General features: G+C 42.2%; 3 protein-coding genes across 3 annotated transcripts in view; all 3 read right to left on the reverse strand.

Moving 5' to 3' along the window:
• The window catches only part of LOC308521617 (amine sulfotransferase-like), a gene marked incomplete at both ends in the record, with an annotated part of 11,161 nt that extends 6,400 nt beyond the window's left edge, over nucleotides 1–4,761 (reverse strand). Inside the window, 3 exons of the mRNA XM_081094672.1 lie at nucleotides 98–224; nucleotides 2,621–2,829; nucleotides 4,620–4,761. Coding sequence (XP_080950798.1) covers nucleotides 98–224; nucleotides 2,621–2,829; nucleotides 4,620–4,761 — 478 coding nt within the window. The remainder of the gene's footprint in view (nucleotides 1–97; nucleotides 225–2,620; nucleotides 2,830–4,619) is intronic.
• Nucleotides 4,762–30,603: 25,842 nt separating this feature from the next.
• LOC308521784 (transmembrane protein 230-like) lies at nucleotides 30,604–31,041 on the reverse strand (the record flags this gene model as incomplete). The annotated part of the gene is made up of 1 exon (XM_081094888.1): nucleotides 30,604–31,041. The coding sequence occupies one exon, from the start codon at nucleotides 31,039–31,041 to the stop codon at nucleotides 30,604–30,606; it is 438 nt and encodes a 145-aa protein (XP_080951014.1).
• A 3,734-nt stretch (nucleotides 31,042–34,775) lies between these two features.
• Nucleotides 34,776–46,029, reverse strand: LOC308521841 (amine sulfotransferase-like; the record flags this gene model as incomplete). Its single annotated transcript, XM_081094955.1, has 6 exons — nucleotides 34,776–34,897; nucleotides 38,057–38,243; nucleotides 40,885–40,979; nucleotides 41,790–41,916; nucleotides 43,850–44,058; nucleotides 45,888–46,029. The coding sequence occupies 6 exons, from the start codon at nucleotides 46,027–46,029 to the stop codon at nucleotides 34,776–34,778; spliced, it is 882 nt and encodes a 293-aa protein (XP_080951081.1).
• Between the last annotated feature and the right edge of the window lie 26,060 nt (nucleotides 46,030–72,089).

Raw genomic sequence — 72,089 nt, forward strand, 5'->3', positions numbered from 1 at the left:
TTCTTTCTTTCCTTAAAATATGTTCCCCAAGTTTGAAAATTTGGCTAAATGGCAACATGGCCTCATAAACAAGTTGAATGCATAAATTCATAGTTACCATTTCCATCTAGAAACCTTTTCATGAAATGTTCCATATCATTCCCAGCTTCAAACCGGACCACCAGATTTGAAAAATGAAAGTATGAAGTCATAACATCCTTGGGGTTTCTGTAGACGTAAATAATCTGCAGGGGGTATAGTAAAACAATTTTAACAATTCTCGGTTGTCCTTAGAGTTTGTTGTTGTTTTTTCACACCAACATATGTCACTATATGAATGCATAATAATTTGTTTCATCCAGCCTACTACTATGGAAATTTAGGTTATAGCCATTTTTGTTTTCTATTAAAAAGACTGTTGAAGTAATCAACTTTATTCACATAACATTTCCAATACACAAGCATATAGAAATAATTTTTAAAGTAAAATTATTTATTTGTAAGGCTGGTTAATATTACAAATTACCCTGCATAGAAACTGTTTCTGCCCTAACCGGTTCTGCTCAGTGGAGACAGTGTCGGCCTGCAGACTGAAGGGTCCTATGTTTGATTCTGGTCAAGGGCATGTACCTTGGTTGCAGGCACTTCCCCAGTACTGGGTGTGCAGGAGGCAGCTGATCAATGTTTCTCTCTCTCATCGATGTTTCTAACTCTCTATCCCTTTCCCTTTCTCTCTGTAAAAAATCAATAAAAATATATTTTTAAAAAAAAGAAAGAAACTTTTCAATGTACCCTCTGTGAGCGTTGACATTTGTTAAAAAGCCCAGATAGCATTAAAGAGCATTTCAAGGATGGAACTGGAGAGCATTATGCTAAGTGAAATAAGCCAGTCAATGAAGGAAAAATACCACATGATCTCACTCATTCATGGATAATAGAGACCATTATAAACTTTTGAACAATAATAGATACAGAGGCAGAGCTGCCTCAAACAGATTGTCAAACTGCAGCGGGAAGGCCAGGGAGGGTTGGGGGGCAGGAGGTAGGGGGGTAAGTGATCAACTAAAGGACTTGTATGCATGCATATAAGCATAACCAGTGGACATAAGACATTGGGGGATAGGGGAGGCTAGGGGACTGTCTAGGGCAGGGGGATAAAATGGACACATATGTAATACCCTTTGTAATACTTTAAGCAATAAATTAAAAAAATAAAAATAAAAATAAAATTAAAAAAAAAGAGCATTTCAAAAAGGAAACACTACTTAACAGATGATGTTGAAACAAATAATTATCCATATAGTATAAAACTGGAATTCTACTTCATACCTCACCACAGACCCTCAGGAAAAAAAAAAATCATTTACAAATGGATTAAGGATTTAAATATGAAAGCAACATTTGACATCTTAAAAATGAAGAACATATTTCTGGTTTCAGAGAAGAAAAAGATTTCCTAAACAGAAAAAATTTATTTCCGTTAAAATAAAAATTGATCAATTAAATTGTGTTAAGTTTTTTTTTTTAAATATATTTTATAGATTTTTTACAGAGAGGAAGGGAGAGGGATAGTTAGAAACATTGATCAGCTGCCTTCTGCACGCCCCCTACTGGGGATGTGCCCGCAGCCAAGGTGCATGCCCTTGACTAGAATGGAACCTAGGACCCTTCAGTCCCCAGGCTGACGCTCTATCCACTGAGCCAAACCGGTTAGGGCATGTATTCAGTTTTAAAGAATGCTATTAATCATAATATATAGCATGAAGTTACAAAAAGCATTGAAGTATGAGAAAAGCAACACATATAACCAATAATTTATTAGTATCCAGAATATATATAAAACAAGTCATTAAGAAAGAGACAATGAAATTTAGACTTTGGACAAAAATCATAATAATTTCACATAATAAGAAATAATTATGGCAAATAAACATATCAAAAAGTGCTTAATCTCATTATTGATTAGTAAACTGCAAACTCAGATTAGTTTGAGATATGATTTTATAATTTATATTAAACAGTAAAAAGTTTGGCCTTAGCCTGTTTGGCTCAGTGGATAGAGCGTGGGACTGTAGACCAAAGTGTCCCAGGTTCGATTCTGGTCAAGGGCAGGTACCTAAGTTACAGGCTCCTCCTGGCCTCGACCCTGGTCGGGGCTCATGCAGGAGGCAACCAATTGATGTGTTTCTCTCACATCAATATTTCTCTCTGTCTTCCCTATCTCTCCCACTCTCCCTAAAAATCAATGGAAAAATATGCTCAGGTAAGGATTTAAAAAAAAGATAAACAATGTATTGCGATGTAATATATACATTTGCTGCAACTTACTTATCCATCAATACACTAAACATTGTAGAGCCATACAATAAATTCTACTAAACCATTAAAAAGAATAGAATTTTATGTGCTGTCATCAAAGAAATGTTGCTGTATACTATATAATCACTCTACAAGCAATGTGTGGGATGACCCAATTTATCTATATCCTTATAATTCCATATATATATTTAATGTGTAAAACAGTATCAAATTTTATAATAATCGCATTTGAAAGACTGTGGATGAGTGGGGCTGGAAAAAAATATTTGAAGAAAGTATTTTTGTTTGTGCCAAAGGTCCATAAGCTATTTCTATGACTTACTTTAGCTTTTTTGTTCTTGAGACCTTTTGGTACTAAATAATACGGGAGGTGGGAACAGAAGAGGCGCGGAGACGGTCTGTTGTGACAGTCTGTTTTGAGTATATTGTATTCTAAGAAGGGGATTCTATCAAGCGTTGCCAAGTCTTCAGTTCTGTTACGATGTCCCTCAAAATAAATCAAGCTTAATATCTGCTGAGTCCAGATGGTACCTGTAAAAAGAAATAATTTCATTTCCGACCCTGAATTAATTTTTTATTAACAATGTCTATAATTATGCCATCTATCTCAAAACTATTTGGAACTTTTTCTTTCTTTTTAACCACTCCAAATATGCCAAGGAAATGTGCCCAACTTTTTTTTTTCTATGACTTTTACATTAAAATTAGCAAAGATAAAATTAGGTGTTCTAAGTTCCGTTTTTACTCAAAAAGAGTTGTGATAGTGATTTAGATTAATCCTTCAGCTCTTTTGTTCCCTGTGATTCATGTACGTTCTGTTCGTGTGATTTTCTGTGGCTGTCTCTGTTTCTCCTTCCTTAGTCTTTCTTAAAGCTTTGCATTTTGGAAATAGAGATAGTTTTGAGCTCAAGACCCCCTTAAACTTTTCTTTTTAACATTGTATAGGTCCCCAAATACAGTGCTTAATGAAAGTACTGATAGGCATTCTTGTCTCATACTTGATTTTAAATGTTCCACTATCACGTTTGATGTCTGTGGTAGTTTTTGTTAGAGTCTATTCATCAGGTTAAAGAAGTTGACTTTCTCCCTAGTTTGCTAATAGTCTCCCTTAGGAATTTATGCTGAATTTTATTAAATGCTTGTTCTGCACCTGTTGAGATCATAATTCAGACTTCTTTCTATGCTCTAGTAATGTGGGTGAACTGCATTCATATATGTTTAAACCAATCTTGAAATAAAGCCACCTGGTCACAGTGGTATTTTTTTTTTTTACATTGCTGGATTTGTTTTTGCTTATATTTATTTGGTATAGGATTTTTGTGCCTATGTTCATGAATATATAATCAATGTACTAAAAGAATGTGAGGTATCAATAATCTTCCAATCATTGCTACTCACTTGAGTAGACTTAATAGATACAGTAGGTTTGATAAAGTGTATGGTGAATTCTGGAAAGTCACTAATATCCCCTTAAGATGAGTAAGAACTCAGCAGATTGGACTGAGGACAAATAATTAGGCTGGATGAAGGGTAAAGGAAAAATTCTTATGGGCTGCTAAGCAATCTGAGGCACCACCAACATCTAAGGAAGGAAAATAAAAAACACCTGATATCAAATGTGCTGACACATTTTGCAGAGCAGAAAAATCCAGGGAAAAGACATTGTATTACTAATTTGGGGAAAGTAAAAAGGGTCCTCAGTTTCAAAGTCAATGGTAAAAGGGAGGGACTGGAGCACTTTCATGAAAATCAGGAATGACTTTTTTGTATTGACTTTGACTCCAATGTATCTCTGAGCAATATTAACCACTTCTTACAACATTGGTTCAAGAACACCAGTCACCCTGTGTTCTAAAAAGCACATATAAAAGATAAGCTTTTAAGGGGAATGTAAGATTGAAGACAGTTTCCATTATTTCAAAATTATTTCATTATTATAGGGAAATAAAAGCAATTAGAGTAATTGAAAAGCATATTAGGAATTAGTTCTGACTGGGAGATGCTGCTAACCAAAAGCCTGCTGGGTTTTTTAATTTGTTTTCTTCCATTCTCAGAGAAAGCCAACAGGTCAGCATTGACCTAGTATCTGCTTTGGCTCAATATTTGGTTTCTTTCGAGGTGCCTTAAAAAACAACAATATATGCATTTTAATGACCTTTTATAGTAAAACTTTGAGATTTGTTTAAGTTTATTAAAAATCCGAATGGTGCTCTAAATGTAGGCTGGGCTACTGTTAATGTCTGGAAAGGGGCTCATTTGTACACATGTATTACCAAACCAGAGTGAAAGCTGATAGCAGGTAGTCCACTCCTCAAACTTACCAGATTTTAGATATGTAATTATGAAGACATCATCATCTCTAATTTCAAAATCATCTAGATTTTCTAGAAAGTCAGCATCAACGAAAGAAGATTCAAAATTATAGCCTTTAAAGTTCAGCAAATATGTGTTTTTGTTGTCCATACTTATTCACCTACAAGTAAAAACAAATAAAATTCTTTTCAATTTCTTAGTATTTTATATTATGTACTAACACTTACTGAGTGTTCAATATATGCCAAGCACCTTTTAAATGTCATGTGTCTCAACCCATGCCATACTAAACAGCATCCTAATAAAACTCTAATATGCAAATCAACTGAACTGCATAACAACTATGATGCACAATGACCACCAGAGGGCAGATGCTCAAAGCAGGAGCTGCCCCCTGGGGGTCAGTGCGCTCTCATAGGGGGAGCACCACTGAGCAAGAAGCTGGACTCACAGCTAGCAATCGCAGCAGCGGTAGCGGGATCCTCTCCTGCCTCCATTGCAGGTGGGCGATAAGGAGCAAGAAGTCCTAGACTGGGAGAGCCCCTGACTGGGAGAGGGATGTCTGACTGCTGGCTTAGGCCCAATCCCCCTGACAGGAAGATATCCCTGGAGGGGTCCCAGACTGTGTGAGGGCACAGGCCGGGCTAAGTGAACCTCCCTCACCCCACTCCAGTGCATGAATTTGTGCACCGGTCCCCTAGTGCATATATAAAAATTTACTCTTAACAGCAACCAAACATTCTTAGAGGTTTTTATCACTATTTTAAAGATGAGAAATCTAAGATACTAAAAGGTTAAACAGCTTTTTCTAAAACCTCATGAGGGAGGTATTATCATGATTCCAAGCATAGAATTAAGGAAAATAAGGTAAAGGAGGTCCAAGGTTGCCCAGCTGGCAGACCTGGCAGGATTTGATGCCAGACTATTCGGCCTCAGAGCCCATGCCTTCAATCACTTTACTGATACAGTTTCTTAGTGTGCTGAGCCAGCTCAGCCAAGGGTTCAAAAGCCTGAGTGAGGGCGGTGAAAGGATGAAGAAATGACAGACAAAGAGAATAAGCTGGGTCTAGGTGGATCTTCCTGTGCCTGGCTGAGGCCACAGAGAGAGATCCAGAGGCCAGCTGAGCCTTTATTTTATAGCCATAGATAAACAAGGTAGTGGTCACTATAGTGACAATGTTCTTGTGAGTTTCACTTGTTTTGGCAGCACTTGCTGCACCTCCCCCAACCCATTAGCTACCCAGGTAAGATCTAGGGAGCGTCATAAGGTCAAGCCTAATTATGCTAAGAGGACTGTGCCCTCTTAAGCTGGACCTTGTTTGTGGCTGTGCCAACAGGTCAGTCTGAGGCTTAACCCTATAGCCGGGTCCAACATCTTGCCCTTTTTTGTTTTTAAGCTACTATAATGAAAGTAAAACTTAAGCATCAAGAACAAAACTCTGGCTATTAAAACAATGCCAATGCAAAACCCAAACTACAGACATGTTAACATTTTAAAACTTAAACATAAAGCTCTGGCTATTAACAAAACAAAACAATGCCAATGTGTTAACATTTTTAAAACTAGTAAGAATAACAAAACAATGCCAATGCAAAACAGCAATAAGTGAGTTTCTGATAAATGAAAGTTTCTTTTGCTGATTTACTCAGAGTCCTCGGACTTGGCTGAGCAAGACTTTGCAGAAGACTGGCAGCTAACCAATGCTAGCATAGCCAGAAACATGATTGAGGGAGTAGCTTCCACATCTTGTTTTTCTACCATCTTCTGGGCCTCAATTGTTAACTTCTTCAGCTGACCCCATGTTGGCATCTCAGTCCCTTGCATAGCAGGCACTTCCTCTGGACCTTCAGCTATATAAAGATCTTTGAGTTGTTTTCCTACCTTCTCCCATGCCTCTGTATTTACCTTTCCTTCCTCAGAAAACCATGGGCAGATTTTACTCACAAAACTGAACAACTCAAAAAGCGATTCATACCTCACAGAACAGCCCCATGCTTAGAGCATAACATTAAGCATGGATACGTATAAATTCTTTTCCTGCGATCCTGAATTGCCCAGGTTTTACACCTAGTTATATCACGAAACTTCGCTCCTTACCTTCCTCCTTGTTTTCTGCACGTGCTTCACTGGAGCGTCCTTTCACCTAACAACTTTAGTTCCCCCAAACTCAGGCCCCGTGCTGGATGCAACATGTGCCGAGTCAGCTCAGCCAAGGGTTCACAAGCCTGAGTGAGGGTGGTGAAGGATGAAGAAATGACAGACAAAGAGAATAAGCTGGGTCTAGGTGGATCTTCCTGTGCCTGGCTGAGGCCACAGAGAGAGAGAGATCCAGAGGCAAGCTGAGCCTTTATTTTATAGCCTGAGGTAAACAAGGTAGTGGTCACCATAGTTACAATGTTCTTGTAAGTTTCACTTGTTTTGGCAGCACTTGTGCACCTCCCACAGCCCATTAGCTACCCAGATAAGATCTAGGGAGCGTCATAAGGTCAACCCTAATTATGCTAAGAGGACTGTGCCCTCTAAGCTGGAACTTGTTTGTGGCTGTGCCAACAAATCAGTCTGAGGCTTAACCCCATAGCTGCGCCCTACACTTAGTATTTCATATTTTTATCATTATAGAAACTAGAGGCCTGGTGCATGAAAATTCATGCACTGGAGGGGGGTCCCTCAGCCGGGCCTGTACCCTCTCACCACCCAGGAGCCCTCAGGGGCAAGAGGTGACCTGGCGATCAGGGGAAGGAGACGCCCCATCACACCTCTGCTGCTGCCATTGCCGGCAGCACAAGCCTCGTCAAGCCCTGGTTACCTGAGCCTTGAGTGGACTTAGTTGGCTGGGCAGCCGTCATCTGAGGCTTGCCTGTTGTAAGAGGCCGTGGTGCTATAGGAAAGGCCTGACCCAACTCCAAGTCATGTAAAGGACATGAACTTGGCTTGCACCCCAGTTCTTGTGATCTAGGCAAGCAGACATTTTGTCATAACAACTGTCAAACATAGATGGACCTAGACAAAGCTTGCCCAGTCTTTCCCAGCCTGTAACGATCTGCTACTTCCCCATCAGAAGCCAAGCCATAACAGTGATCTATGAAGCATGACCAGCCACAGCTTAGCTATAAAACAGTGTGTGTAAAAGTTAAAGTTGCTGGTGCCTTGTGCCAGTTCTCCTAAACCCCGGCCTCTGGTGCTTTCATCCCACACCGCCATTACCCTACAGGACCATTTGGGAGCGGGTCTCCACAATTGGTGCCCAACGTGGGGCAGAAGGTGGGCTGCATGAGGACCCCGAAGTATCACTCAGCCGAGTCCATTAAGTAATAGTAAATTTTGGGGAATTTGTGTTAATTAGGAGTAAAACATGGGGCAATTAGAGACCAAAGAGTGCTCTCTGCATGCACAGATGTTAAAGAACATGCTGCAGGCAAGAGGGGCTCGAGTAACTACCTCCCGACTCCTGTCGGGGGGCCACAACGGTGGCCACACACTGGGTTTGTCCTTCTGGTGTTTATTGTCTGGTATTTGTTGTCCTGGCATTTGTTGTCAAAAAGTCGTCTGCTTCTGTGTGCACCCTGCTGCAATGTTTTTTGAAAATTTTCAGGACTTCAAGGAGTGACCTGCAGGTCCCGGCAACCTTAGGTTGCATTTGTCTGGTTTGTTTTGTCTCTGTCCTTCGTTGTCTTTGTCTTTGTCAAAATGGGTCAGGGTCAGTCATCTTCGTCGACCCCCTATCAGTCAGGCCCACTCCGGGTGAGTGGAAGGGGAGCTTGATCACCTCCTGGGAAGCTATAGGGCTCCCTCAGGAATGGGGAGATTGTTAGGAATTGGGTGGATTGTTTAAACTCTGAGTGAAGGTCTGGTGAAAGTGTGTGAGTGTGGAGGGAGGGGGCCTGCCCTCTCCTCTCCTTTGTGTGGCTCCACGACTTCAGTTACAGAGTCTGAGTGGGCCCCAACCTGCGGTTCCGCGATTCGTCATATGGCATAACGGTGACTCACCCCCACATGGAGGTGACCAGGCCCGGGGTTTATACGGGTGCACCTTAGCTAAGACAAATCTAAGCTTCTAAGGGATGCGGCCACGTGGGCATCTGCATGAAAACAGGTCACCCCCTCCCTTGTCTGTCTCTCATCACTGATCATCATGGGGTGGGGACAAAGTAAACCCACTGTTAACTAGTCTGTGTGAAGTAAAAGCTACTTTGATTTATTCTGCTGTTCTGTTGATACGCTTGGCTGAACGTTTGGGCTGGACCCGTGGTAGTCTGCAGAAGTCTCTTGGCAGCCACGAAAATTATTTTTCTCAGTCTTTTGCTCACTATTAAAGGGGAATCAGCCCACTTAGCTGATTTCTGTCTATCAGTTGCTCTTACCTAGGTTGTAAATTTACTGTATTAAATTAAAGTTCTAGGGTAGATTTAAAGGTTAAGATGTTAATGCTTTTGATTTACAGAAATTCTGAACGGGAGTGGCCCACTTTCCAGGTGGGATAGCCAAATATGGGGACTTATGATTTAACCACCGCTTTTCAGGTTCACCATGTTGTCTATGGCTAGCCGGGTCACCCCGACCAAATTCCCTATATTCAAGTGTAGGTCAATAGTTTAACTAAAGAAACATAGCAAAAAGTTAGAAATAAATATGCCATCTGAATCATTTGCTGAAACTTCCCCCAAAGCAGAATATGAGGGAAGGGAAGAAGGGAGTGTGTGGCGATCCAATATGGGCACCCCCCCCCCCCATGTATTCTAATTTAAGATCTCCTTCTCATAACTGAAAAGTTTTACAAAAATTTAAAAATACGTCTAGGATTTCTATACACATATAAAGAGAAAAACTAGCTTGAAACTAATGCATGCATCGTCTGATTTTGGACATTTAGATAGAGTTTTAAGGTAAAATCTCTTCACAAACATACAAAATAAAACCCAAGACTGATTATTTCCTAAGAAAAATGGCAAATTTAACCCAAAGGAAAAAAGATGCTAGCTAGATTCTAGCAGCAGGATTGGCATTTCCATAATAAAGAACAGTTTTTAAATACTAATAAAGGATATTAAAAAGTTAACTTCAAGGCCAAAAAGGAAATTCAAAAAATTATCTCTATTACAAAAATTTACTAAAGACTATAACTTAAAATAATAAATTAGATTTAAATCTCAAGAATTATTAAAATATATTAATTATAAAAATCTAAATAGCCCAGGTAAAAGACGGCTATGCCCTTTAATTAAGGCTAGCTTCCCAAAGCAATTTCTAATAGAGAAAGGGCTAGCCTCCCTTTCCCCCAACAAAACAAGCAGGTAGGCCAAAAATTTCCTACCAGTAGCAACTTCTAAAAAGAGGCTTGCTTCCCAATTTCCCATCCTTAGTAAAAAGATGTAACTAATTTACATTTTAATAGTTACCTATTTCCAGTCAATAGCAGCCCAAGACTTTAGGAGTTTACTAAATTAAATTAGATATTCTAAAATAACAGAATACTAAAATATTAATCTAAATTTCCCTTACAAAAAATCTAAAGGACAAAATTAAATCTATTAATTATATCTTATATTTTTAAAGTTTATTCTCTCTTCTTAAAGAATTTTTTAATAAAGCCAATTTAAAATTACCAGAGGACAGGCTAGACAAATAGTTAAGGGATATACTGCTTGTAGTGACTTAAACCATCATCCACTGGTAGAAGGAGTAATCCTCATAGTCTCCTTCCAGGTCATCTTTGGCAGATGGATGTCACTCATGTCCCTGCCTTTGGAAGGCAACAATATGTCCATGTGACTATTGAAACTTATTCTGCATTTTTGGTTGCTACAGCCCAAACAGGTAAAGCTACTAAGCATGTAATTAACCACTGTTATACAGCATTTTCCCTTTTAGGTATACCTAAAATTATAAAAACAGATAATGGACCAGGATATACCAGCAGAGCTTTTCAACAATTTTGTCAATATTACCAGATATTTCACAAGACGGGAATCCCCTATAATCCCCAAGGACAAGGCATAGTTAAAAGGGCACATCGTTCCCTAAAAAATCAGATTCAAAAAACAAAGAAGGGGGAGCTATGGGGTCCGTACTCTCCTCACCAAATATTACAACATTCACTATTTACTTTAAATTTTTTGAATCTGGACGCGCAGGGTTTGTCTGCTGCAGATCGACAATGGACCATGGGAGCCCATCGGGCTGCCTTAGTCAAATAGAAAGATCCTAACACTATGGAGTTGCTAACTTGGGGAAGAGGGTATGCTTGTGTTTAAGTTCCAGGTGCAGACCCCAATGACCGAGTTTGCGATCAGATCTCTGAGGAAGAGGCAGGACACGCTCCAGTGGAGGGATCATCGGCAAACGGAGATGACTCCTCCTATCACCTAGGTTCTTTGAAGAGGCTGGATGCAGAAGCTCAAAGCATTCACTCAGAACTCTTCCTGGGGATTAATTTTGGCTTTGATCGCCTTGACTAGACTCTTGCGAGTGACTTCGGCTGAGGTTCACTGGGCTCATGTGATTGATCCACCAACCTTCACTCTGCAGACTTGGAATGACCCTGAGAAGGAAGGATATTCTGTTTCTTGTCAAGGGTGTTCTCACCAATTGTATATCTGTTACTGATAGAAATTTTGACATTGTAGTTTTGCATCAGCCTTCCTTTGTTATGCTTCCTGTTAAAGCCAAGTGTACCTGGTATGAGCATTCAGGACTTCAAGTATTGGTAAGATTATACGAGTTACTTACTAGACCTAAGAGATTTTTAGGAATTGCAGGTTTAGTAGCTGTAATTTCTCTTCTTGCTACTGCTACTACTGCAGCTATAGCTTTAACTCAAGAAATTCATACAGCTCATTATGTAGAAGATCTTGCTAAAAATATGAGTGTTGCTTTAGGTGCTCAAGAAAGGATTGATAGGAAGTTAGAACAGAAGATTGATGTTTTGGAACAGACTGAGCTTTTATTACGGGGTCAGTTACAAAATCATAAGCTTCGTGCTAGTCTCCGCTGTCATACTGAATTTAATAACATTTGTGTAACTCCCAAGTTTTATAATGCTTCCTCTTAGGAATAGAATAAAGTTAAAGCACATCTCTTAGGTATATGGAAGGCCTCTAATACATCATTGGATATTTTGAAATTGCATGACGAAATTCAGGCTATAATGAGTGCAAAGGGGCCTGAGCTTCTGCCTACAGAGGTAGCAGCTAAGATTTTTAATGAGATTGAAAGTCGGTTTTCTTCTACCCGGTGGACCTCGTTATTAGGTTCCGGGATTATGATACTTACTAGAGGCCCGGTGCACAAAAATTTGTGCACTGCCGGGGGGGGGGGGGGGGGTGTGGTCGCAGAAGGCAGGCCCCAGGTGGCAGAGGGCAGGCCCAATCCCTAGTTGCCTGCCCCACAGCTCCTGGTCGGGCTCAGAGCAGGGCCGACAGGGGAGTTTGGGTGCCGCCCCCTGTCACCCACAGAGCAGGGCGGATCAGGAGGTTGAGATGCCACCCTCAGTCAAGCTCAGGGTAAGGCCGATTGGGGGGTTGGGGCGCTGCACCCTGTCACACTCAAGGCAGGGTCGATGGGGAGGTTGTGGTGCCACCCCCTGTCACCCACAGAGCAGGGCCAATCAGGGGGTTGTGGTGCCACCCCTGTCACTCACAGAGCCGGCTGATCAGGGGGTTGTGGTGCCATCCCTGTCACTCACAGAGCAGGGCGGATCAAGGGGTTGTGGTGCCACCCCTGTCACATACAGAGCCGGCCGATCAGGGGGTTGTGGTGCCACCCCTGTCACTCACAGAGCAGGGCCTGTCAGGGGTTGGGGAGCTCCCCCCTGTCACACACAGAGCAGGGCCGATCAGGGGGTTGTGATGCCACTCTCAGTCACGCTCAGGGTAGGGCCAATTGGGGAGTTGGGACGCTGCCCCCTGTCATAATCAAGGCAGGGTCAATGGGGAGGTTGGGGCACTGCCTCCTGTCACCCACAGAGCAGGGCCGATCAGGGGGTTGGGGCACTCCCCCCTGTCACACTCAGGGCAGGGCCTATGGGGAGGTTGCGGCTCCACCCCGTCACACACAGAGCAGGGCCCATGGGGGGGTTGGGGCGCCTTCCCCTGTCACGAACAGAGCAGGGCATATTGGGAGGTTGTGGCCCCGCCCCCTGTAACACACAGAGCCACAGGGCAATCAGGGGGTTTGGGCGCTGCCCCCTGTCACGCTGCTCCAGGGGCCAGGAAGCCTCATGGCTCCACTGATCCCAGTGCTGGGAGGCATATTACCCTTTTACTATATAGGATAGAGGCCTGGTGCATGAGTGGGGGCTGGCTGGTTTGCCCTGAAGGGTGTCCCGGATCAAGGTGGGGGTCCCCACTGAGGTGCCTGGCCAGTCTGGGTGAGGGGCTGAGGGCCGTTTTCAGGCTGGTGGGTGACTGAAGCTCCCAGCCTCTCCTTTTTTCCTTTTTTTTTATTCTTTGATTTATTTACCTTCTATAGCTGTCACTGGAGCTGAGAGCTGGCTTTAGCTGTGAGACCTCGGTTGCTGAAAGCAGGTTTCTGGGCTTTGTTTACTTTCTGTATTTGAAACTTTGTTGCAACTCCAGCTCTGAGATTCTGGCTGACTGAAAGCAGGTTTCTGGGGTTTTGTTTAGCTTCTATATTTGTAACAATGCTTCTCAGAGAGCAGCTCAGAGCCCAGCAGCAGCAGGCGGGGAAGGTTGGCTTCCTCCATCACTGGAGCAAGCAAGCCTCCTGTTGGTGTCAGTAGCCTGGCTGCCGGCCGCCATCTTGGCTGGCAGTTAATTTGCATATTGCCCTGATTAGCCAATGGGAAGGGTAGCGGAGGTATGGCTAATTACCATGTTTCTCTTTTATTAGATAGGACTAGAGGCCCGTTATCTCCCTCAGCCCGGCCTGTGCCCTCTCACAGTCTGGGACCCCTCGGGAGATAACTGCCCGCTGGCTTAGGCCTGCTCCTGTGTGGCAGAGGGCAGGCCCAATCCCTAGGTGCAGCCCCTGGTTGGGCTCAGAGCAGGGCTGATTGGGGAGTTGGGGCGCCGCCCCCTGTCATGCACAGAGCAGGGCGGATCAGGAGGTTGCGATGCCACCCTAAGTCATGCTCAGGGTAGGGCCGATTGGGGGGTTGAGGAGCTCCCCCGTCACTCACAGAGTAGGGCCGATAGGGGAGTTGGGGCACCGCCCCCTGTCACACACAGAGCAGGGCGGATCAGGGGGTTGGGGCGCCGCACCCTGTCACACTCAGGGCAGGGCTGATGGGGAGGTTATAGCTCTACCCCGAAACACACAGAGCAGGGCCCGTGGGGGGGGGGGGCGGTTGGGGTGCCGCACCCTGACACACACAGAGCAGGGCCGATCAGGGGGTTGGGGAGCTCCCCCCATCAGGCACAGAGCAGGGCTGATCAGGGGGTAGGGGTGCCTTCCCCTGTCACTAACAGAGCAGGGCGGATAGGGAGGTTGTGGCCTCGACCCCTGTCACACACAGAGCCGCAGGGCGATCAGGGGGTTTGGGCGCTGACCCCTGTCATGCTGATCCCGGTTCCGGAAGGCCTCGCGGTTCTGCTGATCCCAGTGCTTGGAGGCATACTACCCTTTTACTATATAGGATAGAGGCCTGGTGCACGGGTGGGGGCCGGCTGGTTTGCCCTGAAGGGTGTCCTGGATCAGGGTGGGGGTCCCCACGGGGGTGCCTGGCCAGCCTGGATGAGGGGATGATGGCTGTTTGCAGCTGGTCACACACCCTTCAGGGTGGGGGTCCCCACTGGGGTGCCTGGCCAGTCTGGGTGAGGGGCTGAGGGCTGTTTTCAGGCTGGCGGGTGACTGAAGCTCCCAACCACTCCTTTTTTTCTTTTTCTTTTTTATTCTGGGCCAGCTTTAGCTCTGAGGCTTGGCTCCAGCTCTTAGGCCTCTGCTGCTGAAAGCAGGTATCTGGTTTGTTTGGGTTCTGTAATCAAAACACTGTTTCAACTCCAGCTCTGAGATCCCGGCTGGCTGAAAGCAGGTTTCTGGGGTTTTGTTTAGCTTCTATATTTGTAACAATGTTTCAAACTGCAAGCTCAGAGGCCAGCAGTGGCAGGCGGGAAACGTTCGAGTCTTCCGTCACTGAAGCAAGCAAGCCTCATGTTCGTTTCAAGCTGCCTGGCTGCTGGCTGCCATCTTGGCTGGCAGTTAATTTGCATATCACCCTGATTAGCCAATGGGAAGGGTAGCGGAGGTACGGCTAATTACCATGTATCTCTTTTATTAGATAGGATATGCATACCCATTCTGCTTTGTCTACTTCCAGTCTGCATCCGAGCCATTGGAGGAAGCCTCCGATCCTTGCAAACCGCTGTGCACGAACTGCGCCTAAAACACAAAGAAGGGGGAGATGTAAGAGGCTGTGGGGCTACAGGAAAGGCCTGACCCCACTCCAAGTCATGTAAAGGACATGAACTTGGCTTGCACTCAGTTCTTGTGATCTAGGCAAGCAGACATTTTGTCATAACAACTGTCAAACATAGATGGAACTAGACAAAGCTTACCCAGTCTTGCCCAACCTGTAACGATCTGCTACTTCCCCTCAGAAGCCAAGCCATAACAGTGATCTATGAAGCATGACCAGCCACAGCTTAGCTATAAAACAGTGTGTGTAAAAGTTAAAGTTGCTGGTGCCTTGTGCCAGTTCTCCTAAACCCCGGTCTCTGGTGCTTTCATCCGACGCCGTCATTACCCGACGGGACCATTTGGGAGCGGGTCTCCATAGCCTGTGCCTTGGGCCAGTCCTGAGCAGCTTCGGGGCTGAGGGGACTGGGTGCCAGCATCTTGTGGCTGTGGGCACAGCCATCTTGGAGGACATGGCAATCAATTAGCATATTTCCTCTGTATTGTCTGTGGGCGCCACAATCTTCGTGATGGCATGAGGGTCAATTAGCATATCCCCTCTTTATTAGCTAGGATAGGAAATTCTCCAATAAATGTACTTTTTTTTTTCTGGAACAGAAATAATCTGTTGTCCCTGAAGCTTCTGAGGCTTTGGGATCTGTCTGCCATTTCAAATAAATTGTGGAATATGCTATGTGTGTAACACCACCTGCTTTTACTTTGGAGATGTCACCCTCATATAGTTGCAAACTATTGTATGGTTTTTATTACATTTTCCAATTGAACTTTTATCATAAATCCTAAATAAATCTAAATAAGAAAGTCAAAATATAAATAGGAAGCATACAGTCTAAAGACATATCTGTTCAAATATTAGACCAGCTATGCCCTTACTGGTTTGGCTCAGTGGATATAGCATCAGCCTGTGGACTGAAGAGTCCCAGGTTCAATTCCAGTCAAGGGCATGTACCTTGGTTGGGGGCACATCCCCAGTAGGGGGTGTGTAGGAAGCAGCTGATCAATGTTTCTCTCTCATCAATGTTTCTAACTCTCTATTCCTCTCCCTTCCTCTCTGTAAAAAAATCAATAAAATAGATATAAAAAAATTACACCAGCTAGGCATTTCTCTATTCGCTCCACTTACTAAATCTATTATATATATTTCAAAGAGGGAGAGGGAGAAAGAGAGATGGAAACACCAATGATAAGAGAGAATCATCAATTGTCTGCCTTCTGCATGCCCCCTTCTGGGATTGAGCCCGCTAACTAGGCATGTTCCTGACCAGGAAACAAACTGTGATCCCTGTTTCATAGGTTGACACTCAACCACTGAGCCACACCAACTGGGCCAGAAATCTATTCTTCAATGTCAAATAGATGAGGAAATCGCAGAAGTTCTAATAACACTAGGTTTAAGACCAACACATATGTTAGTTGTGTACTTTTAAAAATTTTCTGTGCACACCTAGAAAATGAATTTGTTAAAGTTGCATATATGGCTTTGTCTAAATTGAATGTCAAAAAACATTAATTCTTTTACAAACAATCTAAATCATCTTCCCAATAGAGGAAAGTCAGAGGTGAGAATTGTGCTGAGTGAGAGTAGAACCATCACTTGCATTAGAATTACTTGGGTTTTGGTAAATGTTCATATTCTAGGCCCTATAACAGACTAATAGGATTAGAATTTCTGGAAAGTGTGCCCTGGAAATTAGCATTTTAACAATCCTGCGAATCACACTTAAAAACAAAAAAAGGGAACCAAAATACTGTTTCAATGAATGTTTACCTCAACCTCCAGAGAAAGCTTTGTGGAATGTTATTTGATCTCCAATTAAAAGATCCAGTTCAGGCCCTACTAAGTTGCTAGAGCTTTCCTGGCTCAAGGTGAAGAAGTCCAGCCAACCTCACCTATTGAGAAGTGAGGATAAAGGAGACTGGCTGGTAAGACACAAAGAATGCTTTCAGGAGATAGATGGAGTGCTGTTATGACTTTGCTATTATGAAGTTTTCCAGGAAAAACCTTGAATAACTCAACTTTTGGAGTGTGGCGAGGAAGAATTTATACTGTATCACATGGACACACACACCAAAAAGCACCAATTCCAGGAATTCTTGATTAGAACGAAAGAGGAAAGAGTGTCAGGCAGCCCACAAAAACATTCTAAAATCACTCCTTTTAACTGCTTATTATATTAAGTATGTCTTGCACAGTCTTAAGAGAGAACAAGCTATTTTGCAACAGAAACAAGGAGCAAAGAGTAGAGTGTGAAATCCATTTTTATATAGGATCTCGGGACTGGCGAGTCATATATTGTTTGTATCTCCTTAGTGAATATAGGAGAAAGTACTTATATAAAGAAAAAAATGTCCTGTGTTTTCCTTATTCTTGCCCTGCGTCCAAAAGAAAAGGAAGAAAAACAGAAAATTGAGGAGAAAGAAATAAATACATTGTATGCTGAAGAGAGGGCAAGACTTGAAAGAGGCTCCATGTCTACGTTTTCACTACTCACTGTTACACGTCAACTGATGAAGCAAAATCCACTTCTGATACAACTGCATGGATGTCAGGGAATGCTGTGCTGCTGAGAAATAAATACTCCCTACAAGTGTATTTTGGCCAATGAGAAGTGCTCTAGGGAGTCAACAGAGAGCTCAGTTTGAATAAATATATTAGGTAATACAGTGGGGCCTTGACTTACGAGTTTAATTCGTCCCGTGAGGGAGCTCGTAACTCAGATTACTCGTATGTCAAATCATCAGTGAATGAATGAGACACGTGATGCTGGGCTGATGTTGTGGCATTCATTGTGACGTTCGCTGGGCTAACTAGCGGTGGGGTATCTGAAGCTGGCTCGTAACCCGAATTTTAGCTCGCAACTCAAAGCAAAAAATCGGCCGAGAGACATCTCATATCTCGAAAAATTCGTTAGTTGGGACACTTGTAAGTCAAGGCCCCACTCTACTTTATTGACATAAGAAATAGACATCTGATTAGTCCAGACAAAACAACCGTCAAAACTGGTGGCGATAATAAAGAGAGCTGCATGTAACCAGTCGTCATATTTACCTAAATTGGAAACTACAACAACAGGTATTTGAAAGCTGTAGCAACATCTTCCTTGGGCGTGAAGGATGGCTCATAAATCTTTTAGACCTATCTCAGGAGGCTGGTGTTCCTTTCCAGGTTTTTACTCCAAACATCCCATGTAAAACTGGCTATGGCTATGGGAGGTTCAAATACCTTTATAAAATCACAGTGTATTTAAATTCATTTTCTAAAACATCCAGGGTTGTCCTTCTTAAGTGATGGCCTTCGACTCCTGTTTTATGCTTTTATTAAAATATATTTTATTGATTTTTTACAGAGAGGAAAGGAGAGGGATAGAGAGTTAGAAACATCAATGAGAGGGAAATATCAATCAGCTGCCTCCTGCACACCTCCTACTGGGGATGTACCTGCAACCAAGGTACATGCCCTTGATCAGAATGGAACCTGGGACCTTTCAGTCCGCAGTCCAACCATCTATCCCCTGAGGCAGACTGGTTAGGGCTCCACTCCCATGGTCCCTCCCCGGCCCTGATCATGAACTGCTGGGGTCCTTCAGCCTGGCCGGTGCCCTCTCTCAATCTGGGACCCTTCGGGAGATGTCAGAGAGCTGGTTTGGGCCTGATCCCTGCAGGCCAGGCCAAGGGACCCCACCAGTGCACAAATCCATGCACTGAGTCTCTAGTTAACATAATAAAGGCATTCTCCCTGCTGAAGATTTATAATAGCTGTTTCCTTAAGAAATCTCCCAAGGCCCCGAGGCAAAAAGGGAGGGAGACGGGGGAAAAAAAGAAAAAAAGTTAGTTTTATTTTATGAAACACTTTTTGGTCTCAAGGTGACAGAATGAGGTTACTAGGTGATATTCAGCAGAGGAACTTGAAGACTTAATTTTAAGATAAGGCTTGCATTCCCAGGACTTCCCCCTCTTGTGCCTGCTCGCCTGAACCCCAATAATCTGGAAAGGCCTGGGCATTGCCAAACCCCCTCAGGCGCTCTGGGAGGGGGCAGGGTGGGGAACATTGCAAAGCCCCGCCCAGCATCGCTCCCATTAAAATTTCCATGCACAGCATTGTTAGTTGGGGTCACGTGGTCCCAAGGTGTGGCTCATATGAAGCAGGGCCTGCCTGTGACATCCCAAACCCAAGGGGAACTGAGGGGGAACTGAGCTGGCTATGGGGCGGGCAATCAAGGCTTGGCCGCTTGGCACTCATGGGGGCGCTGCGCAAAGGAATGGGTGGGAGGTAGGCGTGTCCTCCCAGTATTTTTTCTGCAAAAATGAACAATTCAAAGCATGTGGCAGTCTTTGTATATGTCTGAGCTTCTGTGTCCTACATGTGGTAAAATATTAGCCTCTGATGGCAATCCTAGAAAATAACAATTTATTGGCCGTATTAAAAAGGGTGAATTCTATGGTCCAGACCAAATTTTTAATATTAAAACCAGTTTAAGTTTGATGACCTTCAGATTGAGTATTTTTGGCGATTCTTCTGAGTGTGGATTTACAAGGCTTTTGACTGAGAAATACCTTTGGGACACCCCAAGGGCCCTTGGGTACCTCAAGGATTTATTCTCTCTTTTCAAAAAGAAATTATTTTTTAACTAAATGAGGCCGATTGAATATCCTTGAAATTACATGAGGAAGCTTTGTCAAATAAAAAATTAATAACACTTCTATTTAGATACATATACTTTTAATGTTAGAGAGGTTTCAATCTACTTCACAAAAGAACGTACACAGATTCAGAGCCAAGGTCAAACGGAAAACTTTCAGAAATGACACGTCTTCAGTCAGGGACATAGGGCAAGCAGGATGATCTCTGCATCTGTCACTGACACTCTGGGTGTTTGTGGGTTTCATCTATTGGGGTTTATCAATTGTTTTCAATGTTTACTACACCGTCTGCAATAAGCCACGTGCCACATGTTATTCTTTACATACAAATTGTTTGTTGTTCTCTATGTCATTTTTCAGGGATTATTTACTACTAAAAGGTTGTTGTCTCAGAATTAGTCATCTACGCTAATAAAAGGGTAATATGCTAATTAGGGCAGATGTCTTCTGCATGACCATCAGGACATCCTTCCAGACAAAGCCGCAGCGGCTGCCTGAGGCTCAGGCAAGCCCTGGATCGTGGCTGCCCCAGCAAGGGCCGGCTTGAGGCTCAGGCAGCCAGTGACAGCAGCAGCAGGGTAATGGGAGCAGCACCTTCCCCTGATTGGCCAGGTTGCCTTCAGCAGAGGGAGGCCAGACTTTGGCTTATGCTGGGGGCAGAGGCGGTTAGAGGCGATCTAGCCGGCAGGGAGCCAAAGTAGGGGCAATCAGGCTGGCAGGCAGGCAGAGGCAGTTAGGGGCAATAAGGCAGGCAGGCAGGCAGAAGGGTTAGGGGCAATCAGGCAGGCAGGCAGGCAAGTGGTTAGGAGCCAGCGTTCCCAGATTGGGAGAGGGATGTCCGTCTGCCGGTTTAGACCTGATCCCACAACAGCAGACTGACATCCCCTGAGGGGATCCAAGATTGGAGAGGGTGCAGGCCAGGCTGAAAGACCCCTGCCCTCATGCATGAATTTGTGCACCGGGCCTCTAGTCTATAATCATAAAAGCATAATATACTAATTAGACCAAACGACCTTCCGGACAACCATGCTATGACACCCACTGGTGCCAGGCCAGTTAAGGCGGGTGCGATGCAATTGGTCGGGGGCCTGACCATCACCCCATGATTGCCCTGCAGAAGGAGGCCCTGGCCACCAGCAGGCGGGGCAATCAATCAGGGGGCTCCATGATTGCCCCATAGAGGGAGCCCCCTCTGACCGGCGGGCTATGGCGAGTGGGCGGGGACTCCATCTGTGATGGAAGCCCAGGTCAGGGTGCCAGAGGGAAGCCAGTGCTGGCAGCCGGGGGAAGGAAGGCCTACTCTTGGATGAATTTCGTGCATTAGGCCTCTAGTACAGTGGCCGGCAAACTGCGGCTCCCATGTGGCTCGTGAGCCGCAGTTTGCCGACCACTGCTCTAGTATCTTATAGGAAAGTAAAGGTTTTGATCAACTGCATTTTAAACAAATCTATAACCATGCCACGTTTCGAATTTTGTCATATTGGACAGCCATTGCTTTACTCTGGTGCATTTAAGTCTTTAGAGAAACCCATAAAAAGGACTCTGATATACTCCAAATTGCAGGCTTCTAAGCAGGTCATATCTTTGAATTGGATAAGGGCTTATAGAACTTCAGGGAATTATAAACTGGAGATAAAATAAAAATATATATAGAGAGAAGGTGGTACCTCCTTCCTAGCATACGTAAGTAAAATATACAAGTGAACTCTGGTCTTAAAAAGGGGAAATTTAAAAACCTCTTCCACCAATGTTCACAGAGTAACTGAGATCTTTTCTCACCGTTGGTAAGAACGAAGAAGGTGTGCCTTTTACCTAAACTGTTCCCTGCAAAGTCAACTAGCATGTCCCTCTCCCAGGCATTTTCTAGGAAGCGACCAAGTTAGTTGCCCTGTTTGAAAAGAGGTAAAATCTCTGAGGTGGCATTTTTAAGGTTTGGAAGTAAAACAGCAGAAATTAAGATTCAGTAAAAAAAAAGAATTAAGCCAGTGAGCAGAAGGTTTAAAGTACTAAATTTGGCTTGAAATACATTCCATCCTTGCCCCAGAAATCAGGCAGAGAATAAATCCCTAATGACAAGGGCATACAAGGGGTGGGAACGGAGCTGTTTGTACTGTCCTCAGATCCCTGCATACTGGCCTAACCAGGGTTCCAGGTATGTGTCAACTCTCTTAAGTCCACATCCTAGAGTAAACCCCTTGGGAATTTAGTTCATTAGTTTCTTAACCATCCAGTTCAGCGGGTACTTCAAACACATTAATGGGTACCTCAGGCACTTTTAATCACAGACAAGGGGCCTGAGAGCAGGACAGGGGTTATGCACGCTTCCCCCACAGGTTAGAGAGGCAGGAGACACCTTCTGCATGAGCTCGGGTCCTCACCATGGTAGTAAGTGTGGTTAGTCCACCTGCAGCCTTATTTACGACCAGACGTGGGCAAGGTAACCTCACTCCTAGTGTGACGGTGGGGACTCCCTTCAGCCTGGGCCAGGTGAGGGACGCCCCACTGCCAAGGATAGTGACAATGGACACAGGACGTCCTTTGTGAAGCACAATGGATAAAGGGAACGTCCTTGTGCATTTTTTCCTCTCAGGTGGGAAGTGTGTCATTCACACCACATAAAAGCAGCCCCTCAAAAATTGGAATAATTCTGACCCACAAACTTTAAAAAAAAAAAATAGCGCCTGATTTTGTTCTGCACTCAGGTTAGGCCTCAATACCAACTGGCGAATGGGGAGAGTTGCCCTCAGAGGGAAACCTCAAGTATAGCACATCCTACAATTAGACCTTTTCTATAGGAAGGAAGAAAAATGGTTAGAAGTCTCATATGTCCGGACTTTCTTTACTCTAGAGGACAAGCCAAGACAGGCAGGAACTGTAAACTTAATCCCATGCTCCTGGCAATAACAACTCAAAATCCACCAGAGGAAATGGTGAAGCCACATCCCCACCCAGGGCTCAACTGACCTTAACTTGCCCTAAGACAGATAAAGGATCTGGTCATACTTTACCCCAGATCCCCTTCTCACCCCGGGACATAAGACAAATTAAAGGTAATTTAGAGAAGTTCTCAAAAGACCCTGGCAAACATATTGAGGTCTTCCAAAACCTCATTCAAGTATTTGATCTCTCATATAGAGACATCACACTCATATTAAACCTAACCTGAGGTTTTTAAATTTCCTTTTTTTAAGCTTTCACCTAGGTATGCTGGAAGGGGTACCACCTTCTATATACACATTGTTCTTATTATTTCTAATTAATAATTCCCTGAAGTTCTATGAACCTTCATTTAGTTCAAAGATATGACCTGGTTACAAGCCTGCAATTTAGAGTAAAGCAATGGCTCTCCAATATGACAAAATTCAAAAGTGGTATGGTTATCGATTTGCTTAAAATGCAGTTGATAAAAACTTTTGCTTTCCTATAGGATTTGACATTCTGAGACAGCAACCTTTTAGTACAACAAACAATCCTAGATAATGAAGGGCTAATATGCTAATTAGACCTAACAGCACCGATCAAACAGCCACACACACACAAAAAAAGAAATGGCTACAAACAAGTACCTTTCAATAATAACTTTAAATGTAAATGGGCTAAATGCTCCATCCAAAAGACATCGAGTGGCTGAATGGATAAAAAAACATGACCCATACATCTGCTGTCTATCAGAAACCCACCTCATTAGAAAGGACTCACACAGACTGAAAGTGAAAGGATGGAAAAATATCTTTCAGGCAAATGGAAAGGAAAAGAAAGTTGGGGTAGCAATACTTATATCGGACAAAATAGACCTCAAAGTGAAGGCCATAACAAGAGATAAGGAAGGCCACTTCATAATACTAAAGGGATCAATTCAACAAGAAGATATAACCCTGGTAAACATATATGCACCCAATGCAGGAGCACCCAAATTCATAAAAAAACTCCTGGAAGATATCAAAGGAGAGATCGACAACAATACAAGCATAGTAGGGGACTTAAATACACCACTGACAGCACTGGATAAGTCCTCTAGACAAACAATCAGCAAAGATACAGCAATCCTAAATGACTCACTAGATCAGATGGACTTAATAGACATCTTCAGAACACTTCACCCCAAAGCCAGGGAATATATATTCTATTCAAGTGCACATAAGACATATTCAAAAATAGACCATATGTTGGGTCACAAGCAAAGTATCCCCAAATTCAAGAAGATTGAAATCATAAAAAGCATCTTCGCAGACCACGATGGCATAATATTAGAAATAAACTACAATAAAAACAACCCAAAATACTCAAACACCTGGAAGCTGAATAGCATGCTATTAAATATTGATTGGGTTACCAACGAGATCAAAGAAGAAATTAAAAACATCCTGGAAACTAATGACAATGAAAACACAACAATCCAAAACCTATGGGACACAATGAAAGCAGTCCTGAGAGGGAAGTTTATAGCTCTACAGGCCTATCTCAAAAAAACAAGAAAAAATGGTAGTAAATCATCTAACTCTACAACTCAAAGAATTAGAAAGAGAGCAACAAGAAAACCCCAGAGTGAGCAGAAGGAAGGAGATAATAAAGATTAGAGCAGAAATAAATGACATAGAGACCAAAAAAACAATACAGAAAATCAATGAAACCAAGAGCTGGTTCTTTGAAAGGATAAACAAGATTGACAAACCTCTAGCCAGACTCACCAAGAAGCAAAGAGAGCGGACCCAAATAAACAAAATCAGAAACGATAGAGGCGAAATAACAACAGACCCCACAGAAATACAAGTGATTGTTAAAAAATACTATGGACAGTTCTACTCCAACAAACTAGACAACCTGGAGGAAATGGACAAATTCCTAGAAAGATACAACATTCCAAAACTCAATCAGGAAGAATCTAAAAATCTCAATAGGCCAATAACTATGGAAGAAATTGAAGCAGTCATCAAAAAGCTTCCATCAAACAAAAGCCCAGGACCAGACGGCTTCACAGGGGAGTTTTACCAAACATTCAAGGAAGAACTAAAACCTATCCTCCTCAGACTACTACAACAAATTCAAGAGGAAGGAACACATCCAAGCTCATTCTATGAAGCCAGCATCACCCTAATACCAAAACCAGGTAAAGACAACACAATGAAAGAGAATTACAGGCCAATATCCCTCATGAACATAGATGCCAAAATCCTCAACAAAATCTTAGCAAATCGGATCCAGCAGTACATCAGAAAGATCATACACCATGACCAAGTAGGATTTATCCCAGGGATTCAAGGATGGTACAATATCCGCAAATCAATAAACGTGATACATCACATAAACAAATTGAAAGAAAAAAAACCACATGGTCACATCAATTGATGCAGAAAAAGCATTTGACAAAATTCAACACCCATTTTTGATAAAAACTCTCAGCAAGGTGGGAGTAGAAGAATCATACCTCAACATAATAAAAGCCATATATGACAGGCCCACAGCCAACATCATAATCAATGGACAAAAACTAACACCATTTCCCCTAAGAACAGGAGCAAGACAGGGATGCCCCCTCTCACCACTCCTGTTCAACATAGTACTGGAAGTGTTAGCCATTGCAATTAGGCAAGAAGAAGAAATAAAAGGCATCCAAATTGGAAAAGAGGAAGTAAAACTGTCCTTATTTGCAGACGACATGATATTATACATACAAAACCCTAGAGACTCCATCAAAAACCTACTAGACTTAATACATGAATTTGGCAATGTAGCAGGATACAAAATTAACCCCAAGAAATCTGAGGCATTTCTGTACACCAATAGTGAACTTTCAGAAAGAGAGATTATAAAAAGAATCCCGTTTAACATCGCACCAAAAAAATTAAACTACCTAGGAATAAACTTAACTAAAGAGGTAAAAGACCTCTACTCAGAAAACTACAGGACGTTGAAAAAAGATATAGAGGAAGACATAAACAGATGGAAGAACATACCGTGTTCATGGATTGGTAGAATCAACATCATTAAAATGTCCATACTACCCCAAGAAATCTATAAATTCAACACACTTCCCATTAAAATACCAACGGCATACTTCATAGATCTAGAACGAACTCCCCAAAAATTCATCTGGAATAAAAAAAGACCCCGAATAGCTGCAGCAATCCTGAGAAAGAACAAAGTAGGTGGGATCTCAATACCAGATATCAAGCTGTATTACAAAGCCACTGTTCTCAAAACTGCCTGGTACTGGCACAAGAATAGGCATATAGATCAATGGAATAGAATAGAGAGCCCAGAAATCGGCCTGAACCAACATGCTCAATTAATATTTGACAAAGGAGGCAAGAACATACAATGGAGCCAAGATAGTCTCTTCAGTAAATGGTGTTGGGAAAATTGGACAGATATATGCAAGAAAATGAAACTAGACCACCAACTTACACCATACACAAAAATAAACTCAAAATGGCTAAAGGACTTAAATGTACGACAGGAAACCATAAAAATTCTAGAAGAATCCAAAGGCAACAAAATCTCAGACATATGCCAAAGCAATTTCTTCACTGATACAGCTCCTAGGGCACTTGAAACTAAAGCGAAAATGAACAAATGGGACTACATCAAAATAAAAAGCTTCTGCACAGCAAAAGAAACCATCAACAAAACAACGAGAAAACCCACTGTGAGGGAAAACATATTTGCCAATGTCATATCTGATAAGGGCCTAATCTCCAAAATTTATAGGGAACTCATACAAGTTAACAAAAGGAAGATAAACAATCCAATCAAAAAATGGGCAAAGGACCTAAATAGACACCTTTCAAAAGAGGACATTCAGAAAGCCAAGAGACATATGAAAACATGCTCAAAGTCACTAATCATCCGAGAGATGCAAATCAAAACAACAATGAGGTACCATCTCACACCTTTCAGACTCGCTATCATCAACAAATCAACAAACGACAAGTGCTGGAGAGGATGTGGAGAAAAAGGAACACTTGTGCACTGCTGGTGGGAATGCAGACTGGTGCAGCCACTATGGAAGACAGTATGGAGTTTTCTCAAAAAACTGAAAATGGAACTCCCATTTGACCCTGTGACCCCACTTCTAGGAATATATCCCAAGAAACCAGAAACACCAATCAGAAAGGATATATGCACCCATATGTTCATAGCAGCACAATTCACCATAGCTAAGATCTGGAAACAGCCTAAGTGCCCATCAGTAGATGAATGGATTAGAAAACTGTGGTACATCTACACGATGGAATACTATGCTGCTCTAAAAAGGAAGGAACTCTTACCATTTGCAACGGCATGGATGGAACTGGAGAGCATTATGCTAAGTGAAATAAGCCAGTCAATGAAGGAAAAATACCACATGATCTCACTCATTCATGGATAATAGAGACCATTATAAACTTTTGAACAATAATAGATACAGAGGCAGAGCTGCCTCAAACAGATTGTCAAACTGCAGCGGGAAGGCAGGGGAGGGTTGGGGGGCAGGAGGTAAGGGGGTAGGAGATCAACCAAAGGACTTGTATGCATGCATATAAGCATAACCAATGGACATAAGACACTAGGGGATAGAGGAGGCTAGGGGATTGTCTAGGGCGGGGGAAAAAAATGGACACATATGTAATACCCTTTGTAATACTTTAAGCAATAAAAACATAAATAAAAATAAAAATAAAAAATAACAGCAAAAAAAATAAATAAATAAAAATGAAAAATTTCTGATTTCCTAGAACTAACATACTAGTGGGGAAAGACAGACACTAAACAACGAGTATAGTACATCATCACATTGTTTAGTGCAGTGGTTTTCAACCTTCCTAATGCCGTGACCCTTTAATATAGTTCCTCATGTTGCAGTAACCCCCAATTTCATTGTTACAAATTGAATATAATTAAAGCATAGTGATTAATCACAAAACAATATATAATTATATACGTGTTTTCCCATGATCTTAGGCAACCTCTGTGAAAGGTTCGTTCAACCCTCAAAGGGGTTGCGACCCACATGTTGAGACCCGCTGGTTTAGTGTATTGAAAGGAGGTAAATGTTCTGGAAATAAAAAAGTAATGTAGAAACTAGTAATCACAGGAAGTGTCTGAAGGCGTGCTGGGGCGGCTGCATTATTAAATAGGGTAGTCAGGGTAGGCCTCATGAACACAGTGGTAGGCAGAAATGAATGGACTGTGTAGTGAAAAGAGTTTTGTCTCATGTTTCTACTGGATTCCTGAACATCTTCTCCAACTTGTTTAAACTATAACTAGAAACACTCCTATATCTTTGAGCAGTACCTGCCTGATAGAGTCCTTATTCACACAGTTGTTACATTGTGGGCCTTTACTCTGGTATGTACATTGCCTTCTCTCCATCATGGGATTCATCTGTGATCAACTTAAACCACTTCAGAACGCTAGAAGCACTGAACTAAAAATCACCAAGTTTCTTGAAACGCAGCTGACTAATGAGGGTGTAGAATCCATAGTGAAATGGCTACTTTTAAAAACATGAACGAAGACCTTAGAGCAAAATATGACATGGTTACCTACACTCTAGGAAGGACAGAAAAACAAACGTTTTCTCAATAAGGTTATCAGAACGATCTTTGAAATATTCTTCTCCCTGTAGATGGGTTTTGCTGAAGTCTTCTTTCTCTCCCAGAATTTCTTGTGACTTGCCTTGGTGAGCCAGTCAACTGTCAGGCACTGTTTGGGAACCCAATTGTTTCAAAAGGATGCTCTAGCAAATTGGTCTAAACTTTGAATATAAAAAATAAAGCAAAATATATCTAATTTATAATTCAATAAGAGTTGATAGAGATGTGACCTGGTTAACTAAAAATGTAAAGTTAGCATACACACTATGTATACCATGTCTGGAGTTAAAACAATGCTTGGATTTTTAATATCTTCTCTATATGATGACGCTATGATACTCTTTGTCTTTGGGGTAAGATTCACCTCTGGACTAAAGTTTATACCATTGACCTTATTTGGATCTTTGATTCCTGAATTGACCTTCCTTAACTAACATTGCACAGATTAACTGTTCCATATATTAAAAAGTCACTTTTGTTACATGACCGAGTCACTTTTAATATTAATTATTCATATTAATGATGTGGTGGACTTTTACCAGTTACTTTTCCAATGGACTTTTCAATGTATTCTGAGGTTTCTTATAGGAGGAAGGATATGATGATGATATCAGAGCCCAAACAAGGTACAGCTCATATTATCCCTGGGTATTTACTACAGTTTGATGGATCTCAAACTAATATTGAGACATTTATCACTTTCCCCCATTCATTGTGAGTCTGGGTACATAATATAGCACTGATGGAAGACCACCAAACTCTCTTTTATCTTGGGTGCATTTGGTTTAGCATCCTAAGCATAACATAATGGAGAGTATCTTTTTTCTCCTTTACGAGTTGCCAATATTCTTTTTCAGAAAATACATTCTTCTCTTTATCTCCTACAAAATTGTCTATATTTTTATTTACAACACTTCAGGAAGTATTTCTTTTTAAGGGATGATATCTTTTATTGTAGAAAATACTACTGCTTTATCAATTGTAGCCTTTAATTTGGAGCCACAGCCTTAACTGTGGACATATTCCATGTTCAGTCCTTTTCTCTAGATTCTTTCTTCATCTCTATCACAGCCAGATTGATCAGAAACTAGTGAGACTGATGCTTTAGTGCCCCACCCTCAGGCAGGCCCATTGCCACGCCCTGCGCTTAGGTTTGTATTCTTTTTCTTGTGAGACCCCTTCTAATTATATAAGCTTCTGCCCTATTTCTATATAGGACTCCAAAGGAAAAGGCTCATACAAATAAAAAGCACCCCAGTGTCCTGATTTGAACTGAGACTATACCTTTGCAAATGAGCAGTCTAATTCACTTAGGTTTGGTTAACTCTCAGTGGATAGAGGCAATTCACTGCGGCTTTGGTTAATTTTGAGTGCAGTCTTCTGCAGAAGCCTCTTTCACGGTGAGAAATTAACACTTTGGGGAACATCTATGTGCCATGTTGTTACTATAAAATACTTTGACCCCTACTGAAACCCCAAACAGTAGAAATTATGGTCCCAAACTCTGTGTCAGAGCACTAAGGTACTTGTGTCAGCTTATACTGCTAGAAAGTTTGCATCTGGATTTAAAGCCGGTTCTGTCTTAGAGCTCATGGGGCCTCCACACAGCACAACTGTAGTGCTCTTTTTACTTTTCCTAAGTTGATGCGTGATTTTACCGAGATCATCCAGAATGCAGGTTAGAGATAAGTGTGGGGGATAAGGTGCTCAGTAATTTTCCCAATAAATTACTTAGTAATAGGAAATTAGACTGCATTTTTCCACTTGTTACAAGATAAAAAATATTAATAAGTACTATTTATTAAAAGAAATGCTCATCTCTAAATAGGGTGGTGGAGGCAACCTTTTGTCCTACAGAATAACTTTTTACTTTCCCATAAAACCAATATTGCCAGTCTTCCATTATTCATATTCCTGTGGAAAAATCTGTTAGGGGTTTTAGCCAGGGCCAGGAAAATAAAAATAAGAGCATGCCCTGGCCCTAACAGGTTTAGCTCAGTGGATAGAGTGTCAGCCTGCGGTCTGAAGGGTCCCAGGTTCAATTCAGGTCAAGGGCATGTACCTTGGTTGTGGGCACATCCCCAGTAGGGGGTGTGCAGGAGGCAGCTGATCAATGTTTCTCTCTCATTGATGTTTCTGACTCTCTATCCCTCTCCCTTACTCTCTGTAAAAAAAAAAATCAATAAAATATATTTTTTAAAAAAAGCACGCCCTGGTTTCCTGTTTGTCTAATTATAGATGCAATTAACATTCTGGGTAGGCATTTTTAAAATCTGGCCATAGTTTTGTAAGGAGCTGCAAAACAGCAGAATTCCTTAATCCTTGGACATGGATTTCTACAGCTTCTGCCAAATGCCTTCAAGCTCTGCTCAGCCCCTGCGCACTCTCCAGGCTGCGGTGGGGCTAGTCGCCACAGTCCGGAAGGTCTTGGTAGGAGTAGCCAGGGCAGCCTCGATGGGCTTTGCAAGCGATGAGCAGGTGGTAAAACCCGGGCAGCAACACCAGGATGCCCACGATGAGAATGGCAATGGCCCTGCTGGGTCCTGCTTCGCTGAGGTAGCCCGCCAGCAGGAGGCAGCCGGTGATCAGGAGAACAGCGCCGATCAGAAACTGCAGCGCGAAGCAGGCAATGGCCTTGTAGGGAACCTGAGCGGGGCTTTCCTGACACTTCAGTAAGTGCGATCTCCCCACTCCGGGACATCTTTGGGGTTTACAGCCATCTTCGGCGGGTAAAGTGTCCTTCTGAGGGTTCATGTGTCCATCGTCAGTGCTGGAGAGCATTGAATATTTCACTTTGCTCCTGGGGATCCCAGCAGGCACGTTGGTACAAGCGGGCACCATAGCCCACAGAGGTGTCTGGGTCCCCGCGCCCCTCGCCCGGCAAGGGCCCTCGGACCACGCGGAGGATTGTCTCAGCATCTCATTCACCTACTCCTCCCCGCAACCCCCCAATTAACTCCTGGTGGGCGACAGCTGGTTTCTGATGGAATCCCTCTTTTATCATGCAAAGCTACAATCCTTTGGTTTGATGGTATATTGGTTCTATTTGTTACATTCTTAGGCCACTTCTAGTAAACTCCCAGACTTTTTATCGTTAAATTTAGATGGAATAGATTAGATTAGATTAGATTTATTAGATTTCATTCAATTTCACAGGATTTCCATTTCCTCTAAAAGTTCATAATCACATCTCATTCTTGTGTGATCTCCTCTTCCATTAGTCTAACAGGAAGCACACATAGCTAATCTGATCAGCCTCAAAGGGAACCAAACCTGAGTGAAATCCTGGCTCTGCTTCTGGTAGGGGGTTTGGGGACTGCAACAGGCCCTGTTCCCCTGGGCACGATGGCTTCCTGGGGCTCTTTGTCCATCAGAGTGGAAGAATGAAACCACAGAGGGAAGATGGTATAGCAAAGGTGGAAATTGAAGAACAAGCAGAGACTGTCACATGGGGAGGGGGAAAAAGTCCCACCTAGTTCCTTTTTCCATGGTTTATAAAGGCTGCAGGTTTTTTGTGCCTCTATATCCCCTCTGATTGGTCAGTATTCCCCTTTGATTTGGTTACTATAGTAACTCCTGAGCTCAAAGGTCAAACCTCACCTGGGACTGTGAGGCCCGCCCCCTTCACTGTTCTCGTATTTCCTCTGGGCTTTCTTCCTCCTTTATTTTTAAATTTAGACATTTTGCTACTCCCAGTTCCCTTGTCTTATGGAAATGTAACTGCTGCCTCTTCCAACTCCCCTCTCAGATGGAAATGTAAACTTTTGCAACTCTGTAGCCCTGTGTTTTTTTCATGGGTCCCCTTAATTTTAAAAGTTCCCCAAACCTGCCTATTTCACCCCTAAAAATTCCTATTTTACTACTTCCTTCTGTAAAATGGGCATTGTAACATGCGCTGTGTAAGACTCTGAATACTTACTTACTGCAAGCTGCCTTGCTTATAGCAGTTGCTCTCCCTGATACTTCAAGGCATTTCATCCCTACTAGTATTTGGGGCTCATTGTATAGATAACAGCTCTCCTGCAAGTTGTACTACCTAGACATTGAACTGGATGCCTTTGGGGGTGATGTGCCCTTGGGAAAACTAGGGCTTGTCAGAAGCAAGGTGGTCTTATGTCAGGCTATTGCAGAAGGGGTTTCTACTCAATGAGAGGCTGAATTGGAAATCTCTATATTCTTCTCTCTCAACTCCTATTAGAGTTTGGACCTGAGCTACAGCCTCTGCTTCAAGGTGTTAGGTGGCTCAGGAGGCGCCGTAAGAAATAATGAGAGCCGAGTCAATCAGAAAATAAAGAAAAAGAAAGGTTTTAATCTGCGTCCCCGGGCAACCCAGGAACACCAAAGACAGGGCCAGTGGATTCGCACCAGCAGGGAAGGGGGGTTTCTTTTCAGACAGGTGTTTAATGAGGGGTGAGGGCATGAGCTGAGGAAGCTCCCACCAAGGGGGTTATCAGGGTATTCAGCTGAGGAAGTTCTGGCCACAGGTGTGGGCAGGGTATTCAGGAAGGAGTCAGTATCTGTGTGGGGATCGGCATGGATTTCAGGGAGGAGCCTGTATCTGTGTCTGGCATGCTGACCTGTTAGAAATTCCAGGGAGGGTCCATTATTTCATCACACATCTGTATGTAACTGATCCTGGGCTCTCCGACCTAACACAAGGTTCTTCACCTAACAAATGTATGATTTTCCCTTTTCTGTGATTACTTCCTACTAACCTGTTCCTTCTGTGGACTAAAGGGGCCACATGCTGACCTGACAAGCTCAGGGAAGGCCTGCATGGCGGACTTGCAAACTCAGAGACCTAAAGTAACCACAAAGCATGGCCTGAAATTAAACTTTAACTAAAAGCAGTTGTGGTGGGTAATTACGTCCTAGGCCGGTATCTTCACTAACAAGGTCAACCTTTACCTTAACTGAGCCTATCTGTCTTTTTGCATCTATAATAGCATATCCTTGAAGTGTCTGGGTAACTTGAAACTTCCTTTTTCCTGGACCCCTTGTGGTACAACCTAATGTGCCTGGGCTCCAGGACAGAGACCACAATTCCTTCATTGTTATCATGTTCATTGTTCCTGCACCCACCAAGGTATGTGTCCATCATTTTACTTTTCATCCAATCACAGAGGTTTCCCTGCTTTGCTTTCTCCCGCCTCTCTAATCTATCACCAACAAACTTCATGTAGCACTCCTTGATTGCAATGTATAAAAATAGAGAAAACCCGCCATTCTCTGGAGCATGATCTCACTTCGTTGAGGTTCTGCTTCCTGGCAAATGTCCACAGTTTGACTCAAATAAACTCACAAAAAATTCTTCACAGGTTTGAATGTTTTTTTACATTAACACTTCTTAGTAGAGTGCAATTCATCTTAAAATTTATCACCTACTTTAGTCATTATGCTACTTAATTCAATTTAACCTCATCTGGAATGTATATTTTAAATTCAAACAGCAAGTTCTAATTTTTAAATGTATTCATTTGTATTTGGTATTACCTTGCTATCCAGACTAGAATATAAACTTCTCTGCGGAAGTAACTGTATTTCTTCAAAATTTTCTTACCTACAGAGAGCATAGCAGTGAGCCAGTTGCTTTTAGTAAACCCAGTGTTTGTTGGTTAAATTTATTACAAAATGTAAATATATAACAAGACAAGTCTCCCTACAAGTATTTAAATTTAAATTATAATATTACTATTATTAACACAGTATTTTATAATGCGCAATCTCTTCTCCCTAACATCTCTCAAACATCATCCCAATACACCAAGGTTGTGGGTTAGATCCCCATCATGGCACATACTAGAATCAACAAATGAATGCACAAAAAAGTGGAATAACATATCCATGTTTCTCTCTCTCTGTCTCTATCTCTCTCTCAAAATCAATATACATACATATATATATTAATAAATATTTTATTGATATTTTACAGAAAGGGATAGAGAGTTAGAAACATCTATGAGAGAGAAACATCAATCAGCTGCCTCCTGCATACCTCCTACTGGGGATGTGCCAGCAACCAGGGTCCATGCCCTTGACCAGAATTGAACCTGGGACCTTTCAGTCTGCAGGCCAATGCTCTATCCACTGAGCCAAACCAGTTAGGGCTCAAAATCAATATATTAAAAGAAATTTAGTGAGCGGGTAAAGTATTAAATAGATCCATGTGCTTTCATAAGAGTTCTTTATTTCAACATTCACAATTATTTTAAATCAAAGAATTAATGTTTAATTACAATAATAAAATAAATTTTAATGTTTCACTGATACTCAATTTAATTGTACTTAAAGAAAAAATACACACTACAGAAAACTCAGAACATTTATAATTCCTATTACATGCTTCCTGTTTTTCAGTTTTAATACAGGATATCAGTGCAGACTATCTCCTAAATCATTTTAATTTTTGAAATTTCAAAGTGTTTATCAATCTCCTGACAACTAATCTAAACACAGTTTACTCATTTTTTATTAATAAAGTATTATAATTAACATTTGCATAAGAAGCACAAATTAATGCGTATATTAAAATAGCCTCTCTAGTTAGATTTTTTAAGAATTCTTTTACACTGATTTTACTCCTCATTTAAATCCCAGATGAACTTCAAAGGCAAACCTTTCATATCCCTTTGGAATATTTTGTCAAATCTTTCATTTTGCTCCACTGTCAAGTGATGTTTCCAGTCTCCAATGGTACCTAGAAATAAGCACATGATCGGCACCTGGGTGAGTAAGTGGCACTATCAGGGCAAGAGTTTCTTCCCACCCACTTTCATCTCCTCTTCAAGCCACGCTAAATATCTGGTAGTTCTCCATGGGTTTGATACTTCATGTTTCCTTATACAGAATGAACTAAGAAACAAACTGAAAAACACTTCTAAAGTTCACTATCCTTAGCTATTATGGTCTCACCAACCACTACCATTAAATTATAACCTTTATTGAGATGGTATAACAAAAGTAAAATAGAGGACTAGGTTAGAATTTTTTCATATATTTTACTAAATACCAGGTACTAAAGAAATACAAGTACCATATCATTTCACTCATATGTGGAATTTAATGAACAAACTGAATGAACAAGCAAAATAGATAGATTCATAGATAGAGAGCAGACAGACAACTCTGGTATGGGGTAACTATTGGTAGTGTAGGGTAGAGAGAATGAGGAATAAAAAGAGAAAGAACTCATGGACATGGCCAACAATGTGGTGATTGTGCGAGGGAGAGAGGTGGGTAGAGGTGGAAGATGAGATGAGAGGAATTAATGGGGATGGGGAAAGAATAAAATAAAGAGAAAATATATATACAAAAATTAAAAAAAATGCTGGGCACCATAGTTGGCAAACTATATCTATCATGTAAATTAATTCTTAACACAACTCCACAATATCAACATTTCTTCCTTTTTAAAATTGAAAGAACTGAAGAGATTAAGAAGTACAAACTGGTAATTACAAAATAGTCATGGCATGTAAAATACAGAAAGAGAATATGGTCAATAGTATTATAATAACTATGATTGATGCCAGGTGGGTACTATAATTATTGGAAAGATCACTTCATAAATTATATAAATGTCTAACCACTATGCGGTGTACCTGAAACTAATATAAAATAATCTTGAATCTCAACTATAATTTAATATATAAAAATTAACAAATAAAAAGCTAAAGATAAAATAAATAAAATTGAAAAGAGCCTGGCCAGCAGAGCTCAGTGGTTGAGTGTTGACCTGTGAACCAGGAGGTCACAGTTTTATTCCCAGTCTGGTCACATGCTCGGGTTCCGGGCTCAATTTCCAGTGTGGAGTGTGCAGGAGGCAACCAACCAATGATTCTCTCTCATCATTGATGTTTCTATCTCTCCCTCCATCTCCCTTCCTCTCTGAAATCAATAAAAACATACTTTAAAATTTTAAAAAACATGCAACCCAAAGATTTTCAAGTAATGAAATCAAGGTCAGAGAGGTTGTTCAGAGCTCTCATTGCTTCAGTTTTACTTGATGGAACTTAGAAACTGTCATTAAACCAATTTTTAAATGAAGATTATTTGGCATCTTCAACTATCAAATTTTCTTATTTAAACGCTAGAGGACCAGTGCATGAAATTTTGTGCACTTGGCAGGGGTGGGGGGTCTCTCAGAATGGCCTGTGTCCTCTTGCAGTCCAGGACTCCTGAGGGGATGTTCACCTGCCAGCTTAGGCCTGCTCCCTGGGGGGTCCAGCCTAAGTTGGCAGTCAGACATTCCTCTGGCAGCCAGAGAGCCCTTGGGGGATGTCCAACTGATGGCAGTGGGCCTAAACCATCAGTCAGACATTCTTAGTGCTGCCGAGAAGGTGGGAGAGGCTTGGCTTGTGGCTGAGCAGAGCTCCCCCTGTGGGAGCACACTGACCACCAAGACCCATCTCCTGCATTGCGCGTTTGCCTTCTCATGGTTAGTGCATGTCATAGCCACCTGTTATTCTGCCATTAGGGTCAATTTGCATATTACCCTTTTATTATATAGGACTAGAGGCCCGGTGCACAAAAATTTGCGCACTCGGGGGGTGGGGGGGAGTCCCTCAGCCCAGCCTGAGCCTTCTTGCAGTCTGGGACCCCTTGAAGGATGTCCACGTGCTGGCTTAGGCCCGCTCCCTGGGGTATTGGGCCTAAGCTGGTAGTCATACATCCCTCTGGCAACCCGGGAGCCCTTGGGGGATGTCCACTTGCCAGCAGGGAGCAGGCCTAAGCTGCAGTCAGACATCCTTAGTGCTGCTGAGGAGGCGGGAGAGGCTCCCGCCACTACCCCTGTAATGGCAGCCGTCAGCCTGGCTTGTGGCTGAGCAGAGCTCCCCCTGTGAGAGCACACAAACCGCCAGGGGACAGCTCCTGCATTGAGCATCTGCCCCTGGTGGTCAGTATGTGTCATAGTGACCAGTCATTCCCAGTCGTTCTGCTGTTAGGGTCAATTTGCATATTACCCTTTATTATATAGGATTACCATTGGCATTTGGAACAATTGGCAAGATATTTATGGGCATGAGAATTACTCTGTATTTGGTCTAGTTAAGCAATGATACTTAAAAGCTGATAATAAATGGGACAAAAAAGAAACACTTCGTAAAAAAAATAGCAATATCAAGAGCAATTTCAAAAAGATTTTCATTACCTAAGAATAAATATCTCTCATCAAAATGCTAAGTTATGGATAAATTAGTAAATAAAATATGAATAAAAATACAAATTATGTTCTAGAAAAATGTACACTAAAAGATCAAAAAATTTTTTAATTGAAATTAAGTATCAGGGGGAAAATATATTCATTCTTAATTCCTAGCATGTCATAGAAGCACAATAAAAATTAATTGCATGTTGTTATTGAATACTTGAATTCATAGCATATTGGTTTCATGAAGTATTAATCTACTTTTTACATTGAAGAAATATGACACATGAGGAAATAACTGTAACTCAAACTCCCTCCTCCACAACAAAATACATGTTGGGTTTACTTCTAGAATGTTCTAGGAGAAATAAAGCAAAACAATAATTGGAACTGTCCTGATCACACATATGCATCACCTTTGGGTAAGAATTACTAACCAATTTTAAAGAGTAGGGACACGTAGACTAAAAGGAAGGAATGCAATATTGATTAATTAGGTTCAAGTGTTAGACTATGTACTAAAAAATTGTGTACTTTCCTGGGATACTTTTCAGGGCCATTGGCAGTTAAGATCTTTGATTCTCTCCAGGTTCCAAATGACATTACTGTACTTAGAAAGACACGGTAAAAACACCCCTTAATTAGTGTAGGGACCAAGCAATCATGGAACTCTCAACACTTCTGCTTCTAAAAACCCCTGAGCATCACCTTTGCGAAGAAAATGTCCTTCATCTGTTCTTTTCCCAATTTCATATTTTAGAATTTCATCATAATTTGCTCTTGGATCAGACTTCATGTTCTGAAATGTAGCCTGTTTCACAATAGCTTCCACATCCTCTTCACTCAGTTCTTTCTCAAGAAAACGGCTGATTTTAAGCACAGAACTTCTGAGATCCTGAAAGAATTGTGAGTATGAGAAACTATTCAGCTTACAAAGAATGCACGAGTTACATCACAACACCTTTACCACATTTTGGAAAACTGAGGAGATTTGACTTATTGTAAGTCTAAAGTTTGACAAAGATATATTACTTTCCTATTCCTTCTATGAAGATGAGTGCTCTGGTTGTCAGCTTTGTTAGAACTTTCTACTGTTTGATTTAACAAGGACAGCTTACCTTCATTCACTCATTCATTCATTCAACTAGCACTTTTAGGAATGTGTTAGGTTTCAGAAACTGTGATAGGTGCTGGAGAAGTTTAAGAGAACAATAACGTGCTATCTGTGCTTGTTAAGAGTTTACAATTTCATGAAGGAAAGAGTTAAACAAGTAATTAAATGCAATGGCTACAAAAAAGGAAAGTCCAAGTTTGGTGGCTTTATTGGTTATTTCTACCAAACACAAATTAAAGAAGAATTAACATCAATCCTCAAACTCTTCAAAAAAATCAAAGGGAGGAAATACTTCCAAACTCATTCTATAAGACCAGCATTACCCTGATACCAAAGCCAAATGAGAACACGACAGGAAAAGAAAACGAAAAACCAATATCACTTATGAAAGATAAGATACGAAAATCCTCAAGAAATTACTACCAAAACAAATTCAGTAATGCATTAAAAGGACTATATGCTATGAACAAGTGGGATTTACTCCTTGAATGCAAAGATGAACAGCCCTAGTTGGTTTGGCTCAGTGAATAGAGCCTCTGCCTACAGACTGAAGGGTCCAGGGTTTGATTTCAGTCAAGGGCGTGTACTATGATTATAGACTCCTCCCAAACCCGGGCCCTGGTCAGGGCACGTGCAGTAGGCAAATAATCAATGTGTTTCTCTCACATCAATATTTCTCTCTGTCTTTCCCTTTCTCTGTCTTTACTCTCCCTAAAAATCAATAGGAAAATATCTTCTGGTGAGGATTAACAACTACAACAACAAAAGATCAGGAACAAGGCAAGGAAGCCAATTCCCACCATTTATATTCAGCCTAATACTGGAAGTCCTAGCCATAGTAAATAGACAAGAAAAAGGCATCCAAATTTAAAGAAAGACGTAAAATTATGTGTTCACATACAACATGATTATATACATAGAAAACACTAAAGATCTACAAAAACAAACTAACAACAAAAACCCTGTTAGAACTATTAACAAACTCAGCAAAGTTGTAGTATACCAAACCAACATCCCCAAATCATTTGCATTTATTTACACTAAAAATGAACAGTGGTTTACCAAACTGGTCTCTAACTAGTTTGCCTATATTTACTAGTATCACTTTTAAACCCATTAGAGGGAATTACATTCTTAAGATACTAATTCTATCATATACTATTACTCAAATAACTGTTAAAGGGCTCATTATTGCTTTTAAGATGAAGAAACTACTATCACTAACAAAGTCTACAGACCTTGCATGGTCTGGCTCCTACTGTATACACCGCTCTATCTTAATCTTTTAATCCCTCCACCTTGCTCATTAACTTCTTCTTTCCAAGATATCATGCACCTGACAGCTTCAGATAATTTGCATGTTCTCTCTTTTTGGCTTGGACTTCTCTTTTACTACTCTGCCAACTCATATCTATTCGCTTGAAGTTGTCATGTTACTTTTCCAGAAATACTTGCCTATTACCTATACCAGATCAGTATATTTCATGTACTATCTTATCATACCTGCACTTTTCCTTGATAACAGTTTTCAGAGCTTTGAAGTATATATACCTACTTAGTGAATACTTATCTTCCCTGTTGGATTATAAATTCTATAAATAAAGGGTTCAATTGTCTTTGTCTTATGATTTAGCGTCTGTCACATAATAGGCATTTTAAAATTTTGAATTAGTGAGCAAGTAAGAGTTGTAGCAGTGAGTCAACATATCAACCAGTGATCACAAAACAGTCAACTTCAAATGTGTTTGGTTGGGTTTACACAATGTATAAAGACAGTTTCATTGGATGCCAACTTGTAAATATTATGTGATTTCACATGAAAGCTACATTTCAAGATTCTCTTTAATAAAAACAACAACAAAACACAAAGAACTTGCATAACTGGGCACACAATTACCTCTGACTAATTGTCCAAATCTTAGTGCCTTCACACCCCAGGGTTGTTTTTGCTTATTGTTTGTTTGTGTAATATTTTTTTTTTTTTTTTTTTTTTTAGAGAGAGGAACAGAGAGGGAGAGAAACACCGTGCCTCCTACCAGGGATCAAGCGTGAAACCCAGGCCCTGCCTGGGGATCGAACCAGCAACGCTTCAGTGCATAGGATGACAATCAACTAGTCACACGGGCCAGGACTGGCCCCACTCTTTCGAAATGCCTTTTCTCTTTTTTCAATCACTAGTCATGTGAGTTTGCCCTTAGAGACACAGATGGGTGCATGAAAAGGAACCACATAAGATGACTGTACAGTGGGAAGAGAGCCCTGAGGAAACCAATAATTGAGGGATGGGCAGGAAATGAGAAACCCCTGAAAAAGCATGAGAAGTATTTAGGTTCCAAGAAAACTGGGAAAATGTGGTTCATTAAACCCAAAATAAAAAAGGGTTTCAAAGAATTAATTTTTTAAAATAACCTTTGCCTCTTACCTTTTTCATTTCCTCATACATCATAAACAGAATACTGAAGTCATGTCTGTGCTCATACCAGCCTCTGACGTGATCAAACCAACGGCTTCCTACCACTGGGGGGGGGGGGGGGGGAATTAGTAAGTGACAAGGTAAAGATGCTGCACTCAACAAACAGCAAGCCTGAGTCTTTCTTTTCTGTTCTGGAATCCCCTGGAAGGAAAGTAAAGCCCCCACCACTGGACATCTATATTACCTGGTAAAAATGGTGCTTTGGGAAACAATTTCATGATTTTAATGGAAATCTGCCTCTCCTATGCATGTAGGGAAAGCAGCAAAGGAGAAAATAAGAAGCCCAAACAATTCATTGTGAAGATTTCAGGGAAGCTCCTTACTTTCTTACTTCTTCCACCTGAAAATCTGTCTTTATTTCTCCTTTTATTATCTATTTTAAGATGTCTGGATAGCAACTTCAGATATCTATAAGACAGAACCTGAATCTAATCTTCTAAATAAGTGAGAGCCCCAGTTCCACATTCCACAAGCCTCTCCCATCAACCTATCCTCCTCAGTGTTGAGATGAATATTGCCCCGCTGCCATATAAAGCCTACCATAAGTCCATGACAGAACACAAACACTACATACACTTTGAATGGGTACACCATTGTGGTTCTCTTACGATCTGGCCAGACAGTTTCTTAAACAATATGCCTTTGCAATCATAGCAATCCCCAAAGTGGTCCTGGTGAGAATAGAAAGGCCATTGGGTGGCAAATTAAATTAATAGAGCAGTAACCACTTATGTGCATCCAGCTTCTATCATTACTCTTCTTTCTTTCCTTAAAATGTGTTCCCCAAGGTTGAGAATTTGGCTAAATGGCAACATGGCCTCATAAACAAGTTGAATGCATAAATTCATAGTTACCATTTCCATCTAGAAACCTTTTCATGAAATGTTCCATATCTTTCGCAGCTTCAAGTGGGACCACCATATTTGAAAAGTGAAAGAATGAAGTCATAACATCCTTGGGGTTTCTGTAGACGTAAATAATCTGCAGGAGGTATAGTAAAACAATTTTAACAATTCTTGGTTGTCCATACAGGTTGTTTTTGTTTTTGTCATTGTTTATTCACACCAACGTATGTCACTATATGAATGCATAATAAGTTGTTTCATCCAGCTTATTACTCATGGAAATTTAGTTTATACCTAAATAGGTTTTACCTTTTATTTCTAAAAGTACAATTATTCATTTGTAAGGTTGGTTAATATTACAAATTACCCTGCATAGAAACTCTTTCAGCCCTAACTGGTTCTGCTCATTGGAGATAGTGTCAGCCTGCAGACTGAAGAGTCCCAGATTTGATTCCAGTCAAGGGCATGTTCCTTGGTTGTGGGCACATCCCCAGTAGGGAGTGTGCAGGAGGCAGCTGATCGATGTTTCTCTCTCATCAATGTTCCTAACTCTCTATCCCTTTCCCTTTCTCTCTATAAAAAATCAATAAAATATTTTAAAAAAGAAAATATAGACACTGTTTTAATGTACCCTCTGTTAGCGTTAAGAGACATTTGATAAAAAGCCCAGATAGCATTTGAGAGCATTTCAAAAAGGAAAAACTACTTAACAGGTGATGTTGAAACAAATAATTATCCTTATAGTATAAAACTGGAATTCTACTTCATACCTCACACCAGACCAAAAAAAAAAAATCATTTACAAATGGAATAAGGATTTAAATATGAAAGCAACATTTGACATCTTAAAAATAAAGAATATATTTCTGGTCTAGAAAAGGAAAAGATTTCTTTAAAAAAATTTATTTCTGTTAAAATAAAAATTAATCAATTAAATTATATTAAGTTTTAAAGAATGCTATTAATCAAAATATATAACATGAAGTTACAAAAAGCAACAAAGGATGAGAAAAGCAACACATATAACCAATAATTTATTATTATCCAGACTGTATATAAAAGAAATCAATAAGAAAGAGACATGAAATTTAAAAATTGGACGAAAATTATAATAATTCCACAGAATAAGAAATTATTATGGCCAATAAACATATCAAAAAGTGCTTAATCTCATTATTGATTAGGAAGATGTAAACTCAGATTAGTTTGAGATATCATTTTATAATTTATATAAAAACTAAAAAGTTTGGCCCTAACCTGTTTGGCTCAGTGGATAGAGCATGAGACTGTGGACCGAAGGGTCCCAGGTTTGATTCTGGTCAAGGGCAGGTACCTAGGTTGCAGGCTCCTCCTGGGCTGGATGCTGGTTGGGGCTCATGCAGGAGGCAACCAATCAATGTGTTTCTCTCACATCGATATTTCTCTCTATCTTCCCTCTCTCTTCTACTCTCCCAAAAATTAATGGAAAAATATCCTTGGGTGAGGATTAAAAAAAAGAAAAAAGAATGTGTATTGCGATGTAATATATACATTTCCTGCAACTTACCTATCCATCAATACACTAAACATTGTAGAGCAATAGAATAAATTCTACTAGACCATTAAAAAGAATAGAATTTTATGTGCTGTCATCAAAGAAATGTTGCTGCTTACTATACAATCACACTACAAGCAATGTGTGGGATGACCCAATTTACGTATATACTTATAATTCCATATATATTTATCTTTGCTAATTTTAATGTAAAACACATAGAAAAAAAAGTTGGGCACATTTCCTTGGCATATTTGGAGTGGTTAAAAAGAAAGAAAAAGCTGCAAATAGTTTTGAGATAGATGGCATAATTATTGACATTGTTAATAAAATGTTAATTAAGGGTTGGAAATAAAATTATTTTTACAGGTACCATATGGACTCAGCAGATATTAAGCTTGATAATGTGTAAAACAGTATCAAAGATTACAATAATCACATTTGAAAGACTATGGATGAGTGGGGCTGGGAAAAAATATTTGAAGAAATAATTTTTGTTTGTGCCAAAGGTTCATAAGCTATTTATATGACTTACTTTAGCTTTTTTGCTCTTGAGACCTTTTGGTACTAAATAATACGGGAGGTGGGAACAGAAGAGGCGAGGAGATGGTCTGCTGAGAAAGTCTGTTTTGCGTATATTGTATTCCAAGAAGGGGATTCTATCAAGCGTTGCCAAGTCTTCAGTTCTGTTACGATGACCCTCAAAATAAATCAAGCTGAGTATCTGCTGAGTCCAGATGGTACCTGTAAAAATAAATAATTTCATTTCCAACCCGGAATTAATGTTTTATTAACAATGTAAATTATTATGCCATCTATCTCAAAACTATTTAGAGCTTTTTCTTTCTTTTTAACCACTCCAAATATGCCAAGGAAATGTGCCCAACTTTTTTTTTTCTATGTCTTTTACATTAAAATTAGCAAAGATAAAATTAGGTGTTCTAAGTTCCCTTTTTACTCAAAAAGAGTTGTGACAGTCGTGATTTAAATCAATCCTTCAGCTCTTTTGTTCCCTGTGATTCATGTAAGTTCTGTTCATGTGATTTTCTGTGGCTGTCTCTGTTTCTCCTTCCTTAGTCTTTCTTAAAGCTTTACCTTTTGGAAATAGAGACAGTTTAAGAGCTCAAGACCCCTTTCAACTTTTCTTTTTAGGTCTCCCAATACAGTGCTAAATGAAAGTACTGATGGGCATTCTTGTCTCATACTTGATTTTAAAAGTTACACTAGTGCATTTGATGTTTGTGATAGTTTTTGGCAGAGTCTATTCATCAGGTTAAAGAAGTCGACTTTCTCCCTAGTTTGCTAATAGTCTCCCTTAGGAATGTATGCTGAATTCTATTAAATGCTTGTTCTGTACCTGTTGAGATGATAATTCAGGCTTTCTTCTATGCTCTAGTAATGTGGATGAACTGCATTCATATATGTTCAAACCAATCTTGAAATAAAGCCACCTTGGTCACAGTGGTATTTTTTTTTGTTTGTTTTTTTGGCATTGCTAGATTTGTTTTTGCTTATATTTATTTGGTTTAGGATTTTTGCACCTATGTTCATGAATATATAATCAATGTTCTAAAAGAATGTAAGGTGTCAATAATCTTGCAATCACTGCTACTCAATTGAGTAGATTTAATTAGATACAGTAGGTTTGATAAAATTTATGGTGAATCCTGGAGAGTCACTCATCTCCCCTCTAAGATGAGTAAGAACTCAGCAGGTTGGCCTAAGGACTGGTGTGTGGTGTGCCAAATACTTAGGCTGGATTAAGGGTAAAGGAAAAATTCTTATGGGCTGCTTAACCTAAAACTAAGCAATCTGAGGCACTACCAACATCTAAGGGAGGAAAACAAAAAAACACCTTATATCAAATGTGCTGACACATTTTGCAGAGTAGAAACATCCAGGGAAAAGGCATTGTATTAATAATTTGGGGAAAGTAAACAGGGTCCTGAATTTCTAAGTCAATGGTAAATGGAGGGACTGGAGCACTTTCAGGAAAATCAGGAACGACTTTTTTTGTATTGACTTTGACTCCAATGTATCTTTGAGCAATATTAACCACTTGTACAACATTGATTCAAGAACTCCAATCACCCTGTGTTCTAAAAAGCACATATAAAAAATAAGCTTTTAAGGGGAATGTATGATTTGAGGACAATTTACTTTAGTTCAAAACTATTTCATTATTATAGGGAAATAAAAGCAATTAGAGTAATTGAAAAGCATATTAGGAATTAGTTCTGACTGAGAGATGCTTCTAACCAAAAGCCTGCTGGGTTTTTTAAATATATTTTTTTCCATTCTCAGAGAAAGCCAACAGCTAAGCATGGCCCTAATATCTGCTTTGGCTCAATATTTGGTTTCTTCCGAGGTGCCTTAAAAGATGACAATATATGCATTTTAAATGACCTTATATAGTAACACTTTGAGATTTATTTAACTTTATTAAAAATCTTAAATGGTGCTCTAAATGTAGGCTGGGCTACTGTTAATGTCTGGAAAAGGGCTCATTTGTACACATGCATTACCAAACCAGAGTGAAAGCTGATAGCAGGTAGTCCACTCCTCAAACTTACCAGATTTTGGATACGTAATTATGAAGACATCATCATCTCTAATTTCAAAGTCATCTAGATTTTCTAGAAAGTCAGCATCAACTAAAGGAGATTCAAAATTATAGTCTTTAAAGTTCAGCAAATATGTGTCTTTGTTGTCCATACTTATTCACCTACAAGTAAAAACAAATAAAATTCTTTTCAATTTCTTAGTATTTTATATTATGTACTAACACTTACTGAGTGTTCAATATATGCCAAGCACCTTTTAAATGTCATGTGTCTCAACCCATGCCATACTAAACAGCATCCTATATAATAAAATCCTAATGTGCAAATAGACTGAATGGCAGAATGACCAGTCACTATGATGCACACTGACCAGCAGAGGGCAGATGCTCAATGCAGGAATTGACCCTGTGGGTCAGTCTGCTCCCACAGTGGGAGTGCTGCTCAGCAAGAAGTGGATTCATGGCTGGCAAAGGCAGCAGCAGTGGTGGGAGCCTCTCCTGCCTCCACTGCAGGTGGGTGGTACGAAGTGAGGGATGCCAGACTGTGAGAGCTCGGGACTGTGAGAGGGATGTCTGACTGCCATCTTAGACCTGATACCCCTTGCAGGTGGACATCCTCAACAGGTCCCGGACTGGAAGAGGGTGCAGGCCGGTCTGAGGGCCCTACCTCCCCGCCCCGCAGTGCACGAATCTGTGCACCAGGCCTCTAGTGCATATATAAAAATTTACTCTTGGGGACAACCAAGATGGTGGCATAGGTAAACACCTGAATTTGATACTGCGCACAACCACATTAAAAGTACAACTAAAAGACAAACCAAATATCATCCAGAACCATGGGAAGGCTGCTTGAGTAGAAATTCTACAACTAGAAGGAAAGAGAAAAGTGCTTTGAGTCTGGTAGGAGGTGCAGAGATGTGGATGAGTGGAAGTATGGAGGCACATGAGAAAGGGGCTGGCAGCTGGGTACACTGTTGTCTTTTTCAATCGGGAGGGAGATACAAGCTCCCCGCTGCTCTGAACTCCAGTTCTGGGTGAGAATTTGGGGACCCAGCCTCATATGGAGAGAGACTGGATTGTCTGTCATCGGGTTGGAATGTGAGGGCAGCTTTCTTGCAAAGGTGCTTGCAGTGGTCATTGTTCCTGCACGGGGCAGCGGGACACAGACCCCAGGACCTCTCAGAGGCAGAGCAGTGTGCCAAATGGCAGCCATTGCGATTTGCTCTGCCCTGGTGATTTCCTGAGACCATGCCCCACCCAATTTACAACCCCACCCAGGCTGTGCACAAAGGCTTTTGCATATGAATGGCCTGGTGTTTCTCCGCCTAAAAACCTGGGCAGACTCAGTGAGCGCCAAAGCCCCACTGAAGCAAGTCCTGCCCCATAAAGGTGTCTCCAGCAAAGAAGTTCTCCCATTGTAGACAAAACTGGCCCTCACAGACTATTGTCCTGGAGGTCAATTACTCCCAGTGACACCAACAGCAATCAAGGCTTAACTACAACAAGACTGTGCACACAGCTCACAAAGGGGTGCACCAAGAATGTCCACCTTAGGTAATTAGGGAGGCTGAGCCACTGGGCCCATTAGGACACCTAGTACACAAAGGGACTCTATCAACACAGGGAAGCAGCCAAAATGCGGAGACAAAGAAACAGGTCACAAATGAAAGAAATGGAGGAAAGCAAACTACTGGATATAGAGTTCAAAACCACAGTTATAAGGTTACTCAAGAATCTTCTAGAAACCTCTGAGAAATATAGTGAGACCCTCAAGGACATGAAAAAGGACCAATTAGAAATTAAGCATACACTGACTGAAATAAAGAATAATATACAGAGATCCAACAGCAGACTAGAGGATCCCAAAAATCAAGTCAAAGATTTGAAATACGAAGAAGCAAAAAACACCCAACCAGAAAAGCAAAAGGAAAAAAGAATACAAAAATATGAAGTGCATTGAGTCTGGTAGGAGGTGCAGGGACAACTTCAAGCATACCAACAATCCGAATTAAAGGGGTGCCAGAAGAAGAGAGAGAGCAAGATATTGAAAACCTATTTGAAGAAATAATGACAGAAAACTTCCCCTACCTGGTGAAAGAAATAGACTTACAAGTCCAGGAAGCACAGCGAACCCCAAACAAAAGGAATCCAAAGAGGACCACACCAAGACACATCATAATTAAAATGCCAAGGGCAAAAGACAAAGAGAGAATATTAAAAGCAGCAAGAGAAAAACAGTTAATTACCTACAAGGGAGTACCCATACAACTGTCAGCTGATTTCTCAACAGAAACTATGCAGGCCAGAAGGGAGTGGCAAGAAATATTCAAAGTGATGAATAGCAAGAACCTACAACCAAGATTACTCTACCCAGCAAAGCTATCATTTAGAATTGAAGGTCAACCCTAACCAGTTTGGCTCAGTGGATAGAGCATCAGCTTGCGGACTGAAAGGTCCCAGGTTCGATTCCAGTCAAGGGCATGTGCCTTGGTTGCGGGCACATCCCCAGTAGTGGGTGTGCAGGAGGCAGCTGATTGGTGTTTCTAACTCTCTATCCCTCTCTCTTCCTCTCTGTAAAAAATCAATAAAATATATTTTAAAAAAATAGAATTGAAGGTCAGATAAAGAGCTTCACAGATAAGAAAAAGCTAAAGGAGTTCATCATCGCCAACCCAGTATTATATGAAATGCTGAACGGTATTCTTTAAGAAGAGAAAGAGGAAGAAAAAGATAAAGATTAAAATTATGAACAATAAAGTGACAACAAATACATATCTAACAACAAGTGAATCTAAAAATCAAGTGAATAAAATATCTGATGAACAGAATAAACTGGTGAATAGAATAGAATCAGGGGCATAGAAATGGAGTGGACTGACAATTCTAGAGGGGAACGTGGGTGTGGGGGGTGAGGGAAGAGACTAGACAAAAATCGTACACCAATGGATGAGGACAGTGCGGGGGGGGGGGGGGTAAGGGCAGGGGATGGGGTGGGAACCAGGTGGAGGGGGGCTATGGGGGGGACAAAGAGGAACAACTGTAATAATCTGAACAATAAAGATTTATTTTTAAAAATTTACTCTTAATAGCAACCAAACATTTCTAGAGGTTTTATCACTGTTTTAAAGAGGAGGAAACTAAGATATTAAAAGGTTAAACAGCTTTTCCTAAAACCCCATGAGGGAGGTATTATCATGATTCCAAACATAGAACCAAGGAAAATAAGGTAAAGGAGGTGCAAGGTTGCCCAGCTGGCAGACCTGGCAGGATTTGATGCCAGACTATTTGGCCACAGAGCCCATGCCTTCAATCACTTTACTAATACAGTTTCTTAGTATTTCATATTTTTATTATTATAGAAATAGGAAATTTTCCAATAAATGTACTTTTTTTTTTCTGGAACAGAAATAATCTGTTGTCCCTGAAAGAAGCTTCTGAGGCTTTGGGATCTGTCTACTATTTCAAATAAATTGTGGAATATGTTGTGTGTGTAACACCAACTGCTTTTACTTTGGAGATGTCACCCTCATATAGTTGCAAGATATTGTATGGCTTTTATTACATTTTTCCAATTGAATTTTTATCAAAAACCCTAAATAAATCTAAATAAGAGAGTCCAAATATAAATAGGAAGCACATAGGTTAAAGACATATATGTTCAAAAATTGGACAGAAATCAATATATACAGATAGATAGATAGATAGATAGATAGATAGATAGATAGAGAGAGAGAGAGAGAGATAGATTTCAAAGAGGGAGAGAGAGAAAGAGAGATAGAAACATCAATGATGTTCTGCCTTCTGCATGTCCCCTTCTGGGAATTGAGCCCACTATCCAGGCATGTTCCCTGACCAGGAATCAAACCATGATCCCTGATTCATAGGTTGACGCTCAAACACTGAGCAAAACCAGCTGAGCGAAAAATCTATTCTTGAATGTTAAATAGATGAGGAAATCCCAGAAGTTCTAATAACACTAGGTTTAGAACCAACACACATGTTAGTTGTGTACTTTTAAAAATTTTCTGTGCACACCTAGAAAATGAATTTGTTAAACTTGCATATAGGGCTTTGTCTAAATTGCATGTCAAAAAACATTAATTCTTTTTTTTATTTTTTTTATTTATTGCTTAAAGTATTACAAAGGGTATTACATATGTGTCCATTTTATCCCCCCGCCCTAGACAGTCCCCTAGCCTCCCCTATCCCCCAGTGTCTTATAATTCTTTTACAAACAATCTAAATCATCTGACCAATAGAGGAAAGTTAGAGGTTAGAATTTTGCTGAGTAAGAGTAGAAACATCACTTGTATTAGAATTGCCTGGGTTTTGGTAAATGTTCATATTCTAGGCCCTATAACAGACTGATAGGATTAGAATTTCTGGAAAGTGTGCATTTTAATACTACGGATCACACTTAAAAAAAGGGGGGGGGACCAAAATACTGTTTTTTGAATGGTTATCTCAACCTCCAGAGAAGGCTTTGTGGGTGTTATTTTATCTCCAATTAATAGATCCAGTTGAGGCCCTACTAAGTTGCTAGAGCTTTCCTGACTCAAGGTGAAGTCCAGGCAACCTCAACTATTGAGAAGTGAGGATTGAGGAGACTGGCTGGTAAATCAGAAAATACTTTCAAGAGATAGATGGAGTGCTGTTATGACTTTGCTATTATGAAATTTTCCAGGAAAAACTTCCGTGGATAACTCAACCTTTAGAGTGTGGTGAGGAAGAATTTATACTGTATTACATGGACACACACACCAAAAAGCACCAATTCCAGGAATTCTGGATTCAGAGCAAAGAGTGTCAGGCAGCCCACAAATACATTCTAAAATCACTCCTTTTAACTACTTATTATATTTAGTATGTCTTACACAGTCAAGAGAGAACAAGCGATTTTGTCACAGAAACAAGGAGGAAAGAGTAGAGTGTAGGATGCATTTTTATATAGGATCTCGGGACTGGCCAGTCATATATTGTTTGTATCTCCTTAGTGAATATAGGGGAAAGTATAAAGAAAAAAATGTCCTGTGTTTTCCTTATTCTTGCCCTGCGTCCAAAAGAAAAGGAAGAAAAACAGAAAATTGAGGAGAAAGAAATAAATACATTGTATGCTGAAGAGAGGGCAAGACTTGAAAGAGGCTCCATGTCTACGTTTTCACTACTCACTGTTACACGTCAACTGATGAAGCAAAATCCACTTCTGATACAACTGCATGGATGACAGGGAATGCTGTGTTGCTGAGAAATAAATACTCTCTACAAGTGTATTTTGGCCAATGAGAAGTGCTCTAGGGAGTCAACAGATAGCTCAGTTTGAGTAAATAAATTAGGTAATACTTTATTAATATTAGGAAATAGGCATCTGATTAGTCCAGATAAAGCAGGAGTCAAAACAGGTGGCGATAATAAAGAGAGCTGCTTGTAACCAATTGTCATATTTACCTAAATTGGAAACTACAACAACAGGTATTTGAAAGCTATAGCAACATCTTCCTGGGACATGAAGGATGACTCATGAATCTTTTAGACCTATCTCAGGAGGCTGGTGTTCCTTTCCACGTTTTTACTCCAAACATCCTATGTAAAACTGGCTATGGCTATGGGAGGTTCAGAGAACTTTATAAAATCAGTGTATTTGAATTCATTTTCTAAAATGTCCGGGGTTGTCCTTCCTAAGTGATGGCCTTTCACTCCTATTTTTTTGCTTGTTTTTTCAAATATATTTTATTTATTTTTTTAAAAAATATATTTTATTGATTTTTTACAGAGAGGAAGGGAGAGGGATAGAGAGTTAGAAACTTCGATGAAGGAGAAAGATCGATCAGCTGCCTCCTGCACACCTCTTACTGGGGATGTGCCCTAAACCAAGCTATATGCCCTTGACCAGAATCTAACCTGGGACTTTTCAGTCCACAGGCCGATGCTCTATCCCCTGAGCCAAACCGGTTAGGGCTCCACTCCTGTTTTATATTGCATTTTTTCAGGACACATTACAGAAGATGCAGCTTATCTCTTTTACATTCTACAGTAATTAAACTATGTCTCACACCTGCACTGGCATCTCCCTGGAACCTTTCTCCCATTTGTCAGTCATCTGTTACCTACATACACTACTCTTTGATAATAATTCTCAGGTTTCCACTAGCAATAGAATTTGATTCTAGGGGAGGTTTTAAATCTTTTCAATGAACAAGTCTTCACTGGGAAAATATAAGGTTTAAGCTGAAGAGCATTTAAGCTTACAAAAAGTTCAGCCTTCTTTCGTTTCTCATAATGTTCATAAATTAAGACAATAATCACTTTTGTGATAGTGGCATCACCTAAAGAGTAGAAATCAAAGGGAGTAGACTACTTATTAAAATGAATAGCTCAGCCAAGAACCTCTGATTTTTTTAACCCAAATTTTTATTGAACTAAATGGTGTAGGGGTCTTTTGAGATGTTTTTCCTCTTGTCCCTCAGTAGGCCAGTTGGCAGTAACTCTAAGTGAAAAAGATAGTATTGCATCCGTGACCAAAGGAATTGTTTTAGCTTTCTCATTTCCATACCAAGCAATGATATGGTACATGCAACAATTAAAAATATTACTAACCTTTTTGCTTCCATGGAACTTTCCACTGCTTGGTGTTGTTTCCTAAGATTTTTGGAGGTTGTATTCTATTCCAATAATGGTCTGTCCAAACTACTAACTAAAGACAAAATAGAAAAAGTGATTTGAAAAGCACTGTATAATTGTGATACAATAACTTATTCTTCTTCCTCTACCCACATAATCAATTCATTTTGTCTTTTTATATATTTTAAGAACTTGAATAATTGAGGTAGTTAGGAGCATATCACTTTATCCTATCTAATAATAGACAAACATGGTAATTGACCGTACTTTCGCTATGCCTTCCATTGGCTAATCAGCATGATATGCAAATTAACCACCAACAAATATGCCGGCTAATTTGCATACTGCAGGCAGGGCGGGACAGCGCCATCTCGCTTGCCCTGCCACCATCCGGGCCTGCTATCTGCAACCTGAGGTGGCAGGCGTCCGTGTGCATCCTGACCCGGGGCGGCCAGGCAGTGCAGCAGCGATCGTCCAGCCCACCCAGCCTCCATCTGGGCGCCCCGTGTGCGACCTGACCCAGGGTGGCGCCCCAACCCCCAGATCAGCCCTGCCACGTGCGCGACCCGGGGAGGTGGGGCAGGCACCGAGGGATCGGGCCTGCCATCTGCCACCCGGGGAGCGGGCCTAAGCCAGCAAGTGGTTATCTCCCGAGGGGTCCCAGACTATGAGAGGGCACAAGTGGGGCTAAGGGACACCTCCCCACCCCCCCTCCCCTGCCAGTGCACAAATTTTTGTGCACCGGGCCTCTAGTATCTTATAAAATTATATCATACTAGAGGCCTGGTGCTTGAAATTCGTGCACAGGAAGGGTCCCTAGGCCTGGCCAGCAATCGGGGCTGATCAGGGCCTTCCGGCTGCCAACCCAGGCCTCCCTTCCCCGGCTGCTGGCTGCAGGCCAGGGCCTTCCTTTGTTCTGCGCTGGCTCCTAGTGGTCAGCGCATGTCATAGCAAGGAATTGAACTCTCAGTCCAACTCCTGGTCTCCCAGTTGAACTCCTGAGGGGACACTTTGCATATTAGACTTTTACATATATTGATTATATTTCCTAGCTCTGTCTGCTGAGAGACATAAACGCAAAGAAAAATCAGACAAATGAGCACTCTTAAAGCCAAGATCTTGATTACTAAAAACCTTTCTCTATTTCTAGGAATCAGGAGAAATGGCAGGTTGCAGAGGTGAGATAAGGAAAGTACATATGGGCCTGTTACATCTTGTTATACCACAAAGTAAAGAAATACTCAGAGAACAATGGAGACATGTCAAAAGGACACTAGAGCCAGCTTAGACTTATTGCTTCTGACCATTTCAGGGACAATTTGAATAGTAAAGTAAGTAAGATAGTATGGATTATCACCTCTTTTTCTAAATACTTCAGCAATACCTCTGTCAATTCACTTTGTCTGTCTCATAGACAATTTATGTGATTATCTTTCTTCCTTCATCCAGATAACAGCAGACTTAACATTCATCACTTGGAGGTCATGGACTCTCCAGACTTGGCCATTCAAGGAGTTAACTGTTGATAAACCTTGATTTGTCCACCTTTCCTATGATGCTATAGAATGAGAGGGAGATAAGGGTCGAAGGGAAGCTCATAGGTCATCACTATTTAATGCTTGAGCTCAGAAGGAAATGAAAAACATGTCATTGGACACATTCTAGGTGTCTGTTGACAAATGAATTACTATAGAAAATGTGGTATGTGATATCATTCGGCCATGCCAAAAAAAAAAAAAAAAGGACAAGAAAATCTTGCCATGGATGAACCTGGGGGCATTATGCTAAGTGAAATAAGCCTGACAGAGGAAGACAAATACTGTGTGGTATCATACATGTATAAAAATTATTTACTTACTAGAGGTCCAGTGCATGAAATTGTGCACTGGGTGGGGGTTCCGTCAGCCCAGCCTGCCCCCTCTCATGGTCTGGGAGCCCTCAGGGGATGTACTACTGACAGCTGGCTTCCATCTGCGTGAGGCAACCGGGATGATCAGGGGAAGGAGCCACCCCCATCACCCTGCTGCTGCTGCCACTGCTGGCCACCCCAGCCACCAAGATGTTTTCATCAACATGGACTGCAGTCCCTTCACCACGAAAAAATGACAACTTTCTTTAGGCATTTTCAAGATGTCTCTTTCATAGGATATGACCTTTCTCTCTCTCTCTTTCTTTCTTTCTTTCTTTCTTTCTTTCTTTCTTTCTCTCTTTCTTTCTTTCTTTTTTTCTTATCCTCACCTGAGGATATTTTTCCATTGATTTTTAGAGAGCATGGAAGAGAGAGGGAAAGACAGAGAGAAACATTAATGTGAGAGGGATACTTCAATTGGTTGCCATTTGCATGAGCCCTGACCTGGGCCCCGACCAGGGAGGAGCCTGCAACCTAGGTACATGCCCTTGATCAGAATCGAACCCAGACCCTGTGGTCCACAGGCTGAGGCTCTATCCACTGAGCGAAACCTGCTAGGGCAAAATATGACATTTCTTAGCCCCTCCAGCAGTGGACTTTCGCTTTTTTCCTCCAGGAGTGAGGTGGAAAAACCCTAGTTCACCTTCTTGGATTCTTATCACCCAAGTTACCAAGAACACTGCGAGTGGCATACTGGGAGCTTAGCCAGTGAGTCAGAAAAGGTCTTTCCTCTGCAGCTCATGTGCAGAGATGGGACTGATGGCATGTGGTGGCTGGCAGGCCCCCCTATCTCTCACTGCTCTGGGACTGCTCAAGCCACCGCAGCATCCGTGGCTTGCCTCACCTCACACACAGTCCCCTCCCGCCCACCTGTGCACCCAGCCTCCTTCTGAGTGATCATGATGTACGGAATCCCAGACAATTTGCTATATATGTATATATATATATATATATATATATATATATATATATATATATATATATTCTTTATTGGTTAAGGTATTACATAAGTGTCCTTATCCCCCAATCATTAAAAAAAAAAAAAAAAAAGAACTGAATGGTGGTTTCTCAGGGATTGGGAGGTGGGGAAAATGGGGAGATGTTCTTCAAAGGGTATATACTTTCAGTTATACAGTGAGAAGTTCTGATGATCTAATACACAGCATGGTAACTTTAGTTAATAATATTGTATTGTACACTTGAAATTTGCTAAGAGAGTAGATCTTAAGTGTTCACACCAAACAAAAAACCCCAGTAACTATGTGAGGTGATAAACATGTTTAATAACTTGACAAGGTGGTAAATACTTTTGATGTATATGTCAAATTATCATACTGTATATTTAAACATATACAATTTTGTTAGTTTTTCCTCAATACAGCTATAGAAAAAGATTTATACCAGCAGAAACACTACCAGCCTGGGCTGGAAGAAATAAAGAAAGAGCCATGATGAAGGAAGGGAGGTGAAAGAGATGCAACTTGACTGGGGAGGAGGCTAGGAGACAATGAATGCAGTTGGGCCTCTGAATGCAAGGAAAACTGTCCCCCAGAGCCTCCAAAGTGAACACAGCCCTGCCAACACTTCGATTTTATCCGAGCAAGACGTGCGTTGGACTTCTGTCCTACAGAATTGTAAGATTATAAAATTACTAGAAGCCCGTTGCACGAAGATTCACACAATAGGCCTTCCTTCCCCTGACTGCAGGCACTGGTTTTCCTCCAGCACCCGGGACCCAGGCCTTTGGTCCAGCCTCAGTGGAGAAGCCAAGTCTCGAGGCTTGGCTTCTCCGCTGCGGCCGCAGTGAAACTTGGCTTCTCCGTTATCTTTTTCTTTTCTTTTTTTTATTGCTTAAAGTATTACAAAGGGTATTACATATGTGTCCTTTTTTCCCCCTGGCCCTTGACAGTCCCCTAGCCTCCCCTATCTCCCAGTGTCTTATGTCCATTGGTTTTGCTTATATGCATGCATACAAGTCCTTTGGTTGATCTCTTACCCGCTCCTTCCTGCCCCCCAACCCTCCCCAGCCTTCCCACGACAGTTTGACAATCTGTTTGAGGCAGCTCTGCCTTTGTATCTATTATTGTTCAAAAGGTTATAATGGTCTCTATTATCCATGAATGAGTGAGATCGTGTGGTATGTTTCCTTCATTGACTGGCTTGTTTCACTTAGCATAATGCTCTCCAGTTCCATCCATGCCATTGCAAATGGTAAGAGTTCCTTCCTTCTTAGAGCAGCATAGTATTCCATCGTGTAGATGTACAACAGTTTTCTAATCCATTCATCTACTGATGGGCACTTAGGCTGTTTCCAGATCTTAGCTATGGTGAATTGTGCTGCTATGAACATAGGGGTGCATATATCCTTTCTAATTGGTGTTTCTGGTTTCTTGGGATATATTCCTAGAAGTGGGATCACAGGGTCAAATGGGAATTCCATTTTCAGTTTTTTTGAGGAAACTCCATACTGTCTTCCATAGTGGCTGCACCAGTCTGCATTCCCACCAGCAGTGCATGAGTGTTCCTTTTTCTCCACATCCTCTCCAGCACTTGTCGTTTGTTGATTTGTTGATGATAGCCAGTCTGACAGGTGTGAGATGGTACCTCATTGTTGTTTTGATTTGCATCTCTCGGATGATTAGTGACTTTGAGCATGTTTTCATATGTCTCTTGGCTTTCTGAATGTCCTCTTTTGAAAGGTGTCTATTTAGGTCCTTTGCCCATTTTTTGATTGGATCGTTTAACTTCCTTTTGTTAAGTTGTATGAGTTCCCTATAAATTTTGGAGATTAGGCCCTTATCAGATATGACATTGGCAAATATGTTTTCCCACACAGTGGGTTTTCTCATTGTTTTGTTGATGGTTTCTTTTGCTGTGCAGAAGCTTTTTATTTTGATGTAGTCCCATTTGTTCATTTTCGCTTTAGTTTCAATTGCCCTAGGAGCTTTATCAGTGAAGAAATTGCTTTGGCATATGTCTGAGATTTTGTTGCCTTTGGATTCTTCTAGAATTTTTATGGTTTCCCGTTGTACATTTAAGTCCTTTATCCATTTTGAGTTTATTCTTGTGTATGGTGTAAGTTGGTGGTCTAGTTTCATTTTCTTGCATATATCTGTCCAATTTTCCCAACACCATTTACTGAAGAGACTATCTTGGCTCCATTGTATGTTCTTGCCTCCTTTGTCAAATATTAATTGAGCATATTGGTTCGGGCCTATTTCTGGGCTCTCTATTCTATTCCATTGATCTATATGCCTATTCTTGTGCCAGTACCAGGCAGTTTTGAGAACAGTGGCTTTGTAATACAGCTTGATATCTGGTATTGAGATCCCACCTACTTTGTTCTTTTTCAGGATTGCTGCAGCTATTCGGGGTCTTTTTTCATTCCAGATAAATTTTTGGAGAGTTCGTTCTAGATCTGTGAAGTATGCCGTTGGTATTTTAATTTCTCTGCTATCTTCACTCCAGCCGTAGCCTTCAGTCTTTGCTCTGCGCCTGCATATGCAAATCAACTGCCATCTTTGTTGGGTTAATTTGCATAGTTGCTCTGATTGGCTGGTAGGTGTAGCGGAGTGACACCAATTTGCATGTTTCTCTTTTATTAGTGTAGTTGTGGTTTTAAGCCACTAAGCTTGTGGTAATTTTTTGCAATAGTAATAGAAAACTCATGCAAAATTTTAAAGTCAAACATTTCCAGCAAAGGGCTAGAAACCAGGTTCAGCAATTTCTATTGAATAGAAAACAAAAGAAATTTTGTTAAAAACCCTTTTGCCTCATGTCTCATTCTTTGATCAACCTGGTATAGAAAAAAAATCAATTCATTAATTTAGGGTCTGCCAAAAAAAGACATGGAATTTCCCTAAAATATTCTAGCATGTTTGGACTACAGAATAAGTCTACGAATGGACTTCAGATTTTAGTCACTTTTGTAAGATTGAGAGCCTTCCCTTCTCATGAAGAGATGATTGTGGAGCTGAAACAGTGTAATTTTCTGTTTTCAATCTTTCCTTTTCCCCTTTCAGTATGTGGTGATCTTCAGGGAATTGAAAACTATAGGGTATCTTTATTCTTTTTATTTTTTTTATTTTTTATAAATCTTTATTGTTGAAAGTATTACATATGTCTCCCTTTTTCCTCCCATTGACCCCCTCCAGCCTGCCCGCACTCTAGGTCTTCACCACCCTAGTGCCTGTGTCCATGGGTTATTCATATATGCATACAAGGTCATTGGTTGATTACTTCTCACCCACCTATCTTGTCCCACCTTTCCTCCGAGATTCCTCACTCTGTTCCATGCTTAATATAGGATATTTTAAAACATGATTTTAAAATCCTGAGGAAATTTTGTGCCATTGCTAAATAAGAAATATCCAAATGACATTCATTAGGGAAAGTCTTAAATAATATTTGAGCCCTACCTAGTAGCCAACCTAGGATTAACACCTGTGAGTAGAACCCCCTCCCCCACCCATGCAAAATTTGGGATATTCCAGTGTACTTCAGAAAACGTGTAAGCATCCTGAGGTAGCACATATTAAGTGTGTAGGAGGATCAATTAAAAGTTCCCATGCTAGAACTTTGCAGCTCTTTTTGGGTTCTTGGTCATGATTTTATTATTTAATCTATTTTTATTGATTTCAGAGAGAAAGGGAGAGGGAAATAGAAAGAGAAACATCAATGACGAGAGAGAATAATTGATTGGCTGCCTCCTGCATGTGCCCTATTGGTGATTGAGCCCACAACCTGGGCATGTGCCTTTGACCAGAACCCAACCCGGGATCCTTCAGTCTGCAGGCTGACGCTCTATCCACTGAGCCAAACCAGCTAGGGCTTGGTCATGGTTTCAAAGGATGGCCATGAAGATAAGAATAATTGGATTGTTCCCAGTGAAAGGAGTTTTTAGGAGTGAAATAGACAGGTTTAAGAAATTTTAGGAATTAAGGGGTCCAGTCCATGGAAAATGCACAGGGCTACAAAGCTGCAAAGGGTACATTTCCATAAGATAAGGGAGCTGGGAACTGCAAAAGGTACACATTTACAGAATAAAGGGAAGGAATCCTCTCATTCAAAGAGGAAAGAAGAAAGCTGAGAGGGAGTAGGGAAACAATAAAGGAAAAGAAGGAAGGAATCTCTCATACTTCTCATGAGGTTTGAGCTCAGGAATTGCCATAGTGACCAAATGAAAGGGGAATAGTGACCAATCAGAAGGGATATCAAGGCACAAAGAACTGCAGCCTTTATGAACCATGGAAAAAAGGGACTTAGTGGGACTCTTTCCCCCACCCTATGTGGGAGTCTGTACTTGTTTCTCAATAAATTTCCACCATTTACTATTCCATCCTTCGTTCGTGGTTTCATTCTTCGACTCCACCAGACAAGAGCCTGGGAACCATCCTGCCCAGAGGAGCACCGCTTGTTCCGGTCCAATTTTCCTGTGTCATAATGGTGCATTGGCTGGGAAATTCATAAGTCAACCTCCTGCACGGCAAACAGTGAGTGTACCCACGGATTCTGTCCCTTTCCTGTCACCTGTATGATTTTGAAGGCTGATGGACACCTGCCAGCCACTTAAACTTGGTTGCCGTCTAAAAAGAGGCCATTTCCCCCTTTCTCTAGATGTACTCTCCATCTCCAGGGCCAAACAAAAAGCAGGCATGAGTCAGTCAAGTAAGAGCCACTAGGGTGACTGACACAAAAAAGTCTTCCATGTCAGGATAAACTGGTGCCAGGTCAGTTTAGAGCATTAGGCTGCTGGCAGTCGCAAGTCAAAGCCCAGCCATCAACTAAATGAGTGCTTGGGACCCTGCCCAGCTCTAAAGATTAAAGATGCAATTCTCCTTCCTCTCCCCTCCTCCCCATGGTCCAAGATTCATGGACACTCCTACATGAGTAAGAGCCAAAGCGGGGGTGCTGGGATGATACCAATAGCGTGAATACCGCCTCATAGGGTTTTAAACAACACATGTAATTAAACTCCAGGGGATGCAAATAAGGGTTGTTCAACCAGCACTCCAGATCCTTGTGGTTGTTTTAGACAGCCGGGAGAGAAACTGAGACACATTTCCATAACACCACACTTCTGACCTACTACATAAGTCCACTCCCCTGGCCCAGATCCTAAGCAGATTTTAATCAGAGAGTCATCTACCTTTTCTTCTGCTCTCTATCCCAGTGATATCAGGTCAAATAGTATCCAGCCAGTAGGACCGCTGTCTCCGCAGTCTGTATCCAACCACGCCTAACTCCTCAGTCTCCATTTATGTAGGCCTCTGTGGGAAGAGCTCAGGAGATTTATCTCAGTGCAGTGGCGGATGCTATGGCATGAGCACACTCCGCCTATACAAGCTTCCTCGGCACACCGGGAAGTGGCAGCGCCCGCCGAGCACACCTCCTAGAGCCCCTACATAGTACCCTGATCTTTCCTACTACTGGCTGCCCTAAGGATGGTGTAAACTTCTCATTGGTCCAAAAAGTTATATATACTGCTGCACTTACACAATAAACTTAGATCTGCGTCACTGAACCTGGTCTTCGGCGTCAGGCATGCTTCGTTAGGACTCCGTCGGCCTCACCCCCGCGGGACCCCCTGCTTCATTCTGGCACCCTGAACAGGGACCCGGGCAAGAAAGTCAGGTCAGGTGAGTGCCCCTCTGTAACGATGGGAAACCTTCCCCCCTCAGCCCGAGCCCCTCAGGCTCAGGCACTCCATGCGTTGTTACAGAGCAGGTGAGTAAAGGTAACAGAAAGGGAGCTACAAAAGCTCTGGGCTATCCTAATAGCATTTAACCCCTGGCTCTCTGCCACCAGCGGTGCGGACGGGGGAACAGAAGACCCTTTACCTCCCTATTCTCCTCCAGAGCCCTCTGCCCCTGCAGATTCCTGGGCTGTTTTCAACAAGCCAAAAATAGTTTCTCAAAGCTGAAGGAAGGCTGAAACTAAGACAGAAAAAACCTCTAGCGAGGAGAAAGCAGGGGAGTTTCACCAGGAGGATTCCTGCCGGAGTCACTCCCTCGCTCCCCTTGCAGAGCGAACAAAAAGTTTAACTGCCCAGCAGCCCCCAAGTAATCCTTTCGCGGGGGACATGGATGATAATCCAGGGACGGGGATATATCAATCCTTGTGTAGCCAGAGGGATAGAGCAAAGAAGTCCTTAGGGCTAGAAGCCCCTGGACTCTTTCCTGTGAATGTTAACCCCACAGCTGCAGCAAATGCCACAGGATCTGCAACAATATTCCCGATATCCAAATGGTTAATGCAGAGAAAGAAAAAAAAAAAAGAGGCCGTTGCCATGGAGAGAGTTCTTTGTTGGTTTTTGCTTATCTAAGGTATGCGGGTCTCAGGACCCTAGCTGCTAGCAAGCAAACTTATCTTTGTCCAGTTTTCTTCTCTTTAACCCTTCCAATACTAAAATAGACTAATACAATATACTTAAGATTACACAAGAAAGGAAGCACCTACTCTTATTAATCTAAAGAAATCCTGAATTTTTAACTTACCAGCTAAGAGTTTAAAGTTCTAGTTAAATTAAATTAGAAAAAATTATAATTGTGGTAACTAAATGCCTAAAGTATAAAAAGAAAATCTTGTCAGCTTTAAATTAATTGATATCTCTTTTTTTTAATATATTTTATTGATTTTTTACAGAGAGGAAGGGAGAGAGATAGAGAGTTAGAAACATCGATGAGAGAGAAACATCGATCAGCTGCCTCCTGCACATCTCCCACTGGGAATGTGCCCGCAACCCAGGTACATGCCCTTGACCGGAATCGAACCCGGACCCCTCAGTCCGCAAGCCGACGCTCTATCCACTGAGCCAAACCGGTTTCGGCTAATTGATATCTCTTAATAATTATAAAAATTACTATAACCAAGGAATAACTTTGAGATATTTCATGGGCCCTGAAATGTTTTCAAAAGTTTATTCTCTCTTCTTAAAGGATTTTTTAATAAAGCCAATTTAATGTGCTTGAAATCACATGGAAAGCTTTATCAAATAAAAATTAATAAATATATATCTTGAGTTTTTGCCTCTAAAAAGGGGCAAAACAAGCTATTTTATATAATATTTCTTAAAATACAGCAGTAGAATTTTAAGATATAATTTAAAATAACAGAAGCTCATTAATAATTTTTTATATTTTACAACAGCATATTATACATTTATTCCAAACAAGCTTGCAAACTAATTCTTTAAATGTTTGGAAACTAGGATTGTTATCAGCAATATAATTTAAAAACATGAAAGGATTTAATCCCTTCCACTGTGTGGAAGGCCCCCTGGGAAGGCACTTAAGCATTCTATATTGACCTCTCTTGCCCTTTTTGCCAAGGGGTCCCTCATCCAATTGCCCACAGCTGTTGCCTAAGCTCTCTGTTCATGCTAAGGTTAAAGCCTCATAGTGGCTAGTACCATAAATCTGTCTCTCACCCAATGGCGTGAGCTGGGCCCTCTCTGGAGAAAGAGACTTAGTCCAGCCGAAATCGGTACCCAGATAACAGAGACTTGGCTAACAGCAGCTACCCTATATCTAAATCCAGCCTAACACCAGGAATGCTCAGGGCCTTCTCAAAGGATGCAAAATAATCCTTTCCATTAATATTAACAGTGTAAACTAAGATTGTTGTTAGAGTATTAAATTTGACAGTAAAATAGTAGTCAAGTTTTCAGGTTAATTAAAAGTGGCTCAAGAAGTATTAACCAAAATTTTCATTTCATGAAAAAATTGCTTAACATGCAAAGAACCTAAAGCAGTCATATTTTTATACAAAAAATTAAAATTTAAAGTTATCTAGACTACATTATAAATTTTCCAAAAATCCTCCTAATAACTAAATAAAGAAAAGGGGGGAGATAGTAGAAAAATACCATGTAAGGAAAAATATCCTCTAACTAATTTACATCTAGAAAAAATTTTCATTTATAATGCTAACAGCAAGACACCCATGAAAAACCTATGTGGTGTCAACATAAGCCAAAGAAAATTCATTTAAGCAAAAATAAATAGAACTCTAAGTAAAGTTTCCTTTATTAACCTTTGGTCGAGAATATGTTTGTATATTTTCAGAAAACAACTCCAAGGCCATGTGGATTCCTGCAACAGAGAGGAATTATCAGGAATGCTCCAGCCATGAAGACAAGAGGAAAAACAATCCAGAGATACAGGCAGCTAGCTTGCACAAGCTATTTCCTCATTTAACCCTCTCTAGCTGCAAGCATCTCATACGGGCATGCAAAACCTGTGGCCCCCTATTGCCTTTAGGCCCCCTCCAGCCACAAGGGGTCAACCCCCGGGGGCTCCACCCCAATGCCTTATGGCAAGCAGATGTGACCCATATTCCGAGCTTCGGTAGACTCAAACATGTACATGTAATCATTGACACTTGCTCTGGGACCACGTATGCTCAGGCTCACACAGGTGAAAGAACTCGCCACGCAATAGCAACCCTCAACAGGGCATTTTTAACATTAGGCTTCCCTTGGGAAATTAAAACAGATAATGGCCCCTGCTGCACTAGCTAGGCTTTTCAGCAATTCCTCATAAAACATAACATCAAGCACGTTACTGGCATACCATATAACCCACAGGGATAAGCCATAGTAGAACGACAGAACAAAGAATTAAAAACCCAGATTCAAAAAGAAAAAGAAGGGGGAAATACAGACACACCCCAACAACTATTACAACAGGCCCTTATTAACTCTCAATTTTTTTCATTTTGCCCCCGACGGCCTTCCTCCCATTTTCAAACATTGGGGAGGTCTCAGGGACGTACCAACCCTTGGTCTGGTGGAGAGATCCACTAATCGGGGCTTGGAAGGGCCCTAACCCACTCTTAACCCAAGGGAGAGGGTTTGCTTGTGTTTTCCAGAAGGTGAGAAAAATCCCGCATGGATTCCTGCCCGTAACATCAGTCTCATTGCCATAGAACAGACGGTATGGGCTGATAGCAGTAGCCCTAACCTCCTTAAGTGGACTCTAGATAATGGGACTGCCCTGGGACAAGGGTGGTTCTTAAGTGATGCCCTCAGCCGTCTAACTTCCTGGTTAAACCCAGCCAACCTCCTCATTTGGGGAGTCATGATAGTAAGATTCTTCATAGGAATAGTATTATTTAGCTGTTTATACAACATGTTCCTTAAGCTAAGTGCGCAGCAAGCCATGATCATACACGTCCAGCAGGCGCTAATAAGAAAAGAAGGGGGAGATGTGGGAGAGCTCAGGAGATTTATCTCAGTGCAGTGGCGGATGCTATGGTGTGAGCACACTCCGCCTATACAAGCTTCCTCGGCACACCGGGAAGTGGCAGCGCCCGCCTGAGTAAGCCCCCTAGAGCCCCTACATAGTACCCTGATCTTTCCTACCATTGGCTGCCCTAAGGATTGTGTAAACTTCTCATTGGTCCAAAAAGTTATATATACTGCTGCACTTACACAATAAACTTAGATCTGTGTCACTGAACCTGGTCTCCGGAGTCGGGCATGCTTCGTTAGGACTCCGTCGGCCTCACCCCTGCAGGACCCCCTGCTTCAGGCCTCTCAAGTATAAAGGGAGTAAGGGTCCTAAGGAAAAGCTTCTAGGCGAGAGATGGGGCAGGCAGGGTCAACCAACCACTTTCCACTCCCAGTCCGAGTGATTTTTACCAACTGGCTTCAGTAAAGGCAGAATTAAAGGCTTACAGTGCCTAAAGAGGGGTTAATTCCACAGAGAAGGACAGTTAAGCCATTTATACTAATAAAAGGGTAATATGCTAATTAAACCGGACATATTCTGGATGTCCATCCTGACAAAGCCAGGGTTGTCGCCAGCCTGCAAGCAGCCATAAGCCCCTTGCCCAGGCCCACCCCACCCCACCCCACCCCCAATGGGGACCCTCACCCCGATCAGGGGCATGGTCAGCCTGCAAACCACCCCACTTCCTTTCCCAGGTCAGCACCACCCCCAGCAGGGACCCCCACCCTAATGAGGGTGTGGCCGGCCTGCAAACCTCTGGCGGCCCCTTGCCCAGGCCAGCCCTGCCCCCCAGCGGGCCCCCACCTACCCCAATCAGGAGTGTGGTTGGCCAGTAAACTGCCCCAGGCCCCTCACCTAGGCTGGCACTGGCCCCCAGCGGGGACCCCCACCCTGATCCGGTGTGGCTGGCCTGCAAACTGCCACAGGCCCCGCACCCATGCCAGCCCCATCCCCCAAGGGAACCCCCACCATGATCTGGGACCCCCTTCAGGCCAGACCAGCCAGCCCCCACCCATGCACCAGGTCTCTATTCTGTACTAATAAAAGGGTAATATGCTAATTAGACCAGATTACTTCCGGACAAAGCCATGGTGGCGGGGCCAAGGCAGAGGTGGTTAGGGGTGATCAGGCTGGCAGGGGAGACCAGTTAGGGGGATGAGCCAGCAAGGGAGAGCAGTTAGGGGGATCAGGCCAGCAGGGGAGAGCAATTAGGGGGATGAGCTGGCAAGGGAGAGCAGTTAAGGATCAGGCAGGCAACAGGCAAGTGGTTAGGAACCAGCGGTCCCAGATTGTGAGAGGGATGTCCCAGATTGGAGAGGGTGCAGGCTGAGGGACAACCCCCCTCCGTGCATGAATTTTGTGCACCGGGCCTCTAGTCCTATATAATAAAAGGCTAATATGCTAAGTGTCCGACCATTTATTCAACTGTTTGGCCAGTTGCTATCATGCACACTGACAACTGGGGGCAGAAGCTCCAACCAGTAGGTTAGCTTGCTGCTGGGGTCTGGCCAATCGGGACTGGGTGAGACAGGCCAGACATGCCCTGGAGCCCTCCCACAGTCCCTACCTGGCCCTGATTGTGAACCGGTGGTGTCCTTCAGCCTGGCCTGTGCCCTCTCACAATCCGGGACCCCTCAGAGGATGACAGAGAGCCAGGCCAGGCCAAGGGACCCCCACCAGTGCATGAATCCATGCACTGGGCTGCTAGTTAGCATAATAAAGGAGTTCTCCCTGCTGGAGAATGATAACAGCTATCTCCCCAAGAAATTTCCCCCTGACCTGAGGCAAAAAGGGAGGGGGAAGGGGGAAAAAAGAAAAGAAGATAGTTTTATTTTATGAAGTGGTTTTCAGTCTCAAGGTGGCAGGATGAGGTTACTAGGTGATATTCAGCAGAGGAACTTGAAGACTTAATTTTAAGATAAGGCTTGCATTCCCAGGACTTCCCCCTCTTATGCCTGCTCACCTGCACCCTGATAATCTGGGAAGGCCCCAGCATTGCCAACCTCCCGAAGGTTGTCTGGGAGGGGGCAGGGTGGGGAACATTGCAAAGCCCCTACCCAGCATTGCTCCTGTTAAAATTTCCCTGCACAGAATTGGTAGTTGGGGATGGGTGGTCCCAAGGTGTGGCTTACATGGTGAAGGGCCTGCCTGTGACATCCCAAACCCAAGCAGGCCCGCTGAAGGGGCACTGAGGCTACTATGGGGCGGGCAATCGAGGTTTGGCTGCTTGGCACTCATGGGCGCGCTGCGCAAAGGAATGCGTGTCCTCCCAGTATTTTTTTCTGCAAAAACGAACAGTTCAAAGTATGTGGCAGTCTTTGTATATGTCTGAGTTTCTGTGTACTACATGTGGTAAAATCTTATCCTCCGATGGCATTACTAGAATATAACAATTTATTGGCCATATTAAATAGGATTAATTCTATGGTCTGGACCAAATTTTTAATACCAAAACCAGTTTAAGTTTGAAGATCTTTAGATTGATTATGTTTGGTGATTCTTCTGAGTGTGGATTTTCAAGGCTTTAGACCAGTGATGGCGAACCTAGGACACATGTATCAGAGGTGACACACGAACTCATTTTTTTGGTTAATTTTTCTTTGTTAAATGGCATTTAAATATCCTATCTAATAATAGACAAACATGGTAATTAACCGTACTTTCGCTACACCTCCCATTGGCTAATCGGGGCGATATGCAAATTAACTGCCAACTAAGATGGCGGGCGGCAGCCATGCAGCTGAAGTGAGCAAGAGGCTTGCTTGCTCCAGTGATGGAGGAAGCCAAGGTTCCCCGCCTGTCGCGGCCCGGCTCTGAGCTCCGAAAGCAGCAAAGTTTCAATTACAGAAGCTAAACAAACCCCAGATAGCTGCTTTCAGCTGCCGAGGCCATGGAGCTGGAGCCGGCTCTTAGCTCCAGTGATGACAACAAAGTTTCAATTATAGAAGCTAAACAAACCCCAGATACCTGCTTTCAGCAGGCTGTGGCCTCAGAGCTGGAGCGAGCAGGAGTGGCTCTCAGCTCCAGTGAAAGTTTCAATTATAGAAGGTAAATAAATCCCAGAGTAAAAAAGAAAAAGAAAAAAAGGAGAGGCTGGGAGCTTCACTTGCTGGCCAGCCTGAAAACGGCCCTCAACCCCTCACCCAGACTGTCCAGGCACCCCAGTGGGGACCCCCACCCTGAAGGGGGTGTGACCAGTTGCAAACAGTCATCAGCCCCTCACCCAGGCTGGCCAGGCACCCAAGCAGGACCCCCACCCTGATCCAAGACACCCTTCAGGGCAAACCAGCCGGCCCCCACCCGTGCACTAGGCCTCTATCCTATATAGTAAAAGGGTAATATGCAAACTGACCCTAACAGCAGAAGGACTAGGAATGACTGGTCACTATGACACACACTGACCACCAGGGGGCAGATGCTCAATGCAGGAGCTGCCCTCTGGTGGTCAGTGCGTTTCCACATGGGGGAGCTCTGCTCAGCCACAAGCCAAGCTGATGGCTGCCAGTACAGCAATGATGGTGGGAGCCTCTCCTGCCTCCTCAGCAGCGCTAAGGATGTCCGACTGCAGCTTAGGTCTGCTCCCCGCTGGCAAGTGGACATCCCCCAAGGGCTGCCAGGCTGCCAGAGGGATGTCTGATTGCCAGCTTAGGCCCAATCCCCCAGGGAGCAGGCCTAAGCCAGCAGGTCGTCATCCCCCGAGTGGTCCCAGACTATGAGAAGGCACGGGCCGGGCTGAGGGACCCCCCGCCCTGAGTGCACAAGTTTTTGTGCACCGGCTTCTAGTATAAAATAAATATCAAAAATATAAATCTTTGTTTTACTATGGTTGCAAATATCAAAAAATTTCTATATGTGACACTGCACCAGAGTTAAGTTAGGGTTTTTCAAGGTACTGACACGCCGAGCTCAAAAGGTTCGCCATCACCACTTTAGACTGAGAAATACCTTTGGAACACCCCAAGGGCCTATGGGTACCTCAAGGATCTATTCACTCCTCTCAAAAGGAAATTATTTTTTAACTAAATTGGGCAGATTCAAAATACTTGAAATTACATGAGGAAGCTTTGTCAAATAAAAAATTAATAACAGTGTTCTATTTAGATACATATATTTTGAATGTTATAGAGGTTTCAGTCTAATTCAGAAAAGAACGTACTCAGATTCAGAGCCAGGGTCAAAAGGAAAACTTTCAGAAATGACACGTCTCCAGTCAGGGACATAGGGCAAGCGGGATGATGCTCTGCGTCTGACACTGACACTCTGGGTGTTTGTAGGTTTCATCTATTGCGGTTTATCAATTGTTTTCAATGTTTAGTACACCGTCTGCAATAAGCCATGTGCCACATTCTATTCTTTATGTACAAATTGTTTGTTGTTCTCTATGTCATTTTTCAGGCATTACTAAAAGGTTGTTGTCTTAGAATGCTATCTATAATACTAAAAGCATAATATGGTAATTAGACCAAATGACCTTCCAGACAACCACGCTATGACACCCACTGGCGCCAGGCCAGCCAAGGTGGGTGCGATGTGATTGGTCGGGGGCCTGGCAATTGCTCCATGATCGCCCTGCAGAGGGAGGCCCAGGCCACCATCCGGTGGGGCAACCAATCAGGGGGCTTCACAATCATCCCATAGAGGGAGCCCCCACCGACCGACAGGCTGTGGCAGATGGGTAGGGCCTCTCTCTGTGAGGGAAGCCCCGGTCCCGGGTGCCAGAAAAAAGCCGGTGCTGGCAGCCAGAGGAAGGAAGGCCTACACTTGCACAAATTTCATGCATTGGGCCTCTAGTATCTTATAGGAAAGTAAAGATTTTATCAACTGCATTTTAAACAAATCTATAACCATGCCACTTTTTGAATTTTGTCATATTGGACAGCCATGACTTTACTCTGGTGCATTAAGTCTTTAGAGAAACCCATTAAAAAGGACTCTGACTTTCTCCAAATTGCAGGCTTCTAAGCAGGTCATATCTTTGAATTGGATAAGGGCTTGGAGAACTTCAAGGAATTATTAACTGGAGATAATACAAAAAGATATATATATATATATATATATATATATATATATATATATATATTTTTTTTTTTTTTTTAGAGACCCGGTGCACAAAAATTTGTGCACTCGGGGGGGAGGGGGGTCCCTCAGCCCGGCCTGTGCCCCCTCGCAGTGTGGGACCCCTCGGGAGATAACGACCTGCTGGCTTAGGCCTGCTCCCAGGTGGCAGAGGGCAGGCCTAATCCCTAGGTGCAGCCCCTGGTCAGGCTCAGAGCAGGGCCAATTTGGGAGGTTGCGATGCCACCCTCAGTCACGCTCAGGGTAGGGCCGATTGGGGGGTTGGGGCACCGCCCCCTGTCACACTCAAGGCAGGGTCGATGGGGAGGTTGCGGCGCCACCCCCTGTCACGCACAGAGCAGGGCGGATCAGGGGGTTGGGGCGCCGCCACTGTCACACTCAGGGCAGGGCCGATGGGGAGGTTATGGCTCTACCCCATCACACACAGAGCAGGGCCCGTGGGGTGGGGGCGTTGGGGTGCCACACCCTGTCACACACAGAGACGCAGGGCGATCAGGAGGTTGGGGAGCTCCCCACTATCAGGCACAGAGCAGGGCCGATCAGGGGGTTGGGGCACCTTCCCCTGTCAGGAACAGTGCAGGGCTGATAGAGAGGTTGTGGCCCCGCCCCCTGTCACACACAGAGCCACATGGCGATCAGGGGGTTTGGGCGCTGCCCCCTGTCATGCTGATCCCAGTGCCGGGAGACCTCGCAGCTCCACTGATCCCGGTGCTGGGAGGCATATTACCCTTTTACTATATAGAATAGAGGCCTGGTGCATGGGTGGGGGCTGGCTGGTTTGCCCTGATGGGTGTCCTGGATCACGGTGGGGTCCCCACTGGGGTGCCTGGCCAGCCTGGATGAGGGGATGATGGCTGCTTGCAGCTAGTCACACACCCTTCAGGGTGGGGGTCCTCAATGGGGTGCCTGGCCAGTCTGGGTGAGGGGCTGAGGGCAGTTTTCAGGCTGGGACTGAAGCTCCCAACTGCTCCTTTTTTTCTTTTTATTCTGAGCCAGCTTTAGCTCTGAGGCTCCAGCTCTTAGGCCTCCGCTCCTGAAAGCAGGTATCTGGTTTGTTTAGGTTCTACAATCGAAACTCTGTATCAACTCCAGGTCTGAGATCCCGGCTAGCTGAAAGCTGGTTTCTGGGGTTTTGTTTGGCTTCTATTTTTGTAACTATGTTTCAAACTGCCAGCTCAGAGGCCTGCAGCGGCAGGCGGGGAACGTTGGAGTCCTCCGTCACTGAAGCAAGCAAGCCTCATGTTAGTTTCAAGCTGCCTGGCTGCCGGCCGCCATCTTGGCTGACAGTTAATTTGCATATCGCCCTGATTAGCCAATGGGAAAGGTAGCGGTCGTACGCCAATTACCATGTTTCTCTTTAATTAGATAGGATATATATATATATATATATATATATATATATATATATATATATATTGGAACCTCCTTCCTAGCATACCTAAGTAAAATATACAAGTGAACCCTGGTCTTAAAAAGGGGAAATTTAAAAACCTCTTCCACCAATGTTCACAGAGTAACTGAGATCTTTTCTCACCATTGGTAAGAACGAAGAAGGTGTGCCTTTAACTAAACTGTTCCCTGCAAAGTCAACTAGCATGTCCCTCTCCCAGGCATTTTTTTAGGAAGCGACCAATGTAGTTGCCCTGTTTGAAAAGAGGTAAAATCTCTGAGGTGGCATTTTTAAGGTTTGGAAGTAAAACAGCAGAAATTAAGGTTCAGTAAAAAAAAAAAGAATTAAGCCAGTGAGCAGAAGGTTTAAAGTACTAAATTTGGCTTGAAATACATTCCATCCTTGCCCCAGAAATCAGGCAGAGAATAAATCCCTAATGACAAGGGCATACAAGGGGTGAGAACGGAGCTGTTTGTACTGTCCTCAGATCCCTGCATACTGGCCTAACCAGGGTTCCAGGTATGTGTCAACGCTCTTAAGTCCACATCCTAGAGTAAACCCCTTGGGAATTTAGTTCATTAGTTTCTTAACCATCCAGTTCAGCGGGTACTTCAAACACATTAATGGGTACCTCAGGCACTTTTAATCACAGACAAGGGGCCTGAGAGCAGGACACAGGTTATGCACGCTTCCCCCACAGGTTTGGGAGGCAGGAGACACCTTCTGCGTGAGCTCGGGTCTCACCGTGGTGGTAAGTGTGGTTAGTCCACCCAGCAGCCTTATTTACGACCAGATGTGGGCAAGGTAACCTCACTCCTAGTGTGACGGTGGGGACTCCCTTCAGCCTGGGCCAGGTGAGGGACGCCCCACTGCCAAGGATAGTGACAATGGACACAGGACGTCCTTTGTGAAGCACAATGGATAAAGGGAATGTCCTTGTGCATTTTTTCCTCTCAGGTGGGAAGTGTGTCATTCACACCACATAAA

Source organism: Myotis nattereri, assembly GCF_964212035.1.
Source record: "Myotis nattereri genome assembly, chromosome: 6".
NCBI classification, from domain to species: domain Eukaryota; kingdom Metazoa; phylum Chordata; class Mammalia; order Chiroptera; family Vespertilionidae; genus Myotis; species Myotis nattereri.